The sequence below is a fragment of the Triturus cristatus genome, chromosome 9 (assembly GCF_964204655.1).
Source record: "Triturus cristatus chromosome 9, aTriCri1.1, whole genome shotgun sequence".
Lineage (NCBI taxonomy): Eukaryota > Metazoa > Chordata > Amphibia > Caudata > Salamandridae > Triturus > Triturus cristatus.
In genome coordinates, this window is record NC_140592.1 from 750,203,682 (window position 1) to 750,263,467 (window position 59,786).

Consider the following 59,786-nt stretch of genomic DNA (forward strand, 5'->3'; position numbering starts at 1 on the left):
AGCTCAACAAGAGGTCGCCGACGCCCTGTATTTCAAAAGGAACTGTTTTGCGTGTCTTTCCGACACTGTAGCTGGCCCGTGACGCCGCGGTCAGCCAGAACTGTTTGGATTTGTTTGTTCACGACGCCGTGATAGCCCCAGAGGAAGCTATCGAATTCAAGGAACTGTTTTTCAAGGTTATTGTGATAACTGAAGATTTATAAGTACTGTATTGTGGCTTTTAATTGTTTTTGGTCTTGTTTTAAGTATATAAAAATATTGGATATTTTTCTAAACTGGTGTGGTGTCCTTTTGTAGTGCTTACACTGTATTACTGTTGGTTATGTGCAAATGCTTTATACACTGCCTCTAAGATAAGCCTGACTGCTCGTGCCAAGCTACCAAGGGGGTGAGCAGGGATTATTTTAGGAGTGTAACTCCCTTATCCTGACTAGAAGGAAGGGTCCCTACTTGGACAAGATGCAAACCATTGCCAACTAGACACCCCCATTTCTAACAGTGTGTCTGTGTGTGACAGAGTGCATATGTATGAAAGAGTGCTAGAGATATGGTGAGATTGTGTGTGTGAGAGAATGTGTGTCAGTGTATGTGTGCTATGCGTGCAAGTGTGCTGCTGGTCTGGCATACTGGAGGTTATTCTTGCCGTATGGAAGAGCACTAATAGAATATGGATTGTAGGTGTAACTTATGGCAAACTGCAGGCCCTGACATGCTTCTATTAAGACACCATCATCATTGGCTGTGGAGGCTCGAATGGTCTAATTGAAAAAGACACTATCCCAGTCATACCCAGCGGCATGGACACAGAACACGTGCCACCACACCTGGCTGAAGGCCCTGACACACTGTGCATAATTCTTAGCACATTGGGTGGATTCTCATCAGATTTCTGGTACTCATTTTAAAGGGGGTGCCAATAGCAAAACGCTAACCCTTGTGTACCAGAGGGAATTTTTTAGGGATAGCCATGGCTGTGGCTGAAGCATCCGTGGTAAATTTCTGGCACTGTCATACTGAATGTACTCCATGGCACAAGAGGCTCACCCATAAAAAAATGATGACTGGGGTATAGCGGAAGTAATTTCTGACTTGAGACATTTGAAAAAAACTAAATCTACTCCTAGGAAAGGCCAGGCTTATCAGGTGCACCATGAGTGTACTGGAATATTTCATGAAGGCCCATAAGGGTCTACAGCGTTTTAGCAAATTTGATCCCAAAAGTTTCAAAAACTTCTCCGGGGTGAAGTCTACTCTTCCGTAATTCATCTACAAGAAATCTGTAAACTTGTTTTGCTTGCTGGAAATTGGGGGAAATATCATACCCCACCACTTACATAGATCTTTTTCCTCATATAATGTGTATGAGGTTAGCTCTCACCCCATTTTTGGAAATGAGTGTCCTGCCCCATTGCTGGGAGCAGAACTGTCTTTATGGAGGTGCAACTGGTGCAGCCGCATCTGGCGTTGGCTTTGTTGGGGGGGGGGGTTTTTAAAAAGTTTTTGGTTTAAAAGCACATGAACGTCCTTGTGCATTAGGTAGTTTTCAGGCAACAATAAAAATATCAAGATAATTCTGGTGATTAATGTTCCTACTAGTGAGAATTCCGAATTGTGTATAGTTGCAGTTTTGGCTCATCATAAAGTAGCACAGAGGGTTAATGTGCTAGCTGCAAAGAACGTGTGCCATGCAGATAAGCCATTCGCGGCTCCTGCAGGTAAGCACAGTAGGGCAGGCGGATGTCGACAGAAGCCGGAATAGGGAAAAATGAATAAATAAATCTTTTTCCGTGGTCTGTTGACATCTCTCCACCGTGCTTACCTACAAGAGCCGCGACTGTGAGTAGCACCATAAAAAATTCAATGTACATTAGAGAGAGGCTATAGAGAGATGAGGTGCCAGTGAGGGAATTTATGGAGGACCTGGGGAAGAAGAGCACCAAAAAAGACTCGTAACGGCCGCCATCAGTGCTGGAGCCGGTCCTGGTTGGGAGTCTTAGCTGCCACCCCCCCAAGTTCTTGGTCTCATTGCGCCCCTGATGGGAGAAGTACATTCTACCAACTTTATTTTTAGAAATCTCCCACTTTTCTCTTCTAAAATGTTGGCATGTATGATTTTACAACAAAGAAAATAGCATTCAAATGTAATCCCCTTCATTTACATACTCTAAATGTCAATACGTTTTTTTAATTCCCTCAATAGTGGGGAGATTTATGCAAAGTAACTAATTTCCATTTCTAACCCACCCTAGACGTGCAAGCCAAATTTAATAACCTTTTTCTAACGGTGAAGAAACTGGCAACCAATACCTCACCTCCCTGAAGGGAAAACTCCCTTTCAGGCCGTGCCCTTCAGCAAGAATTCTTTTAACAAAGAGCAGCTTCAACGGAAACGGATTCTGCGAGTGAAATCCTCAAGCCTGCCACCTTACTGACACACCGGACCTGGAATGTTATTGTGTCACTGCTTGCTTTTAAAGACTGTCACTGACCTAACATTTGGATGTTCGGGGAATATTGCAGCCTTTCCGGAAAGCACTCTGCTAACATTATTGCACAGCCAAAGAAAAAGTGAAAGCCACACAGCTTCCACCTCAACTCCGGTCGGTCGCGTCAGACAACAAGTGGCATCGCTCAGCCTTCAGCAAGCAGGCGCAGCGCTGCAGGGGCGCGGGAATTCCGATCACGTGACTTCTTTGACCATCCGCTTCGGTCTTTTCTCTGCAGTACCCTGATTTACAATAAATTGAAACTGGAAGCACGGCAGTGGGTGGATCTGAGCACCAAAGAGACCAGGCCTAGGGGAGGAGCAGGGGCAGCAGGCGTGATTAGGGTATCGCGCGCGCGCGCATCTGTTCAACTTCGTTAAAACTAAAGCCATCTTGTAAAGACTACTAAACAGCAAAAGGGCTGGAGAAACAAGGAAACAATGCTCTTTGGAATGAAAAGTATAACGTAAGTACATTTTAGATGTATATGTTATTTTGTTATTAATTAATGAGCGTTTTTTTTAATTACAAAATGTGCCATGATTTTCGTTTTTTTAGCCATTTTTTTTCTCGGCAGGATTTTTTTCGAAAAGCACGATAGCTACAAAGTCATTTTAGAATGTATTTCACTGTGTTCACCCATCGCATGAACTTTATTGTACGAGGAATACTATTAATTAAATGGCCGTCCACGGTCTGCCGGAGCCTTTTGATGTCCTTGTGACGTAAGACGAGGGTTGGGCCGGAGGGGCATTTAAAATGATATGTGAACGCTAGCCAACACAAGCTTCGTGCAAGCTTCTCTTGTTGATGGGTTTGTGACCGTTTTCTCCCCGAAAATTTGTGCATTTATTTTCGGGAGGGCTGATGGAGCAGTTGGGTAGTAGCAGTGGCAGCAGTATCTCCGATGAGTCCCAGGATATCTACCAGGGGACGCAGGTGAGCAAGGAGCCAGGGATGTTCCATGTGCATCCCTCTCGCAGGAATCAATGCGCTATTTGTGCACGGTGAATGGAGAATCTGGTCTGGTGGTGGCCATGCACTGAGGACTGAGCACTGCTCAAGAGTAGCGCCATGGTTAGGTGCAGTGTTCATGCACAGAAGAGGTCACATTTTTACCATCAGTGCATGCACGGGGGACGCAAATTTCAAGGTTGCACTGAGCTATGAAATGGAATACTTGAAGTGCACAATGCATGTGTGCGGAGGAGACGTCTTAGGATGGCTCGTGCACGCTCAGGGGAGGCGACAGACAATGTCCAGACAGTGCGTGTGCTCAGGGTAGGAGACACGTAGGGGGGCAGCACATACATGCACGGGAGGAGGCAGAAAATAGGGGTGGTGGGCAAGCCAACACATTAATGGTCTAGCCAAGCCAACTGTCCCGCTTGGCTAGGAGAGCAGGTGTAGGAGCCCAGCCCGAAAATGATTCCATTTAAGTTATGCAACACACCTCACGTGAAATAGGATGGTCTCTTTGAAATGTTAACACATATATTTAACATTTGGACGCTGTGACAATGCTTTATTTTATCACTGTACTGAGAGATACTTATTAAAAGTTGTAGTTTTTCGGTCGCCTATCAGACTGAGACAGCGCAGTTGTCTGGTTTTCTAATGGCATACTGGGGGCATTCAGAAAGCTTTCATGGGAATGAATTCCACCTGTTGCTTGCCATTGTGTTTTTTTGGCTTATAAATCACGTTTTCTGGCTTTCTGTTTGCTGGCTTTATTTGTTTTAGCTTGAGTTCGTCCCTTCCCTTGCCCAAAACTTATTTACAGTATCCTCCCGAGTGCTCCCTTTCTTTAAACAGGATTTTAAATCTTGTTCTCTTCTCACATTTGCTGTGCCTTCAAAGACAGAGGTCAAATGTCAGGCGTTGTTTTCCGAGGGAGCTTGGTGCCTACATTTTTTTTTTTTCTCTCACTTCAAAGTGAGAGGATTTATGTGAAAATAATCCTGGCTCCTGGGAGTAATTCTGAAGTGTGGTGGAAACAAATATTTTAATGCGATCAATACACTAAGTGATGACGTTTTCACACTTAGTTTGCGTGCTGTTCCCTTTTATTAGTATGTCTGTTAATGTAATGGTCATTTTAATTGAAGATGTGTTGATTGTAATGGCAGCGCACTACTACACCTTTTTACCCCACTGCGTTCTATTCTGCAACGCTCCACACCATTGCACTCTAATCTGCACCATTCCATTCTGTGTCTCTCAGTCTATACCTTTCTACAGTGCATCACTCTCTATGCCAATGCCCTCTAACCTACTACGCTCAATGCCACTCTGATCTGCAACCTTGCACTCTACATCACAATAATTTACTATGCCACTCCACTCTACCCTGCACACTTACACACTATTGTGCACCATTCCAGTCTGCACCACTTCACTCTACGCCTCGCCACTCTATGCCACTACAATCTATGCTGCACAACTCTACTCTGTGCCCCTCTACTTTACACTGTACCAATCTACATCACTGCACTCTACTCTAGCCATTGCACTGCACGGCAACGCACACTACACCACTTTACTCAAAAACAATGTACTCTATGCCACTGCCCTCTGCTCCCATCTACTCTGCACCACTGCAGGCTACGCCTCTATACACCTCTGTGCAATACTCTACGCCTCTACACTATTTTACTCTATGCCATTGCACTCTATGCCTCTGTTCTACTCTGCACCATTGTACTCTACGCCACTGTAATCGGCATCATTCTACTTCCCTGCACTTAACACCAGTACATTCTGTACCACTCTACTATATACCACTGCACTATCTGCCACTGAAATTGATTCCACTACATTTTATGCCACTGCCGTTTACTCCGCACCACTGTTCTCTATGCCAATGCATTCTACTCTGCATCAATCCAGTCTACGCAACTGCACTCTACTCTGACACTGCACTCTACACCACTGTATTCCACTCCGCACTATTCCTCTATACACCACTCTTCTCTGGCACTGCACTATACGCCACTTTACTCAAAACCAGTACATGCTACGCTGCTGCACTACTCTAACACCCTACTGTAGGGCACTGCACTATATGCTACTGCACTGTAAGCCACTCTACACCACTGCACTGAACGAAACGCTGCTCTGCACTCTGCGCAACTGCACTCTACACCTCTGTACTCTACTCTTCGCCACTGCAATCTGTCCCACTCCACTCTGCACCACTACTCTATGCCACTCTACCCTGCTCCACACTGCCCAGCAGCTCTCCATTCCACTTCACACTACTCCACTCTATGCCACTCCAATCTATGACAATCTACTCTGTTTTACTCCGTCCAACACCCTCTACGCCACTCCACTCTGCTCTACACCACTCAAGTCTGACACTGTACTCCACTCTACGCCCTTCCATTGTACAACACTGCTCACTCCACAATATTATGCCACTCCACGACACTCTACTTCCCTCTACTCAACTCTACACCATTCCTCTCTACTTCACTCCATAAACACACCACACCACACTACTCCACAACACTTTACTTTATGACCCTGCACTTTTCTTTCCGCTAATAACTTTTAGCCAAGCTGAACAGCTGCCAAGCTGGTGTACAACATGGTTAAAAACACATTGGCAATGCTAATGGCTCTTTCAAGGGCGTGACCTATTGGCTTTGCCAGTGTTGTTAAGCATTAACTTAGAACCACTCCTGCCTCTGCCCTGGTGACCATGCTCTTAGTGAATTTAGAGGCAAGTCAGTTGTCGTGTGTCTAGATTCTTCTAAACTGAGCAATATTATAGTCTGTCAAATTAACCACAATACATTTTTTTTACAGCTTGTATTTGGCAGTCCCGGATTTGAGGGCCTTTAATATGCGGTAATCCAGAAAGAGGAGGATCGGGGCAATAAAATATTTGCCTCAGATCACACAATTTCGTTAAGTGTGGAGGAGTGGGGCACCTAAGAAGAATTCATTGGGACTAACAGTGGATTGTGCAGGCAAATGGGTTGCATCACATTGGTGTCGAAAGTGTGTGCTATGGGAGAAAGGAAACATAGGAGTGCAGGTCAGAGTGCCTCTCGAGGTGTAGGGAGAGCTTCAAGCTGTAGTATGCACACACCTTGGTGAGCCTCATAGGTGAAGTTCATGCAGAGATGGAAGGTATATTACGGGGTTTAGTATACTGGAAGCACTCGAGTGCTCTTTGGTATGTGAGTAACTACCCTGTAGGTGAGCACGAGCAGCTGTGTCAGCAAGCATATAGGGTGTATATATATTTTAGGTCTCGCCTAGGCAGCGCTTGCACTGTCTCTTCGAGACATTCTCTGTTCAGGATAAGAACATCAAGCTCCACCCACTTTCCGCACAGCTGTTTAATTGGCCCCTGTCCCTTGTAATTGGTGGCTTTTCATTGGTCAATCGGCTTAGTAGTCCCTCCTCAATACTGCTTTTCTCTTCTTGTAACCTCCAATGAGGACACCCCCTGTTACATGTGTTACTTGGTAGGCTTTAATTATAGTCTCAGAGCACTATTTTCTTAAGTAGCTTTGTCCTGCCGTTGCAGACAGGACAGCTCTCCCTGATCGCTTTTTATTTTTTTTCCTTTCTTTTTTTCCATTTATCCAGCATGGCACGCTCTTCAAGAATAATGGTGGCCATGCTTTTCTTTTGTTATTTGCTGGCCGAATGCGGCCCCATGCCGTTCTTTTTCTGGTCATTTACTTATTATTATTGTTATTATTTTTTACTATGTCGGCACCCGTGCTCTTTAGCTTTAAACTTCTTAAGCTAAAGTGCAGGTGCTGCGATTGATTTAAAAAAACAAACAAATAGAAAAAAATGTTCTCTATTTATTTGTTTACTTTTAAAGCAATCGCAGCACCTGCTTTTTATCTCACAATGTTGTAAGCTAAAGCGGGGGTGCCACAAACCTCTTGCATTTGCAACAGTCTGAGCTATTGGCATTGTAAATGACAAAATGACAATGCCTTTTATTTATGTGTTTTACAAAACCTGCAATCTGTGTTTACGCACTGCTTGCAGTTTTTGCATACACATAAATAAAAGGCGTTGTTAGGCCAATAGCTCAAACTCTCCCAAATGCAAGACCTATTGCATTGCAAAATGTTCCAGGAAAAAGTTGCGAGTATGCAAATTCTCATTGGGAACGCCCATTGGTATATCTCGGCATTCCAAACAGGAGTTGAAAAGGCTGCATTATAGATCCACTCCCACACTTTTGGCATGCTCTCCAATGTTAATTCATGTGGGTGGGGAACCAGAATTGACCAGATCCAGGGGATGTACTAGAGAAGGCTAGGACAACATGCCCTGATCCCCCTCCTTCCCGTCGCATAACCAGAGTAGATGCTTCCGTTTAGAAATGACCTGTAGAGACTTTTAACACCCCACCCCCCCCCATGCACGCGCACAGTGTCCAACCACCGACCCTACCTCCCCTAACCCCTACTACCTTTCCCCTGGCAGTGCAGTCTTGCTCTTAGCTGAGTTATTGAGTAATGGGTAGATGAAAGTGTTTGCCAAGGGTCACACGTTGTGGGGAGGCTGGAAAACCGAGATTAGAAATGTTTTAACCCAAGATCGGCAACCCAATGCCTAGATCTCATCTCCTCCTTGTGTACCGGTAGCTCGTGGCTGAATTAAGCAACTTGTCTTTATTCAGTTGTTCGTCATGCATATCAATCAAACATCACATTATAATGAGTGCTGTGCAACCCCGTCAGAGCACTGAAACGCTGCATGAATGTTGTAATGTAATGCAAAACAACACATCGATCAACACAACTACAGGTTATTTATATGCCCATGTATTTACTGCGTTGCAGGTTTTATTGTTAAAGCACCTGAGAACAGTGCAAGCACTTCGATGCGCTTTACCAATATTTGTAAAGCGATAGCCCAGTCATGTTATTTGTGGCATCTTTTCGAAAGCTGCATAAACAGTAAATGTATATATTGTATACATTCCATATCATTGTCTTGCTTACAATATTTTTTTGCAGGAGCTATGGGTCAAATTTTAATAAGTTATGTTGATAGCTCTGTGGGTTAATACACGTGTTGCAAAGCGTTGCGTACAAACTGGAGGACAAAGGGTCACAAGCATTTGCAATGCAATAGGCCTCGCGTTTGCGAGAGTGAGCTCTTAGCATTATAAATAACAATGCAAACACAAGGAGATGATGGATGGAGCACTGAAACTTTTCAAACACTCACACCCAGTCACAGATCTGGGTTGAATCCAGCATCGTTCTTTAGCTCACTTTGCCACCCCAGTTCAGACCTAGCTATATGCAAATCATTCTTAAGGATGTGCCTCATGGGAACAGTCCAGCCCGAACTACCAAACCAGGTCTTGTCTGGACCGGAAACCAGCACCCTGGGACCGGTTTCGAGGTAACACCGCACATTCCTGGACTTGCTCACAGAACTGAAGAACAGACCAACTGCTTGTGTGTCTGACCCAAAGTCTATGGCCCTTCTAGAACCCATTGAAAACTTCAGCCTCACCCAGCAAGTTACTGAACCTACCCACACCATCGAACACCGTTTAAGACCCGATTTTCTTCAGTCAGCAACAGCAGTCAACTATGACCTGGACAGAGCATCCCCTTATCAGAATCAGCATACCCATCCCGCACTACCACAGACCTACCAGCACGCCTCGGCTGCCAAAGCACACAAGTTTTTTTTATTCTAGGACCCTTCTCTCTGCTGTACCTTCTTCTTAACAGATGGAACACAAGATGTTGGTGAAGCACCTCACTCTTCAGAAGCCCGAAAACATAACTGCAGAGTGCCTCATGGTTCACCGTTCAGCCCTGCTTTCTTCGTGCATACATGATCCCTCTGGCCAAAGTCATACACCCATTCAACATCTTCCCCTATTCGGACGACGTGTTTGTGTGTGTGTATCTATCCACCCCGCCCCCCCAGCAACAATAGACATCCTAGTCACCAGCAAGTTGGACTACCGGAACACCAAGCAACTCACCAGAAGACTACAAACCATCCAGAACTCAGCAGCCACACTTGCCCTCTCTCCCCCACAAAAGTAACATCACTTCACACCTCGGAGCTCTACTGCCTCCCTATAGACAAACTTGTTCATTTCAAACTACTCATACACATTCAAGGCTGTACACCACTTGCGCCCCCCCCACCTACCTAAAATGTTTGATCTTCTTGCATCAACCACGAAGACACCTCTGCTCTGCAGGACTCTTACTCGCACACCTCCCACACATACATAGAACCAGTTCAGGAGGATGGGTGTTCTCTTACATTGCTCCTAAAGCATGCAACAACCTTCCACATCGGAGTCTCCTCCACTCTTCTTCAATTCCACAAGAAGCTGAAGACCTGGATATTCACTTCACCAGTCTGAAATGGGAAGGGCTAGGCACACAAAACCTGATCATCACCGGAATACCCTTGCAGGTGTTTGTGTGCTTTACAAATGTACACAACACCCATACAGCCATGTTCTCCATTACTCTAAATTCATCTTCTAGGACCCTCTCACTAGAACTCACTTATATCGGTAGCCAGTGGCCACATCACGCTCTAAGACTTTTTCAAACAGCCCAAAAAACCCTATTCTGATACTTGAAGGAGAGGAGTGATCCCCTAGTAATACTGGCTTAATTCACTGCAAGCTGTTTATCTCCCTCTTTAATATCCACTTCCAAACACCAGTGCCTATAACGAGCATTTTGAATGTTAAAGGTTATTTTATTTACTTTGTATCATGCCAGTCTATCCAGGTTTGCCTTGTGCACCATATGTACATTGTAGCAAAAAATAAATGCTGTCTGAAATAATATTTAAAATAATACATTATAAGGCAAAACTTCACTAATATCCCACAGGAGTTTATCAAGATAAAAAGAATGTTAAAGGCGACCAGTTTATAGGTAACCGTAGAATAGAAACCTTCACTCCATTCAATCTAAATTACGGCCGATTACATTTCACCATGGTTGATAGCACAATCCATTCGCTTTTTCCACTTGGAAGCAATATTTTGCTTGGCTGTGATTAAGAATAAACCCACAGGTTTTTCGTTCATAAATGAAAAAAGCCCAAACCTATAATAGGCCTCTTAAAACAAAATTAGTAAAAACTAAAACTCCAATTCATTTTAGTTCTAACTTTAACCCCAAAATTATGAGGATTACATAAAATGTGTATATATGTTCTCTCCTAAAACCCACTGTTGCTATTGGTAACTAGTTTAATCTTCAAAAGATCAACCTGATTCAAAATAATCCTTTTGTTATGCTAGTTCATCTGGATGTAGGCTGAATTATTAATAAGTTGTCCTAAATTTTGGTTGACCAAGATATACTCTTTACTTAACATCTGTACTCTTGATTTTTCTTTAACATTTGATCATTTTAATTTTCAATACTTAGTTTAACCTTTGCTTTTAAAGACCTGGGTATACAATTGGACAATAAACCGATACTGCCCTCATAACGTTTGGCAGGTTTAACGACTTACCAAAGAAATACTCCGTAGTCGTTACAGTAAAAAATAAGGTTAACAGTGGCTTCCATAAGAAACATCTAGCTCCGGCTTCTCCAATGGTTAGCTCGTCTGCAACTGTTAGCTCTCCAGCTCCCTAGAAGTAGCTCTCCTGTGTCCAGCCCAGCAAACTAAATTAGACACTTTTGCTTGGTTGAATTAATATAGGCATCACATAATTGAGAACTGTGTATTCAAGATGAGAATATGTGTATTTTTAGATGTTTGGAGAAAAAAGTTGAATTTACAAAATCTATTTAAAGCTGATCTTTAAGTCCTGAGGCATTGGTGAGACTTATTACTAATCCTATTACCTTGGTGTCCGGGGTACTGCAGCTATGGCTGTCCTATACTAATTACATAGACTCATTCCAAACTGATAGTGCCTTTTGTACATTACTGCTGACAACTCTACCTGATGCAGTGAGGTAATCACTGCTGGCAATCACACATTTGGTAGCCACTAATGGAATCTTGTCTGATATGGTCCCTATTGCCAGTCTAATAATAATAATAGTAGTTCTGTATGATTTTAATCAAACATAAGTAGTTCTTATTTCAAAAGAGGTTGAAGATACCTTATCTAAATTGACTGTGAAATCAAACCCAGTTTGAATCACTGAACTTTGCTTTTATGTAGATATCTTAAAAACTTACAGGGACAATTTTTATGGAATCAAGCATATACCTAAAGTAGTAATTTTGCTCTGCACATATGACCCTTATTCCAATAAATAACCTTACTGGTTGTAAGTTTATTATTCAAAATAGAGAATATGAAATGCTTTGTCAGGCATATATATTGATAAGTTAAATCAATTCATCTTACTTATGTGTTTAATAATTGGAGACCATCAATAACTCCCTTTTTTAATCACACTTGATATCTCAAAGAAGAAAACGTTGGGAACCATAATCTAGCCTGTCTTAAACAAAAATAAGTGTTTTACTTCTAGAACTGCGTTTCATTTTATAATCCTTTAAGTATACTCAAATTCTAGACATTTGTTCTCTTCTCTGTCCCAAAAAGTTTGCTATTTAAAATATATAATGTTCTGGGTAAATTGATGGGATAGTTCCTAATTTGACCCATCATCCTTTTCATAGAATCATGCCTATCCTACCAGGATATAAATAAGGGATACAATTGATCAGTTAGGGAATGTGTTTAATTTTTAAAAGGCTCCAATTTCAAATGAACTGTATCTCTAATGGAATTTGAAAACCAAAGCCCTTGATAGTTAGTTTAAGAACAGCTCCATATTAGTTCATAACCTGCAAACATAAATTTACACATAGAACTACAACTTAATTAAAGTTAAGACTTCTGATTTGTCAATGTTCAATTTTTATCCAGCTAGGTTATTGAATTTTTCAGTCTCTTTAAAACATTTTGGCATGGTTTTCCCTGAGTTTGAAGAGTAGAGCAAAATATTGGCATACATAGAAAATTCTGCTTCCTTGACTGCATACATGAATCTTGTGATGGACTGATTCTGTCCTAATTGTAAGAAATGCTAACACAGATTAAATAAATTATCACTTATTCAAATGTTTTTGAGTGAACCCTTATTGAGTCTACCATGTCCCTGCAGAGTTTGTGAATCTCGACCTGGGTCCACAAACCCAAGTGGGGGGGGGGGGGGGGGGGGGTGTGGGCGCAACAAGCATTCAAGAATCGTCCCTTGGGTCCTATGGACCCAGTTGAAGAGTTAAGAACCTTAGTCTCATTTTGAGGTTTGCGATCCCTGGCCCTAGATCCACAAGACTCACTGAAAAATGTCCTTTTTCCTTTTCACCTTCCACATGAGCCGGTGGGTCAGGGGATATTTTCCCTTTCCTGTCCACATCTTGTAATGGTGGTTGCAACAGAGTTTTCTTATGCGGCCAGGCAGTAACATTGGTTCTGTAGACCCAACTTTGAGTCTGCAGATCTGCAATGGATGATGGCAAAAACCAAATTGCCTCCTCCAATAATTAGCTTTTCTGTTTTTTAATTTAGGTCCACAGATAGGCCTGAGTAGACGAGTGCCTATATAAATGGGTCAGATATTTTTGATCTTTCAAGCTCACCCGACAGATTTATGTAAAAATTGTTTTTGAAAACTGCTGATTTACTCCAAATCAAGCAAAGACATTTCCCCAAGTAAAATTCTAGATTCATGGTAAGAGTTTTCCAAATCTGTAAGTGTCTTTTTAACTGTTGTGAAAATCAAAGCATCCTGTGGGAGTAAAAATGTGAAATATTGCTTTGACAGGTCCATCCCTTGATGGATTTGCCTCAAGCTCAAAATAGCAAGTGTAAGCTAAACGTGGTGTCTGTTAAGTGATGTGCAGATCCATAAACGGGGCCAAAGTTATTAGCAAATCAATCCCGGTTTTGCCGTTGCACCCCTCCGACCACCCACATGTTGAATCTGCATCTAAATAGTGATTTCCTACGCTGGGCTAACTTGCTAATAGTCTTTCAAATATCCTGTAGATTCATTCAGCAGCACCAACGGTATTAGCCAATAAACACTTTTTTTCCCCCCGAGGAAGTGCAAGAAAAAAGCCCTTCCCACAGAAGACTAAACATGCTGTCTGTCAAATTCCATGTGTTTTTGTCAAATTATGCCATAATTAATGGCAAATTAACACCCCCCCCCCACCCCCTATCTCTGGTCGATTTGTTCAATCTGCGCAAATGTTAAGCATTTGCAATGTTTGTGCAAATTTGTCAAACCACACTTAAGGTTTAGGCAAGGAAAAAAGAAGAAAAAAAAAACCTTGTTCAACTTTGTAGAGGTCACATTCTTGGAACTCTGATTTCTTGAAACATACCAAATGGATTTACACCTAATCAAACAGAGGCCCGGCCATGAATAAAGTTTTAGGTGCGTGTCAAGCTTGGTGTATTTCCATGGAGCTTGTTTTTAGGTTGCACTTTCGAAACCAGTTGTGTATATACTTAGTGGACTTACAGCCCACCCACTGCATTTCATTTGTTTGTTTCAGTGGTCTTTAAAAATAGTTGCTTCCAAGTGGTTAATCTTTCCTATTTGTCCCTCCTTTTTGTTGGTTGTTCACTCCCACAGAGCAGTGCCCCAGTACTTGTACCCTTCCACTTGTCCCATTGTAGCATATGTTTAGGGACTACTTTCCCCTTTATCTAAGAGCACTTGATGTTTTCAGTCGCTCCAGGTCCATTTCTGTAAAACCTGTTTTTCTCTCATTAAATTTGCTGTGCATTTAAAGACCGAGCGCAAATGTTAGATGCTGTTTTCTGTGGGCGCCTGTTTTCACCGCGCCACTGCAGCGCAAAGAGAATTGTGACAACTATTTATATTGGTTTCCAGTTACACGCAGCCGATGCACAGAGAAAATCACTACATTAGGATTTTCAATAAATATTGCCCCAATTTAAGATGGCGGCTGCATGTCATACGCGATGGCATTATTGACAAGGATGTCTTATTGAAACAGATGAGTTGTGACTTCTGTCAGGAAAATTAACGGATAATGACTCTCGGTCCTGGCTCCATAGCTCTCAGACCCGCTTCATGTGGCATATCCATATGGAAAACAAACTCAAGGAGATGATGGACGGAGTGCTGAAACTTTTCAGTCACTCACCCCCAGTCACAGATCTGGTTTGCTTTGTTTGCCCTAACTTGGCAGGGTATGCCCAAACATGGGTCCCTTGCTCACTTTGTCACTGGATTCAAGCTAGCCAGGCTGATGAGGGGTGATGCCCCGAAACCGGTCCCAGGATGCTTGTTTCCGGTCCAGGGAGGTCCTGGCTCTGCAGTTTGGAATGGACTGTTCCCATAAGGCACAGGGTCAAGACTGGTTTCCATATAGCTGGGTCTGAACTGAGGTGGCGAAGTGACCTAAAGAACGATGATGAATTCAACCTAGATCTGTGACTGGGGGTGAGTGTTTGAAAAGTTTCAGTGCTCCATCCATCATCTTCTTGTGCTTGCTTTATATCCATATGGAAAGCAAGCTGAATTTAGTGCTTTTAACCCTTGTCTTTCTGCATCACCTTACTGATCAGTGTATATGTTCGTTATGATCAGCCATTCCTCACTCTTTTCCATCCTCAAGTGCTGGCACGCCTTTGATGGCAGGTGCATGCTCTAGGTATGTTTACCGTGAAACCCTGCAATAGCTGGCTGTGCTCTTGGATACAAAGGCAGGGCGCACACCTGGCAGCTTGCAGGTTATGCCCTCCCTTGAGCCCTGCTTCCAGGTTTTTGACACATTAATTATCAGAGCCTGGTTACTCCAGCTGCTTCCTGCTGTGCTCAGGGGCACGGAGGTCTCGGGAGGGGGAGACAGGCAGCCCTGGTGAACATACCATGCACTCCCCTTTAACTCCAAGATGGTTAAACATTAGCATACACTCTCTGACAGATAACGATTTACACAGACCTATTTTTAAAAAGAAATAACTTAAATAAAAATTAAATTGTGTTTGTATTGGTACCCTTGGAGATTAACACCCCCCCCTCATCAGAGATTTTGTGTTCTGACACGGTCAACAGCTGGAATGAGGAGTAGGGGTGGTACCTGGCAATTACCTGCCGCAAAACCTGATGTTACATTTTACCTCCTGCTTGCCACCAGTGACTACCCCTTTCTCTGTAGCCTGTACCTGTGTATTTAAAAGATTTATTTGCAGTTAAATCATTAAATAATGCCAACATGCTCAATTACAGTAAAATCATGGGTGATTCATCTTGTAATTAAACCTAACCACTCGTAACAACTCCTCATAAAATATCTACTAAGCAAAAAAATATATATATGGTCAGTAATTTCATGATCCTACTTTTGTTGAATGCCCCACCCCCTTTAAAATGCATAATGCACAGCCAAAACAAAGAATTCCAACTACTTTGTGTACACTGCACTGGCAATTTATCATTGAGTCATAAGTGTAAGTCTACAGCTGGAGTATGAAAACGATGTTTCAGAAATCTAGCTATACGGACTTCTGCTGCTTGCGTACATCTTGATCTACAAAACCTTAACCTGTCCGCCTAAACCTGGGGTGGGCATTCAGTGCTAACAGCTTGAGCTAGATAGCCGCATAATCGGGACAAAACTAAAGTGCTGAGGAGTATACTTATTCCTATAACCTGTTGTCTTTAGTATGTGCCCTTCATTTCTCTGCACACTGTACACACTCCATCCAATTGCTTCATTTTCTACATTCCATTGCACCATTTTCTACAGTCTCTGTACGCCGTCAATCCCATTACACCACTCTGCACAGTATTTAAACAGCCATTCACATTTCCCAGTCTCTGTGCATATACTTTCAGTACCCCATTCTTTATAGTCTGGACTCACTCAATACCAAGGGTTGGGGCCTTGCAGCGGCTCCATTAGGTTTACCAGCGCCATACTCTTCCGGTACAACAGGCAGCCGGGAACTTAAATCTCCCCATTTCTTGAACCTACCTAAAGACTGCAGTGCACCACCAAAAGCCATTCTTCACAACAGCAAGTTTGTTCCTTCAGTTATTGTAGTTGTGTCCAAAGTTCACAAAATGCTATTTGACAGACACCTGTTTGTAAAACATGTAAATGAACCCCTCCAGACAATAGACAGTGAACGTCTGCAAAATTGTTGGGCACCCTTCAGCACTACCAGCATTTCTCATCCTACCTGCCCCAAGCCTGCGGCCAGAGAAGTGCTTACTGTTTGAAAAAGTTTCAACCCAACAGTCCATAAGCATTTTCAATGCAATAGGTCTCACATTTGCGAGAGTTTAAGCTACTGGCATTGTAAATGAGAATGCCTTTTATTTATCTGTTTTGATAATTAACACATAAATAAAAGGCATTGTCATTTACAATGCCAATAGCTCAAACTCTTGTAAATGTGAGACCTATATAATTACAAAGAAGCAGATGCTATTGCCCCAGGCTGCTTGGAAAATGAAAGCGTACATGGCCTGCTGAATGTTGCATGAAAGCCTGTTGTGCCTGCATTATGTGAAACTCATTAAAGAACATAGTGCTGACAGACTAAATAAGACATACCGTGTAACAGAAGTAAAAGAGCCAGTTCTCATGGAAGGTTACAAATGAAGACAAGGCAGTACTAAGGAGGGACTAATAAGCTTATTAACGAATCGGAAGCCATCATTTACAAAGGACAATGACACAAGCCAATAAAAAATATGGGCGCAGAGTGGGCGGAGCTTCACGTCCATACTCCAATACAGCATGCCTCGCAGAGCAGCGCATGCGCTGCCCAGGCTCAACCTAAAAAGACTTACTCACAGGTGCGGTCTTCTTTTCAGTATGGGAAGCAACAGGCCACCAGTGGGATACCGCGTAAAGGGAGATGCCTCATTTAGTTGGGCCAGTATCACGCTAGGCACACCTGACTTCTCAGGATATCAACCCCCAAACATCCCACGTGTGTGAGGATATGGGCTGTTGGGCTAAACTACCCTGGTCTCACCCCATATCACTGGGTGCTGAATATAATCTGGTGTGGAAATGCAACGGAGATTTGTCTCCAAACCACTGTTGAAGTCCTTCAAAAGAAGTAATATCTTCATCGGTAGGTTAGAACATGCAATAGCATCCGGGGCAAAGTCGCAGAGACATTGTGGCTTTTATTTAGGTTGTTCTTTGCAAGGTCACCCTTCTCAACATAGTTTAGCCCTTCAACGGTGGGGAGTTCATGGCTTCTATGAACATAAATGATGCATATTTCCACATCTGCACCATCGAAGCACCTCTGTTTCACTGTATATGGCCATCCCTACTAATTCTGGATGCTAACTTTGGGCCTCCTTCATCAGCATTGACCACATGCCTAGCCGGGGTGGCAGCTCCCTTTGACATAGAGGTATATGTGTGTTCCTTTCCGTGGATGAGTGGCTTCTGAAATCTTTCCAGAAAGAACATGCATCTTTGGTGGTCACCACTATGTCTGCTACACATACTGGTCCTCACCCTCAGATAAATAAAAATCCATTCTCACTTCCAGCTGACCCGCATTGTTCTTAAGAGCTTGATTGTGCATGGACCTTCTGAAGGCACCTCTTAAGATCAAGAAGAAAGGCTTATAGCTCTGTCTCAACATTCACTCTGCAGAAAATCGCAATCCGAAAAATACAAGGTCCTGTTAAGCATGGTGGTATCCTGCATTCCTTTGATCCCACAATTTCATCTTGGGATGTGGACTCTCCCAAAAACTGTTGCCTTTCATTGGCCACAGTCAACGAGGCCAGTGCAAAAAATGTGTTTGGGTCACAAAGAATAACAAGCAACCGGTGACCTGGTGTAAGGACAGCATTCCCATTTTCACAGGCAAGATATGTATGCAAAGATCTTCCAGATCCTTATCTGAAGTAGAGGGGTGGTCACCTGCAAGAACTGTCAACAACTGTCCTGACTCCCTAAGAGGTGGTCTGTCATTTTGGAACTCGAGATTTGCTGTGAAAGCCTTCTTGTTTGGTCTCTCATCAAGAGGTGGTGCTCAGCTCAGTCAGTAGGAGCACTCTCACATACACCTGAAAACAAGGTGCGCAGAATTTCCATTGCTTCCCAAGGAAGCTTAACATCTATGACATGTGGTCCTACAACATTGTCTTACTCTGATATGGGGCTTCTGGCAGATTTCTAACTACTGTTTGCATGTATTTGGTGCAACAAGTGGTGGCTGTGGTTTCAAGCAAATTAATAGCTGCATTTTGATAAACGTTCGATGGTTAGTGCGACCCACAAGACACAACACTATTTAACACCACCCAGCATAATTGCACTCCACATAATGTCACTCAAATAAACAGGATTCAACTTCACATAATTACGCTCTACTCAATACCACAGAAATACACCCCACATAAAACCACTCTGTCACATAGCACAAATCCACAGAAATATACTCCACACCATGACCTATAATTCCAATTGGCATAATTCCACTCAACGCCACAGAGTTCTACGCCACACAATGCAACTCCACACATTTCCATTCCACACCACATAATTCGACCCCAAACCACATTATTCAACCCATCAACAAAATTACACAACACATCACATACATCCAATCCACACAACAGAATTTCACATCATGCCACACAATTCTACAGCCCACCACTTAAACTCCATTACATACCACTCCACAAAACAAAATACCATTCAACATAATTGCACTCCATGACCCCCAATCCCACTCCACATAATTTCAGTACACTCACTACCACATATTTACTAAACACAATTCCAATGCACACCATACCATGTAAATACAGTACACAATTCCATTCCACACAGTTTCGCAACTAACAATTCCAATCCAACCCACATAATTACACTCCATAACACATAAGAAAGACATTGTCATTTACAGCGTCAATAGCTTTACCTCTTGCAAAAGCGAGGCCTGTTGGCTTTGCCAATACTTGTTTATTTCTGTAGTGGAGAGAAAATATTAATTTCAGTGTTAAAATAAGAAACTCATACATTTTGACTCCGTCCTGTTCACCGCAGTACTTGATCATTGAGATTAGTCTGTATGGCTGGGATGACTAAAGCCCATCTTTGATTTTTATTGTGGAGAACCCCACACTTCAGCAGCTGCATTATCTTTACACAGTTCTATTAAACATACGTTGGGAAAGTCAATAGATTTGGTGTCTGCTTTTTGGCTTTCCAAAAGAGGGGGCGGTTTGGAAGACAAACTAATGAAGTTGAATTTGATGCTTTTCTCTGGGAATGTTCTCCTTCTAGGATTGTCCCATTGCTTCCGTTTTGTGTGCCATGCTAAATTTTTTAAAACCTTTGCAGCATTAGAAAGACCATAAGTAATCCTATTGACATTTTTCCTCTGCTCATTACAGAATAAGTAGTCCAAACCAGTGTTTCCCAGTTTGTCAGATCAGATGAAAAAATGGCCAGTTCACAATTTAGTCTGTTTTCTATTTTAGAGAGAAACATGGTGTAAGTCTGCGACAGACCTTTTTTTTAGGGGGGAAAAAAATTACACAAATACTGTGTTAACGAGTCACATAAATTGCATTAATTTTTATGTCAGTTGTGAATTGTATCCTATATTCGTAATTTTTACACGTGTAATTTGTGAACATTCACTTCTAATGTGTCTGGTATATCCTCAAGCCTAATGTTTGTTGTCCAGAAGTTCCTCCAGGTCAACGATGCAGAACTAAAACATTTTATGGATTTAAAGGTACAGCGAAGTATATATGCTGCTCTGCGGATATTAGATCGTTGACTAATTGTATATATTTGCAGCTTTTCCAGGCTATGACAGTTTCACAGTCTGATGTGTAGACAAGGTGTTAATAACTACAGAGCGGCTTGTGGCTCTGTCTCCCACGTTTCCACCCCTAGCCAGCTGACCACACACTTCCTCTCTACAGACGGGAAAGTGTCTACTGACAGTCACACAGGCTGCTTCTCATCTAAGAGGTTTCTCATAAACTAAATCCGTTTCCTTACATGCCCAAGAGTGGAGTCTCTGTTGGCTTCTGCGCATGCTCTCTCCTCCACCCCTTGCCCTATCTGGTTCTGTTTCGCTGGCTGTCTCTCCCTATCGCTAATTACGTACAGCGCTAATAAACGTGAATATACTTCAATAATAGTTTGAGATCTTGATTACGTTTTCACCAAAATTGCATGATTTGAAATGCAGTGTCTCAAGTAATCCTGATAACTCTGCTGACCTGCCTTAGGAAAACGCCAAGTACTTTTTTTGCTAACCCGCAAGCAGAAGGGGCAGAGGGCAACCTTGTTGAGCCCCCAAGCCAGGAGAATACTTGAGTACTTGCACTTACCTTTGTGCGCATTCATGAGAAACTAGGCAATTTACTTTTTATACATTTCTCGCCTAGTCCAAATGCCTCCAAGGGCAACCACATATCGACCCAGATAAGCAGGGCCGTTGGAATTATGCGATTCTGCAGCCTCTGCGTGATCTACATTAATTATGGCTTTACCACATGATCCATCTCCATCATAATATACAGATTTTAAAAAAAATAGTTTCTAGCTCAAACAGATTAAAAGTTACTGAAATTGTGGCAACGTGTTGCCGCACAGTAGATTGCTCTATGCAAAGTATGACCGGACCACCTTTCATTCGTTTATTTCTGTAATTGGATGTTAAACTGGTACTAATGAAGTGAACCCTTTGCCCAGACACTTAACACTTGCAAAAATGACAATTATGAAGTAATACTATCATAAAAGTGATTTCTGCTTTATCTTGCATAATTTGCCTTTTCTTGCAGCAAAATGTGTCATCACCTGCTGCATAACTCCAGTGGCTCAGCATGTAAACCAATGAAGAGCTTTTACTATCCCGTACCCCCCCCCCCCCCCACACACTTACTAATGTTGTTTTAGTATAGCTCTGTGTATGCTATCTTGAGACCAAGTCTACATTAGCCAATTACTTTATGTAGAGTCATGCGGCCGTGTTGTCCTAGGTAAAGCTCCCTTTGTGGAATCTTGTAAGAATGAAACCTGAATCTCTTGAAGGGGACCTCTGTCATACATGTTAACCTCTTGTCCTTAGACTACATAATAACTCTGGTTTATAATAACTCTGGTTTACAAAAGTGTGAAGTATCTTGTAACTCCGTCTCTGGTGGTTCTCGACACAGCCAGGACTCCATCAGACTACAGACTAAAGTGTGTTTTCTTTCTTTCCATCTATGCACCCATTATCTTGTGGAACAACATCCCTTTATTGAACAGGTCTGCCGCAAAGCTGGTCTAATTTGGGAAACACTTGAGTCTCACCTCCTTAAAAGAACACTACATCAACATGCATTAACTGCCACAACCCAGCTTCCTCTCTTATTGATTTTATGCTCCTTTTTGACCATGTACAGCGCTCTCCTGCCTTTTGGCTAGCTTCACGCTATGGAAATACCATATACGTACATGGGGGTGGGGGGGGGGCCATTACAATAGCAGACGGACTTCAGTCCTTCCGCCATCGTGTTGGGGAGTGGACCGCCTGCCTACAAGGCGGCTGTCCCACAGGGGGTATTACGATGGCGGTCGCACGTGCCACACTTTACATTGCGGTGGGTGCTGCTAGCTGCAGCACCCGCCGCAATGTAAAAAAAGGCACTGTTTACATTTCCCTGCACTACGTGGCAGGCACCGTGCGGTGCCTGCCACATGGTGCATGGAAATGTAGGGGGGGCGCCATAGGTGCCCCACAACCCCCTAAAGACCGTGCCCGTGCTCAAGGGGCCCGCTACATGCCCCCAAGATCCCTTTCAGCCAACTTGTTCATGTCGGGTTAACCGCCACGAACAGGTGGGCGGAAAGGGATAGCATAATGCCGACGTCGGTGTAATGCGGCTGCTCCGACAGGCGGTCAGAAAATTACGCCTGTCAGAACCGTGGTGGTCGGTCTTTCCGCAACCCCCCCCCCCCCCCCCCCTGCACGATTCCGCCTGCCATAGTAATCTGGTGGTTGTAAAAACGCAGTACGATGGCGGAGGGCCCGCCGACAGGCTGTCAGTGGTGGGCCTTCTGCCATGGTAATCAGGCCCATGGTTACTTGTGTTCAGTCCACTCCACTAAGGTCCCCATTCCACAGGAGGATACTGCTGTTCAGCTATGTGTGCTGCGGTGTTTCTGAACCCGAAACTACTAGATCCAAAAACTCCAGACTAGGGTCTAAAACCAGGAAAAACCGTGGTTGGAGAGGGACACTGATTGCCAACCCCGATCACCCCCTTCAGCACCACAGAGGGGAGCAGAAATTTGGTTCTGCCAGAGAGGCCACATTCTTACCCCCCCCCCCCCCCCTCCACCTTACACCACTGCTCCACACGAGCCACCACAGAAATTACCCGCCTGCCAACAGCAGATGGTAAATATCCGAATATCCGTGTTAAGCTCCCAGCATTTTGGGGAAACCTGTGTGCCGGAACTGGGTAATACTGGGTCTGACTGGTCATTCCGGCCAGTTTACCTTGTGATCCCCCAGTAACTCACGGGGAGAAACTGGCCTGAATTTTTCATTCCAGGCCTGGTATCTTCCCACAGAGTTAAGGTGGAGCTCATGTCCTAAGTTGTGAATTTCTGACCTTACTCCTACGTATGCCTTCATGTCTGGTTGCAGGAGTACATTGTGTTCTGATCTGTGTGTTTGTGGTGCTGCAAAAATCTAAGCTCATGATATTTTTAATATACTTTTTATAGTGCTATATGAATTTTCAAAACCCCAAAGACGTGGTGGGAAGAAAGTGGAAAAAAAGAGAGAAGAACCGAGCTGCTGCCCAGAAAAGCCGCCAGAAACAGACCCAAAAGGCAGATTTGCTTCACCAGGTGGGTAAAGGCATGTCAAGATAGCTGTTTACTGAGGTACCCATTGTGAGTGCCCTGACTTTTTAGGTGGTTGTTCTGTAACCTTGGAGTCTTAACGATGGTCCCCGTAACTTCTTAAGTGCTGAAATACTAGGGATTGGAGTTGGAACCCTGAGGTTCTTTGAGGAATTACTGTAGAAATCTGTAATTCTGAGTCAAATTCCAATGATTAGTCCTTATTCTTCCCTGCAGCTTTCGGTAGCTCCCAGTAGGTGCAGTCCCTGGGTGAACTACAGGGGCATGTTGCATGGATATTGTAATTATAATATTGTAATTCTGGTGGAGCTGGTAACTCAAGTTGCCAGCTTGCTACAAATTACATGGGAACCTGTGATGGTCCCCTAAATGCCAGAGAGCTTGGTTCCCTTTGAAGGCTGGCAGCGAGAGCCCCACTGCTAGGTGCCACGCAGTGTTAAGTGTTTGCACCTGTAGATCAAGAGTCTTTCTCTCGCCACAAGCAACATATATCACAGCAGAGCCCTATCATTTCTACCAACACACTGTACATACATTGTCCTTTTCCTGTAACCAGAAGGCAAGGAGGGGAGGTAAAGATGGAAGCCATTTCTGGTCTTTTGCATCTTTGGCGAAGTAGATATTTTTAGGAGTCTGATTTAAGGTAGTTGCTGTAGTGTGGTTAAAATTGATCGTGGATCTGACGGCTTAAGCTTGATTGCCTTTTTTGTCTGAATGGTAGACTCCTGCTAACTTTGTAGTATTGGAAGGAAACAGATGGGCAGCAGGGACTTGGGATTTGATCGCATGGAGAAGAGGACAGTGACCATAACTAGACCATTTTAGTACTTTAGTTTCTGTCCCAACCAAAACATACCTTAACATGGGTGTTTATCAAGGAATATATAGGTACCATTAGGCCTCAGATGGCAGCCAGTAGGTTCTGGTTCCACTGTCCAATTCAGAGTTGTTTAGAGCACTGGGTGTAATGATGAGGGGCAACAATCAGGAAAAGAGGTTAGAAGGTGGAAAGAGCAGGAGGAGAGAAGAAGGGATAGAGGAAGAAGTAAAGTGCAAAAGATGGGGAGATAGAGTGAAGGTTAAAGGCATTTGTGTCTGGTGTCAAGGGAAAGAATCCTGAGGGTGTTCCAGGGATTTCCGGGGTTGGGAGGGAGGGTGTAATCTTGAAATGCTCTTCACAGGACACTGGGAGGAAACACTTTTGTTTTCATTTCCCAACAATTCTTTTTATAAGGCATTTCTTGGGCTCAAGAGGTGACTTAAGTACATTTATTTACGAAAAAACCGGGCACTCTGCACCCCTTTTTAAGAATGTTTTTATTTTCATGATCAGAAAAATGTTTGGAAACGTCTGCTTGTTTATGATAGATTCATGTTGCACATAACCCTGCATCACAGGTCAATGCCGTCTGTTTCCTCTGTAAACTCTGTTGCACATTGGTAATGTCAGTGAGATTTTACAATCATGCATGAAGCAAATAACTCACCCTAATGGAAATGGATGACCCAGCATCGGTAGTCAGTCAATCATTCAGTTTATTGGCACCATAGTCCATTACACCATACAAAACATGATGGATAAAAGAAAATCCCCATTGTAAACTGAAATTATTTTCGAAATCATAACATATTCATCAATAATTCATCCTTGAACAACTTTCAGATAAAATTTTAAAAATCTACCACTACACATCTGCATCGGTAAACCAATGGATACGTCCATTCTTGATCTGCTCTTGTTCTCAACCACCTTTTTTCCTGTGAGATGAGCGGTCACCCTGACTACCGCAACAGCCATAAAGGAGTCCATGTCACTAGAATAGAATTTTTCTTTTAATGTAACAAGACATCTGGCCCAGACTTTTAAGCCGGCAGTAAGGTGGTTCAGCTTGATTGCCACAGAAATTTAGAGAATCCTTGTTTGGGCGCCATATTATGAATCTCGTTTGGGGGTCGGGGGCTTGAATATATGGCTAATAGTTGAAAATTTACAGATTGTAGTACTAGGACATGTCCAAATATTTTAGTGTAAAAATTACTATTTGAATGTCTCCTTATAGCACCATTATAATATTTATAGTCTATTTAAGTAAATTACCTTTCGCAATAAAACATGCCACAAAAGGCCTTATTTGGGAGTAGTCTGTGACTTGCTACCGGAATACCATACTCAGTAAATATAACGCATAAGGCATGGTATTTAATGGGTGCTGCATTTCCACCCCATTATTTGAGTAATGTGGGTTGGAATAGGGAATAACTCCGCAATTCCTCATGTTAGTCCTGTTCTGAACTGCAACACTTGAAATCTTAGTGTTTCGCGGCCTGTATTTTGCTAAGTATTACATAGAAAAATATGGGTGGGAAAACAACAAATCTCTTGTAATCCTCATTCAGGCTCCAAGTACCATCATTACAAGTTCACTCAGACCTAAGACAGTAAATGACTTCTATCGCTTTCTCCATTTCTATTGAGTTGTCAGGATAGCGATAGAGACTTTTACTCATTAAAAATGGTCTATTTACCAATGATGTATATTTTTTAATACTAAAATGCGATCTCACCGATGACACTTTATTACATTTGTCTTTGGCCTCTGTGAGGTTCAAAAAGTGTTTTGGTGCCCCAACTTGGAACTCCCCGTGTTGGAATCCATTCGTCCATGCGCTTGTGTTTGGTGGTTGCACGTGGCTACATGACACCATGGACATTTCTTTCTGACCAGCTTTGGTCTCCCGGTGAGACATTTGAGATGTTTTCATAGCCTGGCTCTCCTTATTTTTTTATTATTTATTTTGTTTTTTCAAACCAATGCACGAAGAGTAAAAGAAAATCTTCTCTGTAGGTTTAGGAAGGGTGTGTAAAAAGCTGAGGTTTGTGCATGGTTGCTGCCCTTGTGACTTAACCAATCTCATGAGGTGTCACATTTATTCTGGTCTTTGTGTTAAAACAGTGCACTCATGTTTGACTCCCATTAACTATAATCAGTAAACACCCAAGTCCTTTTCAAACAACATCCCATCAACTACCGAAACCGCACATTTCAAAATGGCCAGAGCATGGTAGCCTAGACCTCACAGCTGCAGCAAGCAACCACCCGCTGGACAAAACCAGACTATTCACTCAACTTCTTGCTATCTCTGCAATCATAGCCACACCACAATAGCCCTGTCCTAGGTATACTGTGCGCCCCATCCATCTTCCTATGCACCATTATCAAAACAAGACTCGTCAGTCATCTTGCAGTGTACGCTTGAGAGCCAGGACACATACTCGCCAAGTCCCTAAAATTCTACTCCTCTCCAACATCCACCACAAACCAATCTCTGGAGGCCAATGCTCAACACTACTGACCACCTCTGCCACACATTTCAGAGCCATCTCCATGTGCACAACTTCATTCTCTGTTTAGTAAGGCCTGTCATTGTCCAGAGTCGGAACATAGGGGCTCATTACGATGCCGGAGGGACCGCCATCGCCGGGCCGGCGGTGGCTGTCTCTGCGCCATCTGGCTCCCATTTTCCCCCCCGCCACATTAGGATGGCAGGGGGAATTGCTTAGTGACCGCGGCGGTCACAAAGACCGCCCTCCACGCTTCCGCCACGGCAATCGTCGCAATTGCCTGGTGGAGCAGTCGGCATACTTGGTGCGCTGGCTTTACCGCGGCTTGAGAGAACATTTGTATATCACTCTGCTACATCTTAGGCAGAAAGAAAGGCTGGCGGAGGCTGGGTTCTGGGGCCTGTTGCGGGCCCCATCTGTATGGGGGGGGAGGGTGTATGTGCACTGGTGGAGTACCATGTACCTACATTTCCATGCACAAGGTGGCAGGCTCCGCTTGGTGCCTGCCACGCTGTGTATGGAAAATGCACTACTTGGCATTTGTGCATTGCGAACGGTGCTGCAGCCAGCAGCACCGTCCCCAATAATCAGGGGCCTAGATGCGCCCGACATAGTGGCGGGCACATCCTAATAAACTCAGCGGGACCGCCGCCTTACCAGCGGGTGGTCCCAGCTCCGCAGCGATGGCGGGCGGACTGATGTCTGCCCGCCATCGTAATGTGCCCCATAATTCGGTAGACGTCTGGTCACCACTTCCAGACCCAACCCCAAATACAAAAAACATTTTAGAGCCACTGTCCACCCAACTGCCTTTACGCACCTAGAGTATGCCTACTTATATCGCTCTTTATTAAACCCAAAGCTTCCAACTGGTCCCTGGTGAAGAGTATTGTAATAACCAAACTTGACAGTAGTGTAAACCCAAAGCAAATGAAAACCATTCCCAGACCATTTCTCCAAGTTTAAGATCACACATTAGAAGATTGTTAAACGTGTATCATTTGAGGGTATTTAGGAATTTGTGTCCTTATTGAATTTGGTATCCCGATACTCCATTTTGCATGCTGCAGACTTTTTCCATGTTGAAACCTCCTGTGGAGATTTGGGAAGACTTGTGGATTCTGTGCAAAAGTTCGGTTTATTTATTATTACATTCTTCGTGTTCCATTGTGGGTCTCTGATAGTTTTGGAATCCGGAGGGGGTAGCGCTGTGAAGTATTTTCCTGCAGAGCACGGAAGACGTGGTTAATCCGGTTTGAAACCACTAAGAGAGCAAAAGTTCAAAGATAGAAACAGGAACAGACCGGAGAAGAGGGTGCCGTGGGACCATAGTCGTGCTGTAAACAGGCGCTGAATGCTGAAGCACTGCCGGACATTCACTTAGTAGGGTAGGTAGAAGTTGTATGCAGGAGTCTCCTCTGAGAGACCCACAGGGCCGAGATTAATAAGCCACGCACAAAAACACTGTCCAGCAAAGTCTCTTTACAATTTTTTTTTTTTTTTTTTTTTTTTTAAATTTTTTTATTGCCGCTTAACTACAACCTCTGATCTGATGACCCAATTGCAAGTACCCCGGCAGAGGGAGCAAATTTTCCCCCCCCCCCCCCCCATTAAATGCGGAAATGCACAGATTTTGTCAAGCTCAATAAATGGCATGTATTATGGGGTTTGGAGAGAGAGAGAGAGAGGCAACAAATTTCACATGTCCCATTATGTATCGCATATTTTTCCCAAGTAAGTTGCAGTGAGTTTGACCAGCTGAAATTCATCTTATTTACATGGGTGCTGTGTTCACTGCAAGACCCGTAATTCCTATGTGTGCATTAACGAGGATGGGGGATCTTTAACAATCTGTATAGTCCGAGGCAGAAGGGCTATAAGGCTATTAGAGCATTCCACCCAACAAGGGTAGAATGTTCTAAATTAAAAGCGAGGAAACGAAGGCAAACATTGGTATGTTGACCTCCGGCTTCTACCAGCCATTATAAGCCCAGAGCTACTCCATTGTCGTCAATGGTGTTCTGAACATTCCAATATACTAATCTAGTATTCTAGCTGGCTGTAGGGGGCTATACTGGCCATTAAAGGCCTGCTCCAGCGTTCGGCTCGGGCCTTCAACAAGGGAGCGGGACTTAAATTGCCTGTATAGCCCAGCTACGAAGGGCTATAAGGCTATTAGAACATTCTGCCACTAGAGAGCAGAATGTTCTAACAAATATAACAAAGACCTTTTGGAGCCCGAGGGGGTTTAACTCCCCTCAGTCTCAGAGAGGCCTTTTTCACAGCAACAGTTGTGAACAAAAGCAACATTGGAATGTTTCTTTGCAGGCTTTTAGCGGCCCGTAGAAGCCCGGAGCACTCCATTGTCTTCAATGGAGTGCTCCACATTCCAATGTTCTAATGACCATTACAGACCAACTAGAAGCCGCAACAGACTACCTTTGTCCAGGACAAGTGACACTGTCAGATGGCGTTGATGCACTACTCCGTGATTTAGTAGTCGACCCAGACTTCTTTGCCAGCCTGAGAAAATTTAAGCATTTCTTCTAAAACCTAAATCGGAAATTTTCAGTCTGGCAGACTGATGATTTCAAAATCTGTTGTCAAATTACCTCCTTGTGAATGATTAACACTCCAGAGTCCTGTTTGTTTATTTTTACTTGAGAATAGACTGTTAGTTATTTCAGGTGGCTCACTCATGGGGGGGAGGAGGGGGGGGAAAGCTGTTTTGTCTGGTACTGTCCTTTGTCACCGGAGTGCTTTTTGTCCTACAACGCTATAGTCCGTGTTTTCAAATTGGCATGCACTGATGTGTTTTGGGTTTCATATTTTTCTTCTTATGGGCTGTTAATTTTACCTTTATTATAACTGTATGTTCGAGGCATATGAGCTGCAGATCTACACACTTTTGCATAGATCGCCATCTGGTGTTGGGCCCGGATGTTTGAAGTTTGTTTTTCCTCTTGAAAAGTCTTTGGAACTCACGAGGTCGGTGACTCCTCCCTTGGTTTGTATTGCGCATGGGCTTCGGCTCCATCCTCAGATTGTTTTTTTCCGCCATCGGATGTAATACTTCGCGCTCTGGTTTCGAACATTCCAGTTCGACGATCGAAGCGGAATCCTCGCTCTCCGCGGTATTGTTTAGATACTGATCTCCTCAACCACCTTCTTCTTCGACGCACCTTCGATTCCAGTCATCGGCGGCCTTCGGGCCTATCCAGGCTCCGGTCCCGGCTAATGGAAAGAACTCCATTCAAGAAGTGCCCTCGATGTGGGTCCAAATTCCCCCACACCGATCTTCATGATGTGTGCAACCTCTGCCTCTCCCCTGAACACGAGGCTCGAGACTGTCCCGCCTGCAAGTCTTTTAGATCTAAAAAGACTATTCGAGATCGAAGGGCCAGACGAAAAATGGCGCACTCCTCAACCTCCGTTCCAGTCGACATCTTCGGGGACGACGTCGAAGCTCCGGGACACCAGCACACCGAAGAGGACCTCGTCAGTGCTTCCGAAGCCGACGACTCGGATGTGGAGGACATCACCCCGGCGCAGAGGGTCGTGAGTAAAATACCCCCTCCCACACCCAAAAAGGCTTCGGTCACGCCTTCGCCTTCGGGCCTAGGCAAGCCCAAAGACACTGCATCGAACACCCCACCTTCGGGCCCGGTGACGAAGCCAAGTAAGCCTTCCGGCGACTCGGGCTCGAGCCAGCCTGCCAGCGTTGCCGAAAAACACCCTTCGGCACCGAAGAAAAGACCGGCCTCTACCTCGACACCGAGCTCCACACCAAAACCCTCGGTGTCCAAACCCAGCCTCTCGGTGCCGACCTAACATCGTAAGGCCCTCGGCACTGACACTCCCGCGCCGAAGCCTGTCTCGGCACCGAACAAAAAATCAGAGGTTCCCAAAAAGCACTGCACAGACCAGCCTAAGAAGCCGTCGGCCCCGAAAACGTCGGCGCCGACCGAACAACCAGTGTCGCAAGAACTTTTTACACCGGATCCTTTGCAAAAGACACTTACCAAGGATCCAAAAACTGGACATTTGGCACTGTCTTCTAAAAAGAGACACTTGGACAAACCAGCTCCACCTCCAAAGAGGAAGGACTGTGCTACCTCCCCTTTCAGAGTGCCCTCTCCACCTCCACCCCCTCCACCCCCTCAACCTTCTCCACCCCTGCCTCATCGCTCTCCGACCCCCGTCTCCAGACCATGATGATCAGGGGGACCCATTCTATGACCCAGCAGATGTGCCACAAGACCCCACCCCTACAGGATCCCCAGACCCCTGGGATGATTATTATAATCCAGACATTCCAGATGTCCCACAAGATGACCTCTATCCATCCAGGCCATCTCCACCTGAAGACTCACTAGGTTTTCACCACCTACTTCAGAGGGCGGCACATTATCACGGGGTAGAGCTACACACTGACCCAGTAGAGGAAGATTTCCTCTTAGACACCTTTGATACTGCGCATAGGTGTACTGCTATACTACCTATGCTCAAAGGGGTAATAAAACATGCGCCAGAGGTTTTTAAAGACCCAGTCGGGGCTAGGGTCCTAAACCCACGCATAGAAAAAAAGTATAAAGCTGCCCCTACAGATCCTGCCTACATCAAAGGGCCAGCGCCGCTGGATTCCCTCGTGGTATCCACCGCAAGGAAGAGTTCAAATTCCCAGGCGTCAGGCGAAGCACCACCACCTGACAAAGAATCAAAGCTCCTAGACGCATCACGAAAACGCACTGCGTCACAGGCAGCTAATATATGGCAATCCCCAACACTCAAGCGCTATTGGCCAGATACGACAGAGCGCGTTATGATGAACTAGAAAACATCATTCACCATCTCCCAGAAAAATATAAAAATAGGGCCAATGAATTAATCCAAGAGGGTAAGACCATAACTAATACCTCTATACGCTGTGCCCTAGATGCAGCAGACACAGCCTCCAGGGCCATTAACACCAGTGTCCTACTCAGTCGACCCGCTTGGCTGAGAGTTTCAGGCTGTAAACCCGAGGTACAAGCCTCCATATTAAACCATCCATTCGATCAGGAACATTTATTCGGTCCAAAGATAGATGAGGCCCTCGAGGATAAAAAAAAGACACAGATACGGCGAAATCTATGGGATCCCTACAGTCGCACCCTCCTAGGCGCTCCTTTCGCCGCTCTTCCTTTTGGGGCACAGGCAGAGGCTACTCCTCAGACAGCGCGTCCACGTCCTACAAATCCCCTCCTCAGTCCACCTTCACAAAAGGTTATCAAAGAGGCGGCTATAGAGGAAATAACAATAAAGGCAAAACAAATGCCACCCGCTCTGCCAAACCGCCTACCCAATGACTTTCCCCTACTTCCCCCAGACCATCCCACTCCAGTCGGGGGCAGACTACAAAATTTCCTTCACATCTGGGAGTCCATCACATCAGACAAGTGGGTGACCTAATTATTCGTTCAGGGTACTGCCTAGAACTCACATCTACACCCCCCCCCCCCCGCCCCCCCTCCAACATTCCACCCAGGCAACGCCCAATGTCACAAGAACACTCCACGTTACTAAAACAGGAGGTAATCTCCCTCCTACAAAAACACGCAATAGAACAGGTCCCCCACGATCAGCAAAATGTAGGGGTCTACTCCCTATATTTTCTGATACCAAAAAGAGACGAGACTCTACGACCTATCACATGGTAACACTTCAGCAGGTACTTCCGCTCCTCTCCCAGAACGACTTTCTCACCACACTGGACCTGAAAGACGCGTACTTTCACATTCCGGTACACCATGCCCACAGAAAGTACCTCAGATTCGTAGTGGACGGGCAACACTACCAGTTCAAGGTGCTCCCATTCGGGGTCACAACAGCACCACGGGTATTCACCAAGTGCCTAGCGGTAGTGGCGGCACACCTCAGAAGACAGCACATTCACGTCTTCCCGTATCTGGACGACTGGCTCATAAAAGCCGCGTCCTACAACCAATGTGTACACCACACCGCCACTACAATCCAGCTACTTCACCAACTAGGCTTCACGGTGAACCACCAAAAGTCCCAGCTAACACCATCCCACATAAAGCAATACCTCTGTGCCACTATAGACACCTCAAATGCTGTTGCCTACCCCAATCCGGCAAGGATTGCAAGCATTCCGGCTTTGCGTCAAAAATTCATACTTCAACACTCCCTCCCAGCAAGAGTGTTTATGCAACTGATCGGGATGATGGCCTCTTGCATTTTCATAGTACCTCATGCAAGACTCCAGATGCGTCCACTTCAAGAGTGCTTAGCGCGCAATGGAACCAGGCCCAGGGGCAACTGACAGATCTGGTGTTGGTAGACGGTCGCACCCATCGCTCTCTGCAATGGTGGAACACCACAAATCTTTCCAGAGGTCGACCGTTCCTGGACCCGGTTCCACAAATAATCCTGACCACAGACGCATCGCTCTCCGGCTGGGGAGCTCATCTACTACACCTCACAGTGCAGGGCACATGGATGCCGCAACAAAATTTACTCCACATCAATCATCTGGAGTTACTAGCAATCTTTGTAGCCCTAAAAGCCTTTCACACACAGATTTTAGGCAAAGCAGTCCTTATCCGCACAGACAACATGACTGCCATGTACTACATCCAGAAACAAGGCGGCACACACTCTCCACAGCTCTCAACTAGCACAGAGCATATGGAGATGGGCAATCCCACACAAAATCTTTCTCCTGGCCCAGCACGTCCCAGGAGTCCAAAACACCATGGCAGATCTGCTCAGCAGACAGACGCAACAGATCCACGATTGGTAACTTCACCCGCAGGTTCTTCACCCGTTCTTTCAGATGTGGGGGCATCCACAGATAGACCTATTCACCACTCACAAACAAAAAATGCCCAAGCTTCGCCGCCAGATACCCACACCCATTGTCCAAAGGCAATGCGATATGGATGAACTGGTCAAGCAAATTTGCATACGCCTTTCCACCTCTCCCACTAATTCCATTAGTGGTGCGAAAGCTACAACAGCACTCCCTCGCACTCATTCTAGGAGCTCCAACATGGGCCAGACAACCGTGGTACAGCACCCTGCTGGAACGCTCAGTGGTGCCACACCAAAAATTACACCTCTCACCATGTCTCCTAACCCAGAACCATGGAGAGATCAGACACCCGGACCCAGCTCAGCTCAACCTTGCGATCTGGCTCCTGAGATCCTAGAATTCGGATACCTTAACCTTCCCCCCCCCCCCCCCCCTTCCCCCCCCCACCGACTGTATGAATGTTATCAGAGAAGCTAGACGTCCTACCACTAGAGCCTGCTACGCTGCCAAGTGGAAAAGATTTGTTGTTTATTGCCGTAACAACACAATCAACCCTCTAGACGCATCCATACAGCACATCGTATGCTACTTACTACGTCTACAAAGATGTAACCTAGCATATACATCCATTCGGCTACACCTCGCAGCAATTGCCGCTTACCTACAAAACAGACAGCACCTATCACTTTTCAGAGTGCCTGCCATTAAAGCCTTCATGGAAGGCCTAAAACGAATAATTCCCCCCCAGAGTGCCACCCTCACCTGTGTGGAACTTAAATATAGTGCTCACAAGGCTAATGGGTCCGCCTTTTGAACCCTTGCATAAATGCGAACTGCAATTCCTCACATGGAAAACCGCTTTCCTTGTAGCTATCACCTCCCTTAAAAGGGTCAGTGAAATACAAGCACTTACTATACAAGAACCTTTTCTCCAAATGCACCCGAACAAGGTTGTCCTATGTACCAACCCAAAATTCCTACCCAAATTCATCTCACCCTTTCATCTAAACCAATCGGTAGAATTACTGTTTTTTTTCTCGCAACCTCAAACGGTTGCAGAAAGGGCTCTACACACACTGGATGTTAAAAGGGCCTTGCTTTACTATTTCCAGAGAACTCAACCTTTCAGGAAGACAAAGCAACTGTTTGTCTCTTTCTCTCCACCTCATAAAGGCAACCCCATCTCCAAATCAGGGATAGCTAGGTGGATTGTAAAATGCATACAGATTTGCTACCACAAAGCAAAACGCACGCTATCTGTTCCCCTTAAAGCCCACTCTACAAGAAAGATAGGGGCTTCTATGGATTTTCTAGGGAACATCTCATTAGATGATATCTGCAAGGCAGCTACATGGTCAACACCGCACACTTTCACTCTACATTACTATGTAGATGTGCAAAACAAGCAACAAGCTAGTGTGGGCCAGGCTGTACTAAAAACACTATTTCAAACCACTGCAACAGATACCGGTGGTCGCCGCTAAGGTTGGGAACTGCTATATAGTCTATGCAAAAGTGTGTAATCTGCAGCTCATATGCCTCGAACGGAATATGCTACTTACCAGTATGCATCTGTTCTTGGCATGTAGAGCTGCAAATCTACACACACCCACCCGCCTACCTGTATCTGTTCCAGTCTATCTTATTTAGATATAACACACATGGGTTTCTTCACTGTTGTTACTACGCTCCATCTTTCCCTGTTGGCGATCTGAGGATGGAGCCGAAGCCCATGTGCAATACGAACCAAGGGAGGAGTCACCGACCTCGTGATTTCCAAAGACTTTCCAAGAGGAAAAACAAACTGCAAACATCCGGGCCCAACACCAGATGGCGATCTATGCAAAAGTGTGTAGATCTGCAGCTCCACATGCCAAGAACAGATGCATACTGGTAAGTAGCAGATTCCTTATATAGTACCCCTGGCGAGGTGTTGAAGTGCTTTTCGGCTAGTAGCACGCTAGTCCTGAACTTAAAGGATTAGTAAAGGGAAATATAAGTTAATTTGAGCAGTGGAAATGTGATTCTGTTAGTTTGATTGAATAGGATAAAAGACGGAAGAGTCTAGATAGTGTTATATGGGAATTTATATTAGTTATATGAGGTTTGGGATGAGTCAAAGGAGGGATGGAGGAGGAAAGTCTCGAAAGGGTTATTAAAGAGATAAGTAGTAAAATGAGATTGGGGTGAGTCAAGGAGGATAGAAGAAGGAAGAGTCGAGCTGCAATCTTAGGGAGATCCTGAATAAGCCTTGGGATGAGTCAGTGAAGGTAGAGGATATATTGAAAGTATTAGCAAATTATAGAGCATAGTAGTGGTATGATTTTCGCTGCTCGTAAGGAACAAGATGTATACTGTGGGTATAGTGTAAATATCAATAGTAATATCATGGAGAATGGTGCTATTGGGTTAGGAACACCCTACGTCCCAAGGCGTTGTTTACAAATTGGGTCCTAGGACCCCAACTGTATGCAATATTTACAGAATCTGAAACCCAAGCACTAATATGGTGTCTCAACCTTCTGAGATCCAAACAGTAAGGATTTTGTTGGAGTAGAGCTACAGTTTATTAACACACTGAATATCCTTGTATTCTTCTGTACATTCCACTTTTACAGATTCTTGCTTCAAAAAGCTGCCGACACGTGTTTCGTCACTACGTGACTTTTTCAAGTCTGTAAAATTATGACATGAGAATGCACAATCAAAAAGTTTTAAAGTATAAAGGTTTGGAAGTATGAGCTAGGGAAAACATGTGTAAACCTTATAAAAAAAGTCAGAATAGGGATAATTGCCAGGGACAAGCGAAAATTGAGCACTAAATCTAGATTAGGTTAGACTGAATTATGGATATCTAGATGGTGAAATTAAAGTCCACACCTGTGATTTTATATAAAGTGTAGGTTGTGATGTGAATTCCAATATAGTCCATCCCAAAATGAGAAGTGTCACAGTATAAGGAACGGTAATCTTATCAGGCCAACGTTTTAAAAGATAAGGAAGCAGTCGAAAGTATACAATTCTTTATTTGCACACTTAGCATTTTGAATTCTGTCTGACTAGTAGCTTTTTTGATTGTTGACTTGTATATTCTGTTAAGTTTGTATAGGTGAAGTTTGTTTTGAGCCTGGCGCGTTGCAGCTTTGCTTCATCTTCTTTTGTTCTGCATTCCTCCAAGGTGCTGGTTTTCTTGTCCTGTTTTGTTGTTCTTAGTGGTGGTGTTCTTAGTGGTGTTAGGATATCCAATGCTTCCTGGAGCCACTCCTAGGTTTTTAATTGAATTTATTGTGTTTAGATCTGTCTTGGAAGTTATTTCTGTTTCTAAGTATTCAAGATTGAGTTATTGCACAGTCGATAGATGGATTAATGCATGGTGACCTTGGGTATGTTGATTTGTGGCGTTTTGAGTTGGAAAGCTACCAGATTTTTGTCTGACCATGTGATTGGAGTAATCCTTCGAAAAGTAAGTTGTTTTGGATTTGCAAAAAGGGCATCTAGGATGTGTCCAGCGAGGTTTGTTTGTGGATGATCTGATTTAGGTTCAGTGTGTCTAGGTCAGTGACGACGATTCTTGGATGGGGCATATTGGGTTTGTCAAACCATGTTTAGATCACCAAGGATGCATAGGTTGGAGTGTAGTGTGATAAGGTTTGAAACTGTGTCTATAAACTTGTCTGGGAATGTTGCATTGCTAGGTGGTGGTCTGTAAAGAAGGAGGAAGTTACAGAAGGAAGTTGGTTTAGGGTTGCATCTGGTCATGAGTGCCTCACAACCTTGTATGGAAACGTAGTCTGTTTTGGTGAGATTTATTGTTTCCTTGATTATAACAGCTGGTCCACCTCTTTTGTCAATGCGATTTTGTGACCGTTTGATAGCCTGGAGGAACATGAAACACTGGAGCCATGTCATCTCTCAACTATGATTCACTTATGAAGAGTAAGTCTGGTTGTGTGCCAGTGAGTAGGTCGTAGATGTGGTGCTTGTTTTTAAAGAGTGATCAAGGCATTTATAAGTAGGTAGTCTAGAGGTTGTGTTTCGGTGGTGGTGTGACTTTGTTTGCTAGAGGAGTGAGTGGTACTCTTTTGAGATTGTAGCAGGTGTATTATTAGTGTTGGTATTAATTGTAGGAAGCTAGCCATAATGTATGTCTATATCGTAATCCTTGTCCAGCAAGTTTAAAAGGTAGTTTGTTGGGTCTGTGTGTGCAGGTGGTGGAGATCGTTGTTGAGTGATTTGGTGAGATGTGTTGTGTAATAGATATGGAGATGATGCAAAGTTGTGAGGAGTGGCATGTTTATTTTGTGTGCGTCTGTTTGGGGTGGAAGGTGGGGTTAGGGGTAATGGTGGAGCGTGTGGGTCATGTTTTAAGACTCTAAATTGCGCAATGGATGAGAGGCGGGTGAATGAGTGTTGCTGGGATGTTTGTGGTGAGTGTTGTTGAAGATAGAAGATTCAGGAGTTAAGATGGGTTGTGAGTTTAAGAGGAAACGCACTATGTTTGTTATGGGGTTAATTCTACAGAATTCAAGTACAGAGTAAACATGTTGTACACACTTGCAATTAAATCTGATGTTTCCACAGGGACAAATTTGAAATAAATAATGGAGAAAACAGAGGGCACATTGCTACCAATTAGCCTGGGTCAGACTCCTGAACGATTTGCAGAAGTCCATCCATAATGCATGATCGTTTAATGATTGCAAACGGTACCAAGACCGTGCAGCCACTGACTCGTGAGGTCTCTGGTTTTGTTTTGTTCTTTTTGAAGTATCCTTCTCGGGATCCCTGCTTTTTGTGTAAAGTGAGGCTCTCACAGCAGGTAGTACTGGGGCAGGGTCTAAGCAAGATTACCCACAATATGGACACAATGAAGTGTGAGATCTGTGCACCTGGCTGCCATTAATTGTTTTTGCGGCAGCAATTAGGGACTGGTAAAGGGGAAGCCTGGCATAGAAACTTGCTCAAATTGAGCAATAGAAACTACTGTCCAACCCTTCAGCCTTACTAGCAAGGTACGTGGAATTGCTAGAAGTAGCCCTGTCTACATCCTCCTACCTTTTATTATCCGGGTCTCTACCCCCCCAACTCCAGGAATGCTGAAAATACACTTCGACTGTCTGGGAAGGATTCATCAACCCATCTTGTGCATTGCCATAACCTGGGCACTCAAATGGATCGCTTTGCTTTTGTAATTGATACTGTGACCCAAACTTTAAGGGTGAATATCAGAAGACTTCCACTCCAGCATTTACAGAATCTCCTTTTGGTGTTAGAATTATTTACCCTGTGTACTCCCTCATGCTGATATGAAATTGAGGATACTGCTACTGTTGATCAGCCTAAATCTCTTGATATTCCCTTGTATATGTGTCCAGGCATTACTTTAGGGTTCTTGCCCCTGGGCTGATCAGTTATAAGGCAGCCATTCAAATGATAACTATTTGCCTGATTCTTATGCTCATCAAATGTGTCGCGTGTGTGGGTGTGGGTGTGTGTGTGTGTGTGTGAGACACCTGGGGATTTAAAGCTGTAGAAAGAAACCGCAATCTCATAAAAGCCTCCTGTGGAGTCCACATTAAATTTGACCTCCGCTCAAAATTTCGATTGCTGACTTCTTTTATTTATTTTCTTTAAAATAAGCTTCCCCTAGCTTTCAATCTTCTGCTTGCCTCCTCTCTGAGCATAGCCTATTCGGAGTCACATGCCTGGTCACCTTCATCCATACGCAAAAACAACAATTGATGGACAGAATGTCATACATTCAGCCCAGTACAAAGATCTGGGTCTAAATCCATCGTTTTTTTGCTCACCATGCCATTCCAGTTTGGACCCAGCCATATGCAAATCAGTCTTGACCCTGCGCCCAATGGGAGCAGTCCAGCCCGAACTGCCAGGCCAGGTCCTCCCTGGACTGGACACAAGCATCCTAGGACCGGTTTCGGGCTTTCAGCCCTCATCAGCCAGGATAGCTTGACTCCAGTGGCATGGATCCACATCTGGGCATACCTGTCCCACCCGGGGTGACAAATGCAAAAACAATTGATGGACAGAATGCAGAACAATGTCATACACTCACCCCAGTACAAAGATCTAGGCCTAAATCCATCGTATTTTTGCTCACATGCCATTCCATTTTGGACCCAGCCATATGCAAATCAGTCTTGACCTGCACATTTTCACTTTAATCCGTATTCATGTATTTCTGCAAACTTCTCCTTTTAAAGTCCTACCCCTGCAACATACTATCTATTCTCCTGTTGCTCATCTATTAATATTGCCAATGTACATGAATTTGCATACACCCCCTTCCACTAATGAGCACATCTAACTCCTGTTAACTTAATCAACACGAGTTTGAGTAAATGCATGGAATGGTTTACTCGAGCACAAAACTAACCCAAAAACCACTGAAAAAATACCAACTTTGCGTTCTGGAGCAGCGTGATGCGGGTGTAAAGCACTTAAACTCCTTTTGCGGAGTAATAAGCGCTGTATATACACAAATACAATACTCCAGGAAATTGAGCTTTGTGAATCCGTCTCAGACACATTTTATCTGCTTTTGCATTTCCCAGAAATGCATGCGACTTTACCTAAGTGAAGAGGTATCTCACTTCTTATTAACTGGCGCCATCTGGTGTTTATTATTTGCTTTAACTCTAGTTATTCCAAGTATTATTTAGAATGCAACATTGCCCTTCAGCACAGGTACTTTTCATGAAACGAGATTTCTTCTTCAATACCACCAAATAACTTTAAGTTTTAATCAATGCCTTTTTTATAAAAATTTTTTTTTTTTAATTTATTTATTTATTTTTACCAGAAAAAGAAACGGCTTGATGGAATACACCCACGTAACGGTTCTAATGGCTAGGTCATCCTACGTCATCCCTACATTTGAATCAGTATTCCATGGACAGTACACCTATAATTGTAACAAAACCACATTCTCACCCTTCAGATAGTATTCACCCACACTGTATGGAGCAGGTTTTTCCCCAGCCAGGACCCGTGTCCAAATCTGCTGCCAGTTCCACTCCACTCCCATCGGCACGACACAGTCCGAGTGGGTGTCCGTGCAATTGGAACATTAGAATGTTGGGAGCTCCATTGTGGACAATGGAGTGCTCCATGCTTCTACGGGCCGGTAAAGGCCCGCAGAACAACATTTCAATGTCTTACAAAGGCCTCTCGGAGCTCGAGGGGATTTAAATCCCCTCCAGCTTCGAGAGGCTTTTGTTTTATTTGTTAGAACATTCTACCACTAGAGGGCAGAATGTTCTAATAGCCTTCTAGCCCTTCGTAGCAGGGCTATACCGGCTATTAAAGTCCCGCTACCTTGTTCAAGTCCCTTGCCTTCGGTTCGGGCCTTTAACGCGGTTGCGGGCCTTTAATAGGCGGTATAGCCCGCTACGATGGGCTATAAGGTTATATTATAAAAAGCTGATCTTTTCTTGCCTTCATCATGCATGCAGACTTTATTGACCCCAAAAAGATTAAAGGATCACAAGCAGGGCACAAGTCATAAAAAAAATAGAAGTGGGGTACTAACCAGGCAGTGTGCAATTGTCATGATGATGTCGCATGACATCACACGTTGCGTCCCAGGAAGTGACATCACAACAGTTACATCAGACGGCAAGACCTTACACATGCTTAGCAAGTCTGTCATGAGTACATTTAAGTGCATTAAGAGATTTAACCAATGAGATTTTGTCTCGTTGTGCTTAAAGAAAAAAAAAAACGGCGCAACCCTGATGCAAAATTTGTACCTCAACGAAATTCTTTTTAAAAACACTGCCACAAAGAATTTGGCAACAAGGAGAAACATGGCAGCAGATTTGTTCTGCTTCACTGGTTGTAAAGTCTCCATGTTAAAATTTCTTATGGGGTTAAGGCACCTGCTGCAGAGATTATGTGCCCAGTAAATCTCAGGGAAGAATAATAATAATGCTGAGAACTCTGGAGTTAATACTTTTGCTGGAGAGAAATGTTTTGTCTAGTCCCAGGCTTGAATCCAAGTAGTCTGGAAAGTTAATGTCTCTTGCAAAGCACAACATGTAACATGCAGATGCATGACTTTTATTTTAAGTAGTTGGGTAAGTGGGTTATGGATTTTAACACTGAGATCATTTTGTTAGTTGCAGTTCATAATCTGTAATCCTTTCTAAGGGTCAAAGCCGCAGATGAGGTCCCATAAATGAAGGAGGGTACTTAACAGCGTTATGACAGTCAACTGCAGGCAATACAGCTAAAGAAGTTCTGTGTATATCGCATGGAGTCACTTGGAGCTCGAACCAAATTCAAGAAAGTAGGCAGCCCAGTGATGCTCTGTTCATTTTAACAATCCACTATAGCATAAACATTAACGGAACGACACACCCAGATCTTGCGTTGAGTCAATTCGTTAAATGTCAACTGGAGGGTTTGGTCTTGTGGGAGATAATTGTTGCCAAGCTCTAGGTTTCAATTTGCTCTGAAGCTGAGGAAGTTCTTGCTGTCGTACCTCAATCCGTGGGTGAGAGTATGAATCCTGTTGGCCCCATAGGCATGAGCTTAAGTATAACTCGCCAAACGCATGACTAAAGATGGCTAAGGTATTGCTAAGTACCTTCGGGGAGAGGAGTGGAACTTCTGGAAACCCTTAATCAAGCTACCTATACTAGTGCAGCCCAGGTGTGTATGGTGAACATGTTCATCTTTCCAAAGGAAGTCCCACTTGTTAGCTGGGCCTGCACCTGGTGAAAGAAAAATGGGACTAGAGATGGATCTTTGAAACTCTTTGCATCTTGCGTAGGATGCCCTCATGCAAAGAGGGCGAAAAATCACTGACTTTGGGTATCTGCTTGTCCATTATGTTCACTAGTTATGTTCCTCCATCTTACAGTAACAATTATGATGATCTAGCAAAGGTAATAGGTCTAGTTTAAAGGATTGCACATAACTGCTTGTGAACCAAAGAAAACACTTAATTTTGACAAAAGAGAAGTTCCCAACCAGGATGGAAATACACATGTAAATTCTTTTCCACATGTGTGGCTCTTACTACTTGTTTCCCCCAAGAAAATGAGAGCACTCAAAGCTCTCTTTATAGCAGCTTGGATCTAGCAGTCCTAGAATGGACTACCCCTACAATAAAGTGAAGCTTTCACCAAGACATGCTAAGGGTGAAATTGCAAATCTGTTGCTTTAGAAAGGCTAAAAGAACGGCCAATTGTGATTAACAGGTCAGAAGGACAGACCTTTGAATCATAGGTGGAGCTCCAAATTCAAACTCGCCTGTAGGACCAGAGCCTTCCCAGAGGTGGATAGATTTGGAGACCTAGAAACACATTTCTCCCTGGGTGCAGCAATCTGATTATGGTAGGTCAGCATAAAACAAAGTAGAGTGTTTGCATAGGTTTGTAGCGTCTGTGTGATGTAGTTACACAGGGTCAACATTTGCATTTTTTTAAATTTTTAGGCACAGGTGCCCAAAATGTTTCTTGGGGATTTGTCTGCAGCCCTGCTTAACATTATGGTGGTCCAATATCAAGCCTGCTTAGTCTATATTCCTACTTCTTTCTTCCAGCAACCCACACTTTCTGTCTCTATCTCACTCTTGCATACTCTGTCACTGGTTTCCTATCTTCTTCCTCCCCTTATTTTCTTTCTCTTGCTTGCTCTGTGTCAAAGTCTGAGGAAAAATAAATCCTTGTCCCCACAATGAGTGCTGGTGCCTTCTACCCTGGGTCACCATGGAAAAAATTAAGCCCTATACAGCTAAAGATTTTAAGCAATACAATTGTTTTCCTGCTCGTGGTAGCAGTAAGCTGAGCCCTCTGTCCTTCAGCCACTGTAATTCACAATTAAGTCTGCCCAGTGCAACTAAAAGATGTGTTGACCAGAGAGCTAATGCAGTTAATTATAACTAACTTCTAGAATTCCTTGTTTTCTTCTGACAGGAACATGAAAGGCTGGAAAAAGATAACACTGCCCTGAGGAAAGAGATTGCCCAGCTGACGAAAGAGATGAGGTTCTTGAGTAAGGCGATGCATGAACATGAACCGAGCTGCATCATGTGCTGCCCTGACATGTACCAGGGACTGCTGCACAACACCCTCCCCCTGTGGACAGACGAGGGGCTGAAAGTAGCTGCCAACTGAAAGGTGGCCCGCTCAGTGGGAGGACAAGAATGTACAGCCTTGACCTTTGTGTTGGTTAGGACTACTTCCGGTTCGCCTCACAAGATCAGCCCAAGCTTTATGACGAGTTGTTCAAATAGTGCTCAGTGCATTATGATGTCATACTTTATCAGGGCCATGTGAAGGGAACTCGGCGAGCGACAGCTCTGAGGTTTATGGAGGTTGGCAAGGATTCAAGACTATGTAACGTTGTTGGTGACCTTCATCGCAACCTTTGGGCCCCTTGACGGGGGTGGACAATATGGTGGATCCACCATCTCATTGGTGCTTGGGGTTGTACCATCTCCATTAAGTCACTGTGTGCAATGCACAAGCTAGTCAGTTGCACTGTTAGAATAGCAGTAAAACTGCATACACTGTTCCAACCTTTGCATTCACCCTAAGTCACTTAATTCTGTGCGGATTTAGGACCTGATGTTTAGGTTGATGGTAATAAAAATTCTTTGTTTTGGGTGAAGATACTAACAGCCTCTGGTGGAGGTATTTCTGCTGGAGTATTCTCTTCTCTACAACAACACATCTGTCACGCTAGAGGCATTAAAGTAGACATGCAGAGCCCCAACAATATCTGGTTGTGTTGCAATTAACTTCCATCGTGAACTATGATTGCTATTTGCATTCTGTATGTTTGAGGGAGGACCCAGTCTTTCCCCACCATTTATACCTAGGAATTGATGTTGTATCCCTTTCTCAAAAATCTTGGCCAAGCAGTATTTCTAAAATATATCAGCAAGTGGGGACCCAGAAATGAGTAGTTTGGAGAATGGCTATGAGGGAGTAAAAGATTTCTAAACATAATGACAGCTGTACTTTAGTACTACCTGTTCATCTTGCAAACTCCTGCCTTTTTCTCTAAAGGAAAGGGTCTAAAGGTAATGGCATTGTGACAGCAAGAGTGGGGCCCATATTTTGGTAGGATCTCAGAGGAGAAGCGGGATACCATGCTGTGGACTTCTTCAGGCTTCCCTGGGACCATTTAAAACCCCCAAGTACAGAAGTAGGGGGCCATGAGGAGGTTATTGAACAGCTGGTGAAAAGCGAAATGTTGCCCTGTGCAATTAATGATGCCAAAGCCATGTCTTATAAAGCTACCATTCCTGCATTACGGCTCTGTGGTAGTAATTTATCCTATGGTGTTCCAGTCCATGTCCACAACTTAAGACCAATTTACATGCACTTTGCGAGCCCCCTCAACTTTCTGAAAGTGTCTGTTTAGCATGATGAAGTACACAAACTAATTAACATGGACCCCCGAAAAAGGATCCTAAAATTGAGAAAAAAGACAAACAAGAAAGAGTGTCAGAAAATGAGTGAGTGCCAGGTAAAGTGTACCACAAAGTGAGAGTGCTAGTGTATATATCTGACTAGTCAGCCTCTGGTGATGTTCATTCTTCAGTGATACTCTGCATCTGGGTTAGGGATCTACTCTCAGTCAACATGTGGGATTGTTGGTCAAAAAGAACATTTATCCCCGAACACCCAAATGCCCACACATTTGTTTTTACCAGCTGCGTCTCCACAACTGGTAAAATCATGCTGAGTAGTTATTCCTGTGGTAATACGAGTTTGCCCCATTCATAATGGATCTTTTAGACCCCCCCCACCCCCCTCCCCACCACCAACTTGGTATATTGCAGGGAGGAAATAATCATGATAAATTGCAGTCTAGTCAGATTTATATTTTGCCACTTGTATTGTATACTCCGAGATAGACTTACAGTTGAAGGCGACAGGTGAGAAATCATACAATATAAATTCTACCTCACTCTTTATAATGTATTGCACTTATATGTACTACCTTTGTATAAACGTGATACTTCAGCTGTGTATATAGTTACAGTAAATGTTTTATTAAAAGTTATATTTATAATTGCCGTTCTTGTCATTTAACAGTTGTCAATAGACAGTTTAGCTTATTTCTTTGCATTTTTAATTAATGAGAGAGCCCTCCAACACTGACAGACGTGTTAGTACAGTGCTTCTTTACCTGTGTTCTGGGGACCCCTGGCAGTCTGCAAAGCCTACTCAGGGGGATGTTCGACTGCTAAAAAAATGAAATCCTATTAACAGATTAGTAAACTGCGTGCAAATAAAGAAGCAAACTGCAGTGTTCTATTAAAGTAAAGGAATTTGAAATTGAAGGCTGAAAATTAAGTTCGTATCCTCAGATTGATTTGTTGGAGTAGTGCAAGCGCATCAAACGGAATGTAGTATGGACAATGAGTGGACTCCATTGAAGTTGGAAAAGCACCATCTTCCCAAAATTAAAATTTTGATTAAAAAAAAAAAGTGTATATATATATTTGTTTGTGGATTTAAAAGAAATAATTAATAATTTGTGTATTTGTTTGCTGAATGCTTGTTTTTACATTGTATGTGTTTTGCAGTTCAAATCATCGAATGCTTAGGCCGGGTTTCCTGGCTTTCAGTAACTTAAGTGGGGGGGGGTCCCCGGTTTCCAATAGTGATTTAAATGGGTTCCACAGAAGTCAAAAGGTTAAGAACCACTGTGTTAGTACACGAAACATTTACTTTTGTCTGTTGGGGTTGCTTTGCATACGTATTTGCCACGACCTTCAATGGTTACACTGTAGCTGATGGGGAACAAATGTAGGAGAGCAGGGAGTTCTCGATATTCTTGCCTTTTTAAGCAGGGGGGAGAGAGAGAGAGAGAGAAAACGTATGTATGTACACACATTGTACAAAGTCAAATTTTTTTTTTTTTTTTTTCATATTCTACGCATTGATAAATTGCAGTACGTTTCTCGCAGCAAATTTCTTTAAGTGTTTTGTTTCTGAGAAAGTCTCATTGTTTTCGCTTTAGAACAGGAACTTTTTCAGCAATTTTTATTTTTTCGGGAAATGCGGACTACCTTGCAAAACACTGTTGCAGAATTGCTCCACAGAGTGACCAAAAGGAATAAAGTGAATTGTCACCTGGTTGATAAATAGTTTAAAAAGTTTGATTGCATCTGTTTCAGATACACAAATAATGCCAATCCAGAGAAGGCTTATAACTGGTGAAAGAACATATATTTGTTTTAAAACTCTTCTTGGGCATTCCAAGCTGCCTATTGGACAGGCATCTGGAAGATGCAATATTTCATCACTGAACAGTTGCAACCCTGACCTGGAAGGCCTGCTGTGTGGCAACACTAGTTGTGAGAGTAACAGAGATCTATACGCTCTGGGTTGCCTGTAGCTGTTGATTTCTTCACACTTTTGTGACATTTATCACCCTCCACTGTTCTGCCGTAACATTTTCATGCTTAGAGGAATTTGACTTGTATACTAGTTCTGTCAAGAGTTCCAAAGGTGGCATCAATTAAGAGACCCCTAGAACATCCATCTACATTATTGTGGTGCACAATGATCCAGCGTGTCCTACAGTCTGGGATCTGATCAGAATAAATTTAGGTTTTTCAGATTTAAATATTTATGTATGGCTGTCATTGAGATAATCTATTTCAGTTTCTGAATCTCATAACCCACTGCTATGACATAGCAACAGTTGGTAACAAAACTGGTTACCTACTGTTGTAATGTCATAAAGGCATTCCAGGCCTGCCTGACAGGCCTGCATGAGAACCTGTCAGCGCAGCTCTCCTTGGCTACTTTGACTGATAGCAGAAAGCATAGATGCAGGAGCGGAAAGGAAGGCAGGGAAGGTGGTGGGCGTTGGTCAAGGATGGCTGGTAACTTTATGTTCGAGGCATATGAGCTGCAGATTGTACACTGTGCATAGATTGCCATCTGGTGTTGGGCTTGGGTGCTTGCACTCTGTTGTCTTGGAAGAGTCTTTGTAGTCACGAGGTAGGTGACTCCTCCCTTGGACGATAGTGCGCATGGGCATCGACTCCATCCTCCGATTTGTTTTTTTTTTTTTTCGCCGTCTGGTTCGGATGTAACTTTTGTGCTCCGGTCTGGTGTTTTATTTGCCAAACCTTTTCGACGCGCAAACTATCTACAACTCGATGGTATTGTTTTCGATCGCGTGACCTTCGACACGCATCTCAACTAGTCAATTCCAGTCGTCGACGCAGGCCGTTAGGCCTATCGGCGCCGTTCGGGCCTACAGCTCATGGAAAGGACTCCATTTAAAAAATGCCCCCAGTGTGGAGCGAAATTCCCACACCGTGACCATCATAAGGTCTGTAACCTGTGTCTCTCGCCCGAGCATGAGAACAATTGTCAGGCCTGCGCCTCCTTTCGATCAAAGAAAACCATCCGTGATCGCCGGGCCCAACGACACATCATGGCGCAGCAAGCTGTTCTGGCACCAGTGGACATCTTCGACGAAGGCCCCGATGTCCTGGAGGAGGATTCCGAGGACCTGCAGGTGACTCAGACGACCACATCACTCCTGGTCAACGAGTTAGGTCAACTGCCCCTACCCCCAACTCCACCTGAAAAAAAGAAGGCCCTGGTCAAGACTTCGCCTGCTGGCCCCAGTCGCGACTGAAAACAAGCTTCAGAAGCCCCGCCCTCTGGCTCGGCTCCGAAGACAAAGGACAAGCCTTCCGGTAGCTCAGGACCGAGCAAACCGCATATCAGTGTCCTGCAGGCGCCTTCAGCAGCGAAGATGGGAGACCCGCCTGCTCCCAAAAAGAAGTTGGCACTGACCGCCTCGAAGCCGAAGGAAAAACTATCGGTTCCGAAGCCAAAACCGAAAAAGATTTCCGGCTCCATAGCCAAGCCAAACGACGCTAAACCAACTCCTAAGGCCTCGGAGCAAATATCCAAACCTCGCTCTGACCTGAAAAAGTTGGCACTGAAAGCGGTTACCGAAGAGGAAGAACTGTTTTGACCGGATCCTGTCGCTCCCAAGCAGAAAAAACTGCGTATAGACCCTAAAACAGGGCATGTGGCTGCTGTTCCACACAAGAGGAAGCCGGACTCACCAGACACTCCTGCAACAAAAACGACTGTGCCACTTCACCTATAAGACCCTCTTCTCCTGTTTCGCCTTCTCAGCCTATTCTTCCTCCTAAGCCTGTCTCTCCTCCGCAGCCTCCAAAACTTTCACCACCACCACATGAGGATGAGGATGATGATTTAGGGGGTGGGGGCGGCAACAATGACCCTTTCACTGATCCTGGTGACGATACAGACGTACCACAGGATGATTTGGACGATTATGATAACCCAATAGGTTCCCCAGACCCCCCTGATCCCCAGCCACATCCAACAAAACCATCTCCCCCAGACGACAATATTGGTTTTGGACAATTCGTAAATAGAGCTGCTGTCTACCATGGTGTCCACATGCATTCAGACCCTACAGATGAGGACTTCCTTCTAGACACCTTTGAACAGTCCCAGAAGACTGTCCAAACCCTGCCTATGCTAAAAGGGGTCATTAAACATGCCCCAGACATATTCAAAGACCCAGTGAGGGCTAGAATTCTCATTCCCAGGATTGATTAAAAAAGTATATGCCCGCCCCTGACGATTAAGCCTGGGCAAAACGCTATGCTCGCGTAGTATGCGAAGTTTGTGCTACTTCGCACTACGCTAATTGCACGTAGCACAGTGCAAACACGCGTAGCGTTGCGTAGTGCAGCGGTTTTTTTTTTTTTTGCTTGCTCGCGGTCCTCCACGTCAAGTTGGAGACCACGAGCATGCAAAATGACATCCCGGCGAGACTTTTTCATCGTTCGCGATCAGCAACATCAATTTGGCGAACGTGAGCGTGGAAAATAAACCTCCCGGCGAGATTCTCAACGCGGGGAGGTCAGGTTTCTCATTGCGAGTGGTCGCGTATGCTCGCGATGAGAAACTACCAGTCCGCGTTGAGAAAGCTGCCGCTCAAGTAGAAATCTACTCGAGCGGCTGAAACTACAGCTCGCACTGTGCAAGATGCCGTTTTCAATGATTGCACAGTGCCGGATGCTTGTCCGCACTGTGCAATCATTGAAAACGGCATCTTGCACAGTGTGAACAGGGTACGACACACTACTACGAACTATGCCCTGGGTTACTGACGATCCCACCTACATCAAGGGGCAACTACCCTTAGACTAACTAGTGGTATCTAACGCTAGGAAACGTACCAACTCCCAAACCTCCGGTGATGCACCACCTCCGGATAAAGAATCTAAGTTGCTAGATGCCTCTGGCAAGAGTCGCTGCTGAAGCAGCTAATCACTGGCGCATAGCCAACACCCAACCATTACTTGCTAGGTATGATAGGGCTCACTATGACCGACTAGAGACCCTATAACAACATTTGCCTGATCAATACAAAACCTAGGCAAATGATTTAATCCAGGAGGGCAAATTAATAACCAACGTATCAATTAAGTGTGCCCTTGATGCAGCTGACACAGCCTCTAGATCTGTTAACACTAGTGTGCTACTCAGACGACATGCCTGGTTACGCATTTCAGGGTTTAAACAGGAGGTTCAATCAACCAGCCGTTCAATCAGGAACAACTTTTTAGACTGGCTGTAGACCCCATTCTACAGAAGATGAAAAAGGACACGGAGACTGCTAAATCCATGGGAGCATTAGTCTCCATCCACACTTGGTTCCTTGAATCGCTCCCTCTATAGGGGAGCATCCAAAAACATTGCAACAGACACTGCCTCCTCTTCCTATAAAAACATCACTCAAACATCCCACAATAGAGGATATTTTAGAGGCGGATACAGAGGAAATCACAACCGAGAGGCCGAAGTAGCAACAGCACTCGTACCTCCCCCACGCCTAAACAGTGACTTCCCTCCAGACCATTCCATTGCGGTCGGGGGGAGACTCTCACAGTTCCTACCTGTCTGGGATTCCATCACAACAGACCAGTGGGTAAGACAAATTATCCAGTATGGTTACTGCCTGGAACTCGCAGCAACCCCACCCAACATTCCACCCAAACAGCGTCCAATGTCCACAGAACACCTTACGCTCTTAAAACAAGAGGTTCTCTCGCTGCTTCAAAAGCACATAATAGAACCAGTTCCCTTACAGCTTCAAGGAACAGGGGTTTACTCACTATTTCCTAATCCCAAAAAGGACGGGACCCTAAGGCCAATACTCTACCTCAGACCCCTCCATCTCTGTATACAGTCCGATCATTTCCATATGATCACTCTTCAACAGGTTCTCCCACTGCTACAACAAGGTGACTTCCTTGCCACACTAGATCTCAAGGACGCCTACTTCCACATTCCCATACACCCTGCTCACAGGAAGTACCTAAGGTTCATAGTGGACGGACAACACTATCAGCGCAGTAGTAGCAGCACACTTGAAGACAACAAATCCATGTCTTCCCATATCTCGACGACTGGCTGATAAAAGCCAAGTCATTCAACCAGTGCATTCATCACACTCGTCAAACTATTCAACTGCTACACGACTTGGGATTCACACTAAATTACCCAAGTCAAATCTCCAGCACTCCCACATACATCAGTATCTAGGGGCCACAGTAGACACCACCAAAGCTCAGGCATATCCAGGTCCAGCCAGGATAACCAGTCTGCAAGCCCTAAGCAGCAAATTTCAACCGCACCACTCGCTTCCAGCAAGGGTATTTATTTATGCAACTGAAAGGAATGATGGCCTACTGCATCTTTATCGTACCTCATGCAAGACTTCAGATGCGCCCCTTACAGGAATGCCTAGCACGTCAGTGGAACCAGGCTCAAGGACAACTTGCAGATCTGGTGTTGGTGGACAGCTGCACACATCGGTCTCTGCAGTGGTGGAACACACGAAACCTGTCCAAAGGGCGGCAGTTCCTCAAGTCGGTTCCGCAGGTAGTGCTAACAGCAGATGCATCACTCACCGGTTGGGGAGCCCATCTCCTAAACCATACAATTCATGGAAAATGGACCACTCAACAGTGCTCCATATCATTCACCGGCAATATTTCTAGCTTTAAAATCATTCCAAGTACATCTACAACACAAGACTGTCCTAATCCGAACGGACAACATGACAGCCATGTACTACATACAGAAACAAGGAGGCACACATTCTCTGCAGCTGTCCCAGCTTGCACAAAACATTTGGAGATAGGCCATTCCACAAAATATATACCTTCTTTCTGGCAGAACATCTTCCAGGTATTCACAATCTGATTGTGGATTTTTTAAGTCGACAGACACAGCAGATACACGAATGGGAACTTCAACCCCAAGTTCTCCAACCTTTTTTCCAGATGTGGGGTCAACCAGACATAGATCTGTTCGCCACACTTGCAAACTCAAAATGCCCAACCTTTGCCGCCAGGTTCCCACACCCTTTGTCCAAAGGCAATGCGATATGGATGAACTGGTCAGGCAGATTTGCGTACGCTTTTCCGCCACTCCCATTGATTTTCCCCCTAGTGGTACGCAAGCTCAGACAGCAGTCTCTCAAAATGATCCTGGTAGCTCCCACATGGGCACGCCAACCGTGGTTCACAACACTACTGGAACTGTCAGTAGTTCCACACCAAAAACTACGCCTCTCCCCAACATTGTTAACGCAGAATCATGGAGAGATAAGGCACCCCGATCCAGGACAACTGAATCTAGCGATTTGGCTCCTGAAGTCCTACAGTTCGGTTATCTTAACCTTCTGCCGGACTGTATGAACATCATTAAAGAAGCCAGACCCGCTACTACTAGAGCTTGCTATGTAGCAAAATGGAAAAGATTTGTCATCTACTGCAAAAATAATAACATTGATCCACTAGAGGCTTCCATCCAGGACATCATTTGCTACACTTACAAAGATGTAATCCAGCATATTCATCCATACGATTACATCTAGCAGCGCTTGCTGCTTATTTACAAAACGGACATTTGTCATTCTTTAGAGTACCTGCAATTAAAGCCTTTATGGAGGGACTTAAAACAATAATTCCTCCTGGACTGCCACCCTCTCCGGTGTGGAATTTAAACATTGTTCTTACCATGCTCATGGGTCCCCCATTTGAACCTCAGTTCCTCACATGGAAAGTTGCTTTCCTTGTCGCAATTACCTCTCTCAGAAAGGTAAGCGAAATCCAGGCTTTAACCATACAAGAACCATTCTTACAAATACATCATAACAAAGTGGTTCTCAGAACAAATCCAAAATTCCTTCCCAAAGTCATCTCTGCTTTTCATCTTAACCAATCAGTTGAGTTACCAGTGTTTTTCCAAAACCCAGACCCTGTGGCAGAGAGCTCTTCATACACTAGACGTCAGAAGAGCATTACATTGACAGGACTAAACCCTTTTGCAAAAACTGTTTGTAGCCTTCTCCGCACCTCCTAAAGGTAACCCCATCTCTAAAGCTGTGATCGCAAGGCGGATAGTAAAATGCATTCAAATATGCTACCAAAAGGCTAAACGCACATTGACAATTCCCCCTAGAGTGCATTCAACACGCAAACTAGGGGCTTCTATGGCATTCTTAGGAAACCTTCCCTTAGATGACATATGCAAAGCAGCAACATGGTCTACATCACACACCTTCACCTAACACTATTGTGTTGACGGGCAGGCAAAGCAACAAGCTTCTGTAGGCCCGGCAGTCCTTAAAACGTTGTTTCAAACCACTGTAACAGATACAGGTGACCACCGCTAAGGGAGACACTGCTGTACAGTCTATGCACAGTTTACAATCTGCAGATCATATGCCTCGAACGAAAAATGCTACTTACCAGTATGCATCCGTTCTTGGCATGTAGAGCGGCAGAGTTGTAAACTCCCACCCACTTCCCCGTAACCTGTATCTGTTCCAGTATTATCTTAATTAGATGCATTCACATGGACATCTCTTCTTACTGACTTCATCATTTCCCATCATGGCGAAAAACAATCTGGTGATGGAGTCGATGCCCATGCACACTATCGTCCAAGGGAGGAGTCACCTACCTCAGGCTGCAAAGACTCTTCCAAGACAACAACGAAGTGCAAGCATCCGAGTGCAACACCAGATGGCGATCTATGCGCAGTGTACAACTCTGCAGCTCTACATGCCAAGAACAGATACATACTGGTAGGTGGCATTTTCCTTATTTTTTTTACACCTTTGGGACAGGGATACATTAAAGGCCATGTTATGTATGGCTCCTCCTCCAGCAGCAGTTGAAAGCAGGAGCAGATGATTTTAGGGGCCATACAAAAAACATAAAATTATAGATGGGTAGAAAGTGAATCACTCTGGATTCTGAGTGACATCATAGGCAACTTGAACTTCACTGTCATTGTCCATTTCATGTAACTCTGAACCCCGCAGTGAAAAACATCCCCGTAATTCACTGTTATCCATCGATAATTTAAATGTTGTGGGTTGCACTGCTGAATAGCAACCTCTGGAATATTTTGGTAGAAGAATATTAAGGACAGAATATTGAAAGGTAAGTACATATAGGGAAAATATAGATTTACCATTCCTAACTTCACATCTACGTATCTTATGAACTGCGTAGGCACACATATATTATATTTTAACCCCAACTTTTTCTCCTTTGAAAGAATAAAGCTCCGCACACTCCAAGATGCTGAAATCTGTTTATTGCATAACAGACAGCCTCCTACTGACGTGTTTCGCCTTTATGGCTTGTTCACGTTGACCGTGAACATGCCGTAAAGGTGAAATGCGTTGGTAGGAGGCTGTTTGTTATGCAATAAACAGATTTCAGCATCTTGGAGTGTGCGGAGCTTTTTTCTTTCAAAGGAGAAAAAGTTGGGGGTTAAAATTCAGGAACGCAGGTTTCCACTCTGGACCGCCGCGTGGTAAAGCCCTGCACTACTGGACTTGCATGAGTGATATATATTCACTGAAAAAAACATAGGTTTAAGGGACCTTATAGTTAGTTGGACATTTCTCTCATACAAACCATAGAAATTCCCATGTTACAGTTGGTTCAGCTACCTATAACTTGCGCACCCGCAATGCACTGCTGATGTCACATATTACATCAATCTTGACCTGTTCACTGACATCTCAAATGACATCACTGATCACCTCATCCAGTGACACGGTTTTTCTTTAAAGTTTAAATATGTATTATATATATGCCAAGGTGTATTGAAGAATGAGTGGGTGTATAAGTGTCTGGATGGAGGATTTAGTAGGTGCGTGACTGGCTGTTTAAGTAAGTGATCACATGTGTCTTACTGAATGTATGGGTTAGTGACTAAACTGTGAATGTCTGTCATTGTATGAGCTGCTGCATGGGTTGGTCAGTAGCTACATAAGTGTCTATATGGGTTATCGATTGGTTGTCTGAGTATTTGTAGGGTTGCCTGTGTGTGGGAGGTGTGTGACTGCATAGATGTTTGAGTGGTTGATTCACTGTGTGTATGGGTTCAAGAGTGCATGTGGAAACAGCTGTATGGGTGGGTGAGTATATGGGTGTGTTGGTGAGTGAATGGATGTCTTGGTGAGTGAATGGATGTCTCAATGGTACATGTCCAAGTAACTACATATGTAATGGGCAGTGTATGTGAGAGTTGAAGTATATAAATGACTATACGTGAGTCATTTATTGTGAGAGTGGCTGTATGGATGAGTGTGTACTTGTATCAGTGATATATAAGAGAGTAAGTATGCATTTGTTTCTGTCTGAATAAGTGATGTGTGTATAACTGTAGCTCAGTAAATGGGAGGGTGATTGATTTTTTTGCATGACTGACTACGGGTGTGAGTAACTCTGAATGAGTGGTGGTGTGTGAGTGTCTGTATAGGTGTATGAGTGCAAATGATAGTGTTGTATTGATGAGTGACTGTATGTATCAGTGACTGTATGGGTGAATGAGTGGATGTGTGTGAAGACCTCGGAATCAGTGGGTGGGTATGTAGTGACTAGTATTGGTGTGTCTATGGTTTCGAAAATGGTAGTCTGTATTTTATAGTAGGTGTATCAAAGGTTATATTCGAGTGTGAGGAGGTGCATCAGATTTTCACATGGATGATGTCACTGACCATGTCATAATTGATGTAATATGTGACGTCATCAGCAGTGCATTGCGGGTGCGCGAGTTATAGTTAGCTGAACTAACTATAACGGGGGAATTTCTATGGTTTTGTACGAGAGAAATGTCCAATTAACTATAACATCCCTGAAATGTATGGTTTTTCAGTGTATTTCAAAGCTTATTTTTTATATGCTAATTTCTAACTATAACATAGCAGTCGCATTTGCAGAGTGGTGGATAAAGGCGAGCGTGTCCTTCAAACACCTCTTAGCAATACCACTGTGTGGGATTTACTGGAGGTAACAAAAGGAGTAGTTAGCCCCCAACGTCAACCTTGGGGGCCAACTACACCTCCAGAGGCCAATTATGCCCCCGGGGCCTGGCTACCCTCTTTATTATTTTTTTAAATAGTTTTGGGGAGGGGGCTGTGTGCCCCCCCCCCCCTCCTCAGGCCAATTATAGCCTGGGGACCCCATCCCCCGGGGCCTGGCCTCTCCATTGGGGACCGTGGGGGAATCCCCACTGTCCCGCCGGCTTCCTGCAGGAGCTGGCATTTCTTTTCCACACGGGAATGTTTTTTTGTTTTGTTTCCTGTTTTCTTGTGACGATGAAGATGGCTGCCAACACTTCCTGGTGTGGAGTGTTGGCAGCCAATTAGAAAGAAGCTCGTGGTTGGGAGGGTTCGCGAACCCTCCTCGCCCACAAATATCGAAACTTTTTCTTTCTTTAATTTCTCAGTAACTACTGAACGGATTTACACCAAGACCTACCTTTTTTGCCAAATTTGGTGTAATTCTGGTCAGCAGTTCGGGCTGTAGCTTTGTCTAAAGTTTCCTATGGAAAATTACATGGGGAAAATGTGTTTTGGGACCCCCTTTTCTCTCGGCCCCCTGCTTGACTAATCACCCCGAATTTTCAAGGCAGGAGCTGACCAAGGCGAGTCACTAGTTTTGAAAATTTCGTGAAGATTCGTCAACCGGCGCCAAAGTTATTGGGAAAACAAAACGCTTTTCTTATGGAAACTAGGTCCTAACTATAACTACCTACTGGCAGGTTAGGTCTTGAAAATCTAGACTTACCTGCCTATTTTTTTTTTCTGATACCTGTTGTCCTAATTGTGTCCCATTGATATTCAGGGTGCATGCCTTTGTTGTGCACTCTGTTAATTTCTGGTTTTGTTGCAATGTCTCTATGCTAACTATACTACATGTCCACTTCCTGACCACACTGTGTCTTCTAATGCATTCATCGTAAAAGATTTTTCACATCTGACGTTCTTGACTGTACCTGGTTAGTTGCTCTTATGAGATCCATCCAGGGTAGGAAAAAGAAGCGGTTCTCTTTACCCAGACCTGCTTCTCTAACAATCTCCTACAAAAATGTTTCTTTGTTTGATGTCAGCATGGGTTCTGTGTTGTACTGTGATATCATATCCTTCGCTGGATGACTCTTTAAAATGGAATGCACTTTTTCTTTTTTCAAACCGCTATAGATGGACTTTCTTTCTATGCAGAGTGGCAATGTGCTTTCTCTTACCTAAATTGGCCTTCCTGGTTCCTTTTGGGTCCAGGGAGGGCAGCACATTGACTGGATGACCATGGCTCCTTTGGGATCCAGGGAGGAGCAGCACATTGGTTGGATGACCATGGTCCCTTTGGGGTCCAGGGAAGAGCAGCACATTGGTTGGATGACCATGGTCCCTTTGGGGTCCAGGGAAGAGCAGCACATTGGTTGGATGACCATGGTCCCTTTGGGGTCCAGGGAAGAGCAGCACATTGGTTGGATGACCATGGTTCCTTTGAGGTCCAGACGGGGCAGCACATTGGCTTGATGACCATGGCTCATTTGGGATCCAGTGAAGAGCAGCACATAGGCTGGCTGACGCAGGCTCCTTTGGGGGTCCAGGGAGGAACAACATTGATTGGATGACTATGGTTCCTTTGGGGTCCAGGGAGGGCAGCACATTGGCTGGATGACCATGTTGAATGTTATGATAAACAAGAGGTTGGGGATGCTTAAAAAATACTGTATGCCGAAACAAGTATAGCGGTGCAAAGTGCAGGTTCTTTTCCCATTACCAATACAAAAGAACCAATGGATGTGGCTGCTTTGAGATTTCTGGCAGCATTATGCGAGTGTGAGAATTTTTTGTTTTGCTCATATACCAGGCTATTTTTCATTGTCTCTGTTGTATGTTGAGGCTGCCCGCGGCACACACAGTGTGCCCACTCAAAAGGGCAGCCACCTTAGTGCCACATTAGGCAAATCGACACGTATAGTTGTGGGGACCCCTGAGGAGTCCCTGGCGCCGATTCCGCGTCTCTTCTGGCGAATCGGAGCGTTGGGGGTGAGGTACTTGTACCCCCCCGCCCATCTGTACTTCATTTTGGTTCCTCCTGGTCACCTGTCTCCCTCCCTACCGCATACCTGGCGTGTTGGCTGGAGGGCGCAGCCGGGTATGGAACATGTTAATTTGTGTTGCAGGTGGAGTTCTTGTGCGATCCAGAGGCTGAATGGTACATAGGGGCACAATAGGGTTGTATATGCCAAACAAACCCCAGGAGTCTTTACGGCAGGACCCTGTTGGAAAGCGTTGGCGCCCTGCTAGTCCTTCGGGTGATTGTAAGCCTGAGCAACTGGGGGCTTGCCTTGACATGCTCCGCCCCTAAAAAGGCGTGAGCAAAGTGATGGACTGGTGGTCCATGGTATTTAAGGGGGATAATCCCCACAAAATGGTAGCACCGATTGGGTTGGCCACAGTGTAGTTGGCTCATCAGGCGGGCAGGGCAGTTTAGGTTAGTCACCGCTGCCTGCCCTTGGATCGCCCGTAAGTTAACTCTTCACGTTGGCATATATTTCTTGTATAACCTGCTGCAAAATGTTTTCCAACAAACGTCATGTGTGTTTATTGTGTTGCTTTGCATGCTATGTTCTTCAAGTGGGGGGGTTGGGGGTGGAGGTTGCCTATATTGGTACTATTGTGCAAGGGTCTTTCTTCTGGAGGCTACCAGATGAAGGCAATCCATGCCACATCCACACCGTGTTGACAGCGCCAAGAATGAAGCCGGCAGATGTCAAGAAGATGGTGTCGGTATGAGGATTTAAACCTACTGGAACAGGATCCACACTGCAGTAGAATAGGCGCTGCAATGCAGGAGATAAAACCGAGATGAACCCAAGCGTCAGATGCACTCGAGACTGGGTTCAGAATCCATGGAAATGTGTAGGAAACAGACGCCTGATAGGAGCCAGCTGACGCAAGAAGCAAACCCATACAGTGCGATGAAATATACTTCGACCTTTTTAAGACTGGCAAGAGCCAGCTTCCGCTGCTTTGCAGGGCTTACACCAACCAAACCTAGTGAATTTCTACCGGGAAGCCATTAGTTGAATATAATGTTGTGAGTGTTCACTGCCATTTCATTAGTACAGTCGTTGTACGAGTCACTGTTCTTTCCATGGAAAGTATCTATAGTTTATACTGGAATGCCATCTCAGCTATTAGTTCAGTAGCGGGTATCTTCCAGTAGGGGGCAGCAAAGGCCATCTTGTTGCGTCTGGGATAGGGAGCCACAGGCAAGAACGCACTTTTGCCTGTGGTGCTGAAAATCTTTTACGCCGCTCTGAAGGAAGCTGCGCACTGTCAGTGCTTCGGAACACACCAGGAACCGCCGCTTACTCTGCTGAGTTACCCGCTGTGCGACGTGGCATTTGCACGGCAAGCAGAAACTCCGTTTTAGTGTATCGCTCAGTAGTTCAATTTCATGGGCGACCCCTTCATCTGGAACTAGGGTTGCGGTCAGAGGGCTTTACATTTTTGGATTTCCAAACCCAAGCAAATATTACGAGAAAATAAACTGCAAGTTCCAGAATGTAAAGTTATGCTTCATCAAAGCCTATGACTGGCCGAAGGAGTCAGGCGTCGCGTGGCGCCACTCACTAACTTTGTACTTGCATAGAAAGGCCCAATGAGCCGACTAGTTCCAATAATTTATTTAAACTAAATTTCGCAGATTATCTAAAGACGTGTGGTCGGATAAATAGCAGATTATCTCATGTGGGTCCTGGCGACATATTCCTAGGAGCAGGGCAAAAGTCCTAATAAAGAAGTGGGAGGACTAACCAGGTTAGGCAGTATGCAAGTGAAATCATGGCGCGTGCCATCACAGAGCATGATGTCA

At 44.4% G+C, this 59,786-nt stretch overlaps 1 protein-coding gene across 2 annotated transcripts; it reads left to right on the forward strand.

The window, feature by feature from the left end:
- The first annotated feature begins 2,812 nt into the window (after positions 1-2,812).
- On the forward strand, positions 2,813-45,998 carry BATF2 (basic leucine zipper ATF-like transcription factor 2). 2 transcript variants are annotated; one of them, XM_085626049.1, is made up of 3 exons: positions 2,813-2,952; positions 23,220-23,345; positions 43,465-45,998. In XM_085626049.1, exons 2-3 carry the CDS (start codon positions 23,226-23,228, stop codon positions 43,663-43,665), a joined length of 321 nt encoding a protein of 106 aa, XP_085482175.1. In that variant the 5' UTR covers positions 2,813-2,952; positions 23,220-23,225; the 3' UTR covers positions 43,666-45,998. The 2 variants fall into 2 exon arrangements, with proteins under 2 accessions (XP_085482175.1, XP_085482174.1); XM_085626048.1 differs by lacking the exon at positions 2,813-2,952 and adding an exon at positions 3,212-3,425.
- The last annotated feature ends 13,788 nt before the right edge of the window (positions 45,999-59,786 follow it).

Coding starts and splice junctions, on each gene's coding strand:
- BATF2 (XM_085626048.1), top strand. CDS start 3,354: ATGGAGCAGTTGGGTAGTAGCAGTGGCAGCAGTATCTCCGATGAGTCC. Junction 3,426..23,219: donor ATATCTACCAGGGGACGCAG/GTGAGCAAGGAG, acceptor TACTTTTTATAG/TGCTATATGAATTTTCAAAA. Junction 23,346..43,464: donor AGGCAGATTTGCTTCACCAG/GTGGGTAAAGGC, acceptor TTCTTCTGACAG/GAACATGAAAGGCTGGAAAA.